Source organism: Hypanus sabinus, unplaced genomic scaffold, assembly GCF_030144855.1.
Source record: "Hypanus sabinus isolate sHypSab1 unplaced genomic scaffold, sHypSab1.hap1 scaffold_1077, whole genome shotgun sequence".
Lineage (NCBI taxonomy): Eukaryota > Metazoa > Chordata > Chondrichthyes > Myliobatiformes > Dasyatidae > Hypanus > Hypanus sabinus.
Genome location: NW_026779133.1, coordinates 1 through 72089, shown reverse-complemented (window position 1 = coordinate 72089; position 72089 = coordinate 1). Strand labels below are relative to the sequence as shown.

The following is a 72089-nucleotide window of genomic DNA, read 5'->3' as shown; positions in this document are numbered from 1 at the left end:
TATTACGTTAAAGTCTGAGTCATTGGTGAGACTTAATTTGGAGTTGTGTGTGCAGTTCTGGTCACCCAGCTACAGGCAAGCTGTCAATAAGGTTGAAAGAGTACAGGGAACATTTACAAGGATATCGCTGGTCTGGCTGATCTAAGTTAAAAGTAAAGATTGAATAACTTCGGACTGTACTCTCTAGAATGTAGAGGTTTCAGAGGAGATTTGATAGAGGTGTGATAGATTTGACCCTGGGAGTGTGTGATGGGACGGTGTGGAGGGAGATTCACTCTGTGTCTGACCCCGGGAGTGTGGGATGGGACAGAGTGAAGGGGGATTCACTCTGTGTCTGACCCCGGGAGTGTGGGATGGGACAGAGTGGAGGGGGATTCACTCTGTGTCTGACCCCGGGAGTGTGAGATGGGACAGAGTGGAGGGAGATTCACTCTGGGTCTGACCCCGGGAGTGTGTGATAGGCGGTGTGGGCGTACCAGGTCGGTGTGTCTGACCCCCGATGTAAGTGATGTGATGGTGTGCAGGGTGCTTCTCTCTGGGGTGGATGTATCACGCATAATTCTTCCTCTTTTGAATTTGTTTCGAGACGCTTTAAAACCGAGTTAGAATAATAGTGCTTCGCCTCACTGTCTGCTCTGGAAAATAGGACGAATGAACAGTGAATCTCTGTCCACATCGTCCATTGCATCCACCGGTATTCAGACACAGAGTAGGAATTCTTTTACACCGGCCCTTCACACAATCCGGGTGCCAGTTGTAAAGTGGAGATGCCACCGAACCGTCCGATCAGACAGACTCCACACACAAAATGCTGGTGGAACAAAGCAGGCCAGGCAGCTTCTATAGGGAGACGCACTGTCAACATTTCGGGCGAGACCCTTCGTGACGACTAACTGAAAAGAAAGATACTAAGAAACGAGAAGAGTGCTTCTCCCTACAGATGCTGCCTGGCTTGCTGTTACCCACCAGCATCTGCAGATTTCTACGTGTTTGATCATACAGACTCACCAGGTTAGAGACAGATTGAAGTCCCCCTGAACTGTGCCATCACATAATCCTGTTGCCAGACAGACAGAAATATTCCCAACACAATCTCCGTAGACACATTCTCGGGATCAGACACAGAGACAACAACCCAAAACACAGCCACAGGACATACAAAATACGTTTGACACTTACATACTCTTACATACTACTATAGTCAAATGCTTTGCTAAAGTCCATGTGCACCCCATCCACTGTCCTAACCTCATCAATTTCTTTTGTAACCTGTTCAAAACACTCAATCAGTCTCGTGAGGCACGATCTTCCCTTCACAAAGCCGCGTTGACTATCCGTGAGTAGACTGTACTTCTCCATATCTTCGGAGATCCTATCCATAACAATAGTTTCAAGCAGTTTGCCTGCCACTGACGTAAGACTCACCGGTCTATGGTTCCCAGGTTTCTTCCTATTACCTTTTTTATACAGGGGAAGTACATTTGACATTCTGCTGTCCTCCGGCACATCCCCTGCAGCCAGAGAGGATTCAAAGATCATGGCTAATGCTCCTGTGATCTGCTCTCTCAATTCCCACAATAACCTGGGGTGCATCAGATCCGGCCTCTGGGATTTAACAATCTTAATGTTTTTAAGAAGATCCAGAACTTCTTCTTCTCTAATCTCTACATTGTCCAGCACACAGGCCGGCTCTACGTCCTGATCACGATCTTTTTCACTTGTCTTATCCAGCGATAAGACACAGAGTGAAACTCCCTCCACAGTGTCCCATCACACTCTCACGGGGTCGGGCACAGTTTGAATCTCTCTACACACCATCCATCACACACTCCCGGGGTCAGACACAGAGTGAATCTTCCTCCACACCTTCTCATCACACACTCCTGGGTTCAGACACAGAGTGAATCTCCCTACACACCTTCCCATCCCACACTCCCGGGTCAGAAACTGAGTAAATCTCTCTCCACAGCGTACCATCACACACATCCGGGGTTAGACACAGAGTGAATACCCCTCCCCACCGTCCCGTCACACAATCCTGGGGTCAGACACAGAGTGAATCTTACTCCACACCGTCCCATCACACCCTCTCGGATACGGACACCGAGTGAATCTCCTTCCACACCGTCCCTTCACACACTCCCTGAGTCAGACACAGAGGAATCTCCCTCCACACTCTCCCATCACAGACGCCCGGGGTCAGACACAGAGTGAATCTCCCTCCACACTCTCCCATCACAGACCCCCGGGGTCAGACACAGAGTGAATCTCCTTCCACACCGTCCCTTCACACACTCCCGCGGTCAGACACAGTGTGAACCTCCCTCCACAACGCTCCATCACACAGTCCCGGGGTCTGACCCAGAATGAATCTCCCTCCACAGCATCCCATCACACATTCCTGGGGTCAGACACAAAGTGTATCTCCTTCCATACGGTCTCATTACACACTCCAGTGGCCAGACACAGAGTGAATCTGCTGCCTCAAAGTCAAATAGAAAAAAACGGATTCAGAAACAGAGCTAATCCCCCTCTTGACACTCCCTCTCTCCTCTCACCAATCAGCTGCAGTTCAGCGTTCCTGTAGTCTGCAGCAGTGTGTCTGTCTCAGTGACAATAAGTGTGTGTGAGACCAGAGGTAGAACTAAGGAGTGAGGCGGAGCAGGGGGAGGCTGTGGAGGGGTGGTGAGTTTGCAGTCGCTGTGCGGTAGTGTTCTGAAGCCAAACGACCTGCCTGTACACACAGAGAGGTGGAGAAGCTCAGAACTGAGAGATCGATATCCGGTTTAAGTTAGGAGAAATAACACAAGCGGTGTGGAGCGACGTTGACCATGTGCTAACCCCTGGTGTGCGTGATTGGACGGTGTGAAGGGAGATTCACTTTGTGTCTGACCACGGGAGTGTGTTTTGGGACGGTGTGGAAGGAGATTCACTCTGTGTCTGACCCCCGGAGTGTGTGATCGGACGGTGTAGACGGAGATTCACTCTGTGTCTGACCCCAGGATTGTGTGATTGGACGTTATGGAGGGAGATTCACTTTGTGTCTGACTCCGGGAGTGTGTGATGGGACGGTGTGGAGGAAGATTCACTCTGTGTCTGACCCCGGGAGTGTGTGATCGGACGGTGTGGAGGGAGATTCACTCTGTGTCTGACCCCGGGAGTGTGTGATGGGACGGTGTGGAGGGAGATTCACTCTGTGTCTGTCCCCGGGAGTGTGTGATGGGACGGTGTGGAGGGAGATTCACTCTCTGTCTGATCCCAGGAGTGTGTGATGGGACGGTGTGGAGGGAGATTCTCTCTTTGTCTGACCCCGGGAGTCTGTGATGGGACGGTGTGGACGGAGCTTTTCTTTGTGTCTGACTCCCGATATATTTGATCGGATGGAGTGTAGGGAATTTCACTCTGTAGTGGATATATCACGCATTCCTCATCCTGTTTTGAATTTATTCCATGACTATTTGAAACAGAGTTGGAACAACGTTGCTCAGCCCCATCTTTGCTCTGGAAAATAGAAGCAATGAACATTGAATCTCTCCCTACACAGACCATTATATACGCCGGTAGTCAGGCACACAAATGGAGATCCTTTCACACCGGCCCATAACACATTCCCGGCGTCAGTTGTAAAGTGAAGATCCCTCCGAACCGCCCGATCACACAGACTCGCCGGGTGAGAGACAGAGTGAAGCTCCATCTTTATTCTCCATGCTGCCTGGGTCCGAGACATCTCAGATCCTTTGCAGTTTATTCTCGAGAGGGAGGGCAAGAATCCAGATGTTGTGGTACATGTAGGGACCAACGACGTGCGTAGGATGAGTGAAAGGGTCCTGCGTAGTCAGTTCAGGGAGTTATTTGCGAAGCTGAAGAGCAGGACCTCCGGGGTAACAATCTGAGTATTACTACCTGTGCAACGTGCGAGTGAGGCAAGGAGCTGAAAGATTATACAGACTAACACGTGGCTGAGAGAATGGTGCAGGTGGGAGGGCTTCACGTTTTTAGATAATTGGGCTTTGTTCCAAGGAAGGTGGGATCTGTTCCGACGGGACGGTTCACACAGGAACTGGAACGGTGCTAACGTTCTTGCAGGGAAGTTTGATAGTGTTTTTTTTTGGGTGGGAGGGGGGTTAATCTAATGCGGGGATCCAGAATGTGATAACGAGATGAAGAATAAAGGACAGGGCGGGACTACACGGTTCCGGAATATTAAGTGTGTAGTAGAGAAAGGTGAGGCGGAACAAGTGATAAGGAGGACACATGTACAGACTGATGGTCTGACGGAACATGGAGTTAAATGTGCAGAAAGAATAAGTAAATTTAGGAAGGACAACAATATTCTAGGGGGCGTATAGCCCGATGGGAGTTCGGGGAGCTGTGTTAAGCACAATAGGCAGCGATTTTAACAGTGCGAGGAGAAATGGGCTACAAAATCTATATCTGAATGTACGAAGTGTCAGAAATAAGGCGGATGAGCTTGAAGGTCAGGTGCGAATGGGTAAATATGATGTTGTTGGGATAATGGAGAAATGGCTGCAGGGAGATCAGACCTGGGAAATGAATGTGCAAGGATATATGTGCTATCGTAGGGACAGAAATGTGGGCAGAGGGTGTGGGGTGGCCCTGTTGATGAGGAATGAGATTCAGTCCTTTGCAAGGGGGGACATATGGTCAGGAGAAGTAGAGCGTGTGGATAGAACTGAGGAACAGTAAGGGCAAAAGTATCCAAATGGGTGTTGTCTACAGGCCACCGGACAGTAGCATGGATATTGGGTGCAAGCTGAATAGGGAGTTAACATTGACATGTGACAAAGGTAATGTCGCAGTAGTTTTGGGGGATTTCAACATGCAGGTGAACTGGGAGAATCAGGTTGGTGCTGGACCACAGGATAGGGAGTTTGCTGATTGCCTAAGGGATGCATTCTTGGAACAGCTTGTACGAGAGCCGGCCAGGGACAAGACTATTCTGGATTTAGTGTTATGTGATGAACAGGATTTGATAAGTGATCTTGCAGTAAAGGAGCCATCAGGAGGTAGTGATCATAATATGATAAGCTTTTACCTGCAATTTGAGAATGACAAGGGCAGATCGGAGGTGTCAGTGTTGTAGTTGAACAGGGGAAACTATGGAGCCATGAGGGAGGAGCTGGCCAAAGTTGACTGGACGGATAGCCTAGCAGAAAAGACAAAGGAACAGCAATGACAGGTATTCTTGGGAATAATGCTCAAGGTGCAAAATCAGTTCATCCCCCAGAGAAGGAAGGATTCAAAGGGGGGAAAGGGGCCTCAGTGGTTGACAAAGGAAGTCAGAGACTGCATAGCATTATAAAAAAAGGAAATATGACAGAGTTAAGGTGAGTGGGAGGGCAGATGATTTGGAAATTTTTAAGGAACAGCAGAACTTAACTAAAAAGACAATACGGGGAGAAAAAATGAGGTACGAACGCAAGATAGCCCGGAATATAAAGGAAGATAGCAAAAGCTTTGTTAGGTATGTGAAGAGAAAGAAAATAGTTAAGAACAATGTTGGGCCCTTGAAGAATGTATTCGGTGAAATTGTTATGGGAAACAGAGAAATGGCAGAATAATTTAATGAGTACTTTAGATCTGTTTTCACTAAGGAATACACAAGAAATCTCCCTTATATATGGATGGGCCAAGGACATAGGGTAACAGAGGAAATGAAACAGATTGACATTTCTGAAGGAAACGGTGATAAGACGACTGATGGGACAGAAGGCTGACAAATCCCCAGGTCCAGATGGTCTGCACCCTAGGGTACTAAAGGAGGTGGCTCTGGACATTGCGGATGCATTGTTAATCATTTTCCAATGTTCCATAGATTCAGGATCAGTTCCTGAGGATTGTAGAATGGCTAATGTTATCCCTCTTTTTAAGAAAGGAGGGAGGGGGAAAACAGAGAACTATCGACCTGTCAGCCTGACATCGGTGGTGGGAAACATGCTCGAGTCCATTATTAAGGATGAAATAGTGGCATATTTACCAAGGGTAAATCCTGCTTGACTAATCTGTTGGAGATTTTCGAGGATGTAACCAGGAAGATAGACGGGGGAGATCCAGTAGATGTAGTGTACCTCGATTTCAGAAGGCATTTGTTAAGGTCCCACATAGAAGATTGGTGGGTAAAATCAAACCTCAGGGCATCGCGGGGAAGGCATTGAGATGGATAGAAAACTGGTTGACAAATAGAAAGCAAAGGGTAGCGGTGAATGGGTGTTTCTCGGAATGGCAGCTGGTGACTAGTGGGGTGCCACAGGGCTCGGTATTGGGAACACAGCTGTTTAGCATTTACGTTAACGATTTGGATGAAGGCATAGAAAATAACATCAGCAAATTTGCTGATGATACTAAGCTGGGTGGCAGTGTGACATTTGATGAGGATGTTTGGAGAATTCAGTGTGACTTGGATAGGCTGGGTGAGTGGGCAGATACTTGGCAGATAGCGTTTAATGTGAATAAGTGAGAGGTTATCCACTTTGGGAGTAAGAACAGGAAGGTAGATTATTATCTGAACTGTTTAGAGTTGGGTAAGGGAGCAATACAAAGAGATCTCGGAGTCCTTGTTCATCAGTCACTCAAGGTGAATGAGCAAGTGCAGCAGGCAGTGAAGTAGGCTAATAGATTGTTGGCCTTTATTACAAAGGGAATTGAGTGCAAGAGCAAGGAAATACTCTTGCATTTGTACAGAGCCCTGGTGAGACCAAACCTGGAGTATTGTGTACAGTTTTGTTCTCCAGGGTTAAGGAAGGACATCCTGGCTGTAGAGGAAGTGCAGCGTAGATTCACGAGGTTAATTCCTGGGATGTCTGGACTGTCTTACGCAGAGAGGTTAGAGAGAATGGGCTTGTACACGCTGGAATTAAGGAGATTGAGAGGGGATCTGATTGAAACATATAAGATTGTTAAGGGATTGGACAAGATAGAGGCAGGAAATATGTTCCAGATGCTGGGTGAGTCCAGTACCAGAGGACATGGTTTGAGAATAAGGAGTAGGTCATTTAGGACAGAGTTAAGGAAAAACTTCTTCTCCCAGACTGTTGTGGGTGTCTGGAATGCACTGCCTCGGAAGGTCGTGGAGGCCAATTCTCTGGATGCTTTCAAGGAGCTGGATGGGTATCTTATGGATAGGGGAATCAAGAAATATGGGGACAAGGCAGGAACCGTGTATTGATAGGAATTGATCAGCCATGATCTCAAAATGGCGGTGTAGTTTCGATGGGCCGAATGGTCTATTTCTGCACCTATTATCTATTGTCTGTTGTCTAAAATCTTTACATAAGAAAGTTAATACACATTTTAAGGATTTGGTCTAATTTTTATATGGAGGGAACAGAAGGGATTATCCTCATTATTCTGCTAACCATTCTGTATGTAGAAGAATAGACAATTCCATAACATTTGGAAAAGACAAAGACAAAATAAACACCTGTGGATTTGGGACCATAGATGTAAGTGACCATGCACCTCTATATTTATCTTTTGAGTATGACCTACAACTAAAGAATACTATTTGTAAACTAAATTCAGCTCTACTGAATGATCTCTATTTTAAGGAACAAATTAAAAAATAAATTGGTCTTTTCTTAGAATTCAGTGATAATGGATAGGTTTAAACTCCCATTCTATGGGATTCTCTGAAGGCTCTTTTAAGAGGGAAAATTATAGCGATATTTTCATATAAGAAGAAAAAAAGGATTAAACTATTAGAGAAATTGCAAAGTGTGCTGAAGGAGCAAGAAAAAAAACACAACGTGAATTTGGCACAGGATACATTAGAGGAAATTGAAAAAAAATATATATTAATAGTTTGGCTACGCAAGAAATCAAGAAAAGAATAATGTTCCTGAACCAGTGACGTTATGAAAATGGATCTAATTCTATGAAAGTACTAGCGGGGAAACATAATAAAAGGATATTAGAAAATACAAACCATAGTATTAGGGATTTATGAACAAAATTGATTAAAAACAATCGAAGTGAAATTCAAGAAGCTTTTGAACTGCTTTACGAAACTCTATAAGTTCCAAGGGGAAGGAAAACACAAATTGACACCTTTCTGGCTTCTCTGGAGTTAACCACTTTAAGCGAAGAACAAAATAGAACAATAACTGATGAAATAACTGAAGTTGAATTAAAAGTTGCAATTAGTAGGCTTAAATTAACCAAGTCACCAGGATCAAATGGGTATCCGGCAGAGTGGTACAAAATATTTGAAAATGAGTTATTTCCCGCTTTACTCCCCACACTAAACTGGGCTCTAAAAAGGCCCAGATGCCACCCATTTGGAAGGAAGCGATAATCTCAGCTGTACCGGAAGGATAAAATGGAATGCGGGTCATTTACATTAATATCTGTTCTTAATGGAGATCATAGATTATTTATCTGCATCATGACCAAACGATTAGAAGTCTTTCTACCCATACTGATACATGACGATCAGACAGGTTTTTTCAACAGCGCTAGACACCAGACAATATACGAAGGACATTTCACATTATGGATCATACACAAAAAAACATTGAAATCGAATCAATAGTGATAATCGTGGACGCTGAAAACGCATTTGGATCGCTTAATTGGAATTTTCTTTAGGGAGTTTTGTATAGATTTGGTTTCAATGACACAATTATTAAAACTATCCAGGCACTATATGACAACCCTACTGCGAGGATTAAATCAATCGATATTTATCAAATAGTCTTACCATAGAAAGGGCTACAAGGCAGGGTGGAGCATGGTCACCGCAAAGCTTCACATTATATCTCGAACCATTAGCTCAATACATCAGACAAAATGAAGATATCAGGGGAATTACTATCAGAGGAAAAGAGTAGAAATTGGCTTGTTACGTGGATGACATCTTGATCTATCTCGGGCACCCAACATACTCTTTATTTAAATTGATGGAATACTTTGAACAATGTGGTCAATTACCCGGATGCAAGATCAACATAGATTAAAAAAAACAATTACATTCGTAAAATATAGCACAGCAGGAGAAATTGAAATTAAATATCCAAACAGAGTCGTTCGAATATTTGGCATCATTATGCCAAAAGTTTTGGCAAAATTATCCGAATGCAATTATCAGTCTATATATATAAATATAAATTAAGGAAGATATAACAAGATGGAAGCGATTTAGATTTTTAGTCTCAGTTCAAGGATTGAATCTTTTAAAGTTAATATACTGCCCAGACAAGTATATCTCTTTCAGATCCTATCAATAGAGATTAATCAAAATCAATTAAATGAATGGAACAAAATGTTGTCAAGCTATATTTTGCAAGGTAGAACGACTAAAGTTCGTCTCAAAAAGGTATAGAGTTCGTAGTGAAAGTGGGGGATGGGGCCAACATTCTCGAAGAGATAATTATTTTGCAACATTATTATGTTGTCGAAACCCATCATATTACTCTAAATGGAAAGAACATTGAGGAGGGGATACTTCTATTCCCATACAGGCAATGTTGGCTGATAACAACAAAAGCGGAGGGAGCTTCACTGCGTTTCTGACCCCGGGAGTGTGCGTTGGGACGCTGTGGAGAGAGCATCATTCTGAGTCTGACCACGGCAGTGTATAATGGGACGTGGTGCTGTGAGCTCCACTCTGTATCTGAAACCAGGACTGCATGATTTATCCCTAAAAGGGATAGAGAGGGGGTGAAAGGGGAGGAGGGGTGGCATTACCAGTCAGGGATACTATTACAGCTGCAGATAGTGTGGATAATGTAGCAGGATCTTCTTTTGAGACAGTTTGGAACATGAAGGAAGCGTTTACTCTGCAGGGAGTATTCTATAGGCCTGGAAGCGGCAGAGATACCGAGGAACAGATTTTGAGGCAGATTTTGGAAAGGTGCAAAAATAACAGGGTTATTATCATGGGGGACTTTATCTTCCCTAATATTATTTGGCACTTGATTAGTTTCGAAGGTTTAGATGGGGCAGAGTCTGTTAAATGCGTCCAGGATGGATTCCTGTCACAGCATGTTAACAGGCCAACTAGGATGAATGCCGTACTAGATCTTGTATTAGGTAACGAACCGGGTCAGGTCACAGATCTGTCAGTGGGTGAGCATCTGGGGGACAGTGATCACCGATCCATGGCCTTTCGCATTATCATGGAAAAGGATAGAATCAGAGAGGACAGGAATGTATTTTAATTGGGCAAGTGCAAATTATGAGGCCACAAGGCTGGAATGCGGATACGAATGGGGATGATGGTTTCGCAAGGAAATGTACTATGGGCATGTGGTCGATATTTAAGGATCTTTTGCAGGAAGTTAGGGATACATTTGTCCCGGTGAGGAAAATAACGAATGGTAGGATAAAGGAACAATGGGTGACAGGTGAAGTGGAAAATCGAGCCAGGTGGAAGAAGGCAGCATACATGAGGTTTAGGAAACAAGGATCAGATGGGTCTGTTGAGGAATATAAGGTAGCAAGAAAGGAGATAAAGAAGGGGCTGAGAAGGCCTTGGCGAGTGGGGTATAGGAAAACATAAAGGCGTTCTTCAATTATGTGAAGAACAAAAGGATGACAGGAGTAAAGGTACGACCGATAATAGATAAAAGCGGGAAGATGTGCCTGGAGGCCGAGAAGCTGAGAGAAGTCCTCAATGAATACTCCTCTTCGGAATTCCCTAATGAGAGGGAAATTGATGACGGTGAGGACAATCTGAGTGAGTTTGATGTTCTGGAGCATGTTGATATTAAGTGAGAAGAGCTGTTGGAGTTTTTAAAATAAATTAGGACAGATAAGTCCCCGGGGCCTGACAGCATATTCTACAGGCAGCTCCACGAGGCGAGGGAAGAGATTTTTGAGCCTCTCGCTAGGATTTCTATGTCCTTGTTGTCCACAGTAATGGTACCGGGCGATTGGAGGGAGGCGAATGTTGTCCCGTTCTTCAATAAGGGTGGTAGGGATAGTCCGGGTAATTATAAACCAGTGAGCCTTACGTCTGAGGTGAGAAAGCTGTTGGAAAAGATTCTTAGAGAAAGGATCTATGGGCATTTAGAGAATCATGGTCTGATCAGGGACGGTCAACGTGGCTTTGTGAAGGGCAGATCGTGCCTACCAAGCCCGATAGAGTTCTTTGAGGAGATGACCAGGCATATAGATGAAGGTAGTGCAGTGGATGTGATTAGAATGGATTTTAGTAAGGCTTTTGACAAGGTTCCAGATGGTAGGCTTATTCAGAAAGTCAGAAGGCACAGGATCCAGGGAAGTTTGACCAGGTGGATTTAGAATTGGCTTGCATGTAGAAGGCAGAGGGTTGGGGTGGTGGGAGTCCTTTCAGATTGGAGTGTTCTGACTAGTAGTGTCCCACAAGGATCTGTTCTCGGACCTCTACTTTTTGTGATTCTTATTAACGACCTGGATGTGGGGGTAGAAGGGTGGGTTGTTAAGTTTGCAGACAACACAAAGGTTGATGGTGTTGTATATAGTGTAGAGGATTGTCGCAGACCGAAGAGAGTCACTGATGCAGAAGTTGGCTGAGATCTGGCAGATGGAGTTCAAACCGGAGAAGCGTGAGGTGGTACACTTTTGGAAGGTCAAACTCCAAAGTAATTGGGAGGGTACTTGGTAGTGTGGAGGAGAAGAGGGATCTGGGGGTACATGCTCGCAGATCCCTGAAAGTTGACTCTCAGGTTGATAGGGTAGTTAAGAAAGCTTATGGGGTGTTAGCTTTCATAAGTCGAGGGATAGAGTTTAAGGGACACGATGTAATGATGTAGCTCTATAAAACTCTGGTTAAACCACACTTGGAGCATTGTAAAAACACAAAATGCTGGCAGAACTTCGGAGGCCAGACAACATCTATGGGAGGAAGTAGTAACGACGTTTCGGGCTGAAACCATGATGAAGGGTTGCGGTCCGAAACATCGTCACTACCTCCTCCAATAGATGCTGTCTGGCCTGTTGAGTTCTGTCAGCATTTTTGTGTTTTTATTTATTTCAAGCATCTGCAGATTCACTCGTGTTGCCTTTGGAGTACTGTGTCCAATTCTGGTCGCCTCACTATAGGAATGATGTGGAAGCATTGGAAAGGGTACAAAGGGGATGTACCAGGATGCTTCCAGGTTTAGAGAGAAGGCATTATGATTAGAGATTAAGGGAGCTAGGGCTTTACTCTTTGGAGAAAAGGAGGATGAGAGGAGACATGATGGAAGTGTACCAGGTATGAAGAGGAATAGACAGAGTGGATAGCCAGCGCCTCTTCCCCCGGGCACCACTGCTCAGTACAAGAGGATATATCTTTAAGGTAACGGGAGGGAAGTTCAAGGGCGATATTAGAGGGATGTTTTTCACTCAGAGAGTGCTTGGTGCGGGGAATGCACTGCCTGAGTCAGTGGTGGCGGCAGACACACTAGTTAAGTGTAAATACTGCTAGACGCGTATATGGATGGATTTAAGGTGGGTGGTTATATGTGATACAGGGTTTGAGGGGAAGCACAACATTATTGGCCGAAGGGAATATAATGTGCTGAACTATTCTATGTTCTATGTTCTATTTTGGGACTCTCTGTCTCACCCCGGGAGACGGTGGTGTGAGCTGATCCTGAGATTGTGTAATCGGAAAGTGCGGAGGGAACTTCCCTATGTTTAATCCCGGGAGTCTGTGTTGGGAGAGTGTGGACGCAAAACCATTCTCTGTCCATACCCGGGAGGGTGTGATGGAACAGCGTGCAGGTAGCTTCTCACTGTGTGTGATCCCGGGAGTGTGTGATCGGACGATGTGGAGAAAGATTCACTCTGTGCCTCACAACGGAAGAGTGTGATGGGACGGTGCGGAGGGAGATTCACTCTGTGTCTGACCTCGAGAGTGGGTGATGGGACAGTGAGGAGGGAGATTCACTCTGTGCTTGACCCTTGGAGTGTGTGATGGGACGGTATGGAGGGAGATTCACTCTGTGTCTGACCCCGGGTGTGTGTGATGGGACGGCGGGGAGGGAGATTCTCTCATGTCTGACCCCGGGAGTGTGTGAGAGGACGGGGTGAAGGGAGATTCAGGGTTCGTCTGAACCCGGGAGTGTGTGACGGGACGGTGTGGAGGGAGATTCACACTGTGCCTGTCCCCAGGCGTTTGTATGTGCTGGGACTGTGTTTTGGGATCTACACTATGTGTTTGTTCCCCGGAATGTGCTTTATGAAGGTGTGTTGGAAACTTCTCTGTATGTCTGACAACAGAATTATTTGATGGGACGGTTCAGAGCGAGCTTCACTCTGTCTAACCCGGCGAAGTTTATGGTCGGACGGTTCGGAGAGAACTTCAATTACAAAGGACAATGAGGTATTTGTGAAAGTCTGGTGTGAAAGGATTCCCATTCTGTGTCTGGTTTCCGACGGATGTAATGGAAGGTGCAGAGAGAGATTCACTCTTCCTCGGTCACATTTCCGTAGCAGGCTATGTGCCGAAGCGATGTGCGATGAGTTTTTTTAACTATGATTGGAAGCGTCTTGAAAGACGCATGTGTCAGATGCACAGAAAAGATATACAGAGTGAGACTCCCTCCATACAGTCCATCACACACTCCCGGGGTCAGACACAGAGAGAATCTCCCTCCACCCCGTCCAATCAGACATTCTCGGGGTCAGACACAGAGTGAGACTCCCTCCATACCGTCCCATCAGACCCTCCCGGGCTCAGACACAGAGCGGATCTCCTTCCACACCGTCCCATCACACACTCCCCGGGTCAGACACAGAGTGAGTCTCCCTCCATACCGTCCCATCAGACCCTCCCGGGCTCAGACACAAAGCGGATCTCCTTCCACACCGTCCCATCACACACTCCCGGGGTCAGACAGAGAGAATCTCCCTCCACACCGTCCAATCAAACATTCCCGGGGTCAGACAGAGTGAGTCTCTCTCCACACCTTCCAATCACACACTCCCGGGGTCAGACACAGTGTGAATCTCCCTCCACACCGTCCCATCACACACTCCCAGGGTCAGGCACAGAGTGAATCTCCCTCCACCCCGTCCGTTCAGCGTCCCATCGCTCAACTACCCGCTTAGCTACTATCCTACCGCCCCATTTCCTTTAATATGCCCCATTACTTACTGTGAAGGATCTAACTAATCACTACTGTCCAGTGGGCCGCGGCTTTCCCTGGAAAACGACAGACGGCCCGGTCACACTTCAGTCCGGTAACGTTCACTGTGAGCGGGTGATAGTGGGAAGAGGGAAAGTGGGGTAGAGAGGGAAGGGAGACAAAATGTGAAGGCTTAGTGAGGAGGGTAGTGAGATAGAAAGGCAGAGTAGAGAGTGGAAGTTGAGGAAAAAAGAGAGATCTGGAGAGAGAAGCGAAATCGAATCGGGTAGAGGCATTCATGGGAGCGAAATAGGAGGATAGTGAGGAGAGAGTGACGGACGCAGAGAGAGAAAGGGATAGACAGAAGTGATGGAGAGTTTCTGTGAGAACTGATGAAGTTCCGTCTGCTGGGCTGGCGTCACTGCTATTTTTATTTTCGCGGCCTGTATGCCGGCCCAGTCAGTGTAGCCGCACGCTTTCAATACTTCTCTGAAATGCTGACAACCCCCAGCTTATGTTCCAATGTTTGAAGAGAGTCAAACCTCAGACACCGTGCTGGTTTCCTGTAAACTTCGATGTCTAAATGTCAGGTTTATTTTTCTACACTGTCTAAAAATGGCAATCTATTGTTCAGACGTCCTCTCGGAGGGAGGGGGCTCGCTTACTTCGGAGGGAGTTACGGGTTGACCCGGTGCCGTGGTTTCCAGAGCACAGAGGGTCTGAAGCCCCGGCGATAAGCTGAGCAATGGGAGTAATGACGCTCAAACCAGGAAGCAGCTGGAGGTTGGGGTTGGGGTGGGGAATTCGTTGTAAACCTCTCAGACAACAAAGGCACTGAATGTCTGACAATATATCCGTCCGTCTTTGCCTACCTGCTCACTCGTCATCCCTTACCCTTCCCCCTCTTCCATTCCTTTCTCACTCCTTTCTTCCCTTCCTGTGTACCTCCAAATTCCATATTCCTTCAACCTCAATCACCCCTTCACTGTATCCCTCTCTTCCTTAGCCCCTCCCTGACCGTCTCTCTCTCTCTCTCTCTCTCACTCTCTCTCTCTCTCTCTCTCTCTCTCTCTCTCTCTCTCTGTCTCTCTCCTGCTTTCCCCAGTCAGCTCGCCCTCACTTTTCTTACTCTCTCCCCTAATTTCTCCACAGGAACACCACCTATCCCTTCCTACTTCCCCACTTTCTCACCCCAGTATTCCACGCCTCACTTTGCCAAGCCCTATCCTTCTCCTCACTCCAGCCTGCATGTGATTCTCCACGCTCTCACTACTTTCCCTCCAGCCAATCTCATCGGTACAGACCAAAGCCTCTTACACCCTCAATCACCCTCTTCCCCAGTACTTCCCCCCCCCCACCCCGCTGTCGGTCCCTCCCTGTATCAGCTGCTCATCTGGCGAATTTTTGTCTCGCTGAGCACAGAGAAGCAGAGGATCCTCGACAGGATGGACTTACACAGTGAGACTTACATGAAAATACAGCGCGTAAAACTGGACTCACGGTATAAATCGAGAAGTGAGAGGGGCAGTGAGGGAGGGAGGAGGCATCAATCTCTTTCTGACCCCGTAATGTCTGATGTGACGGTGTGGAGGGAGATTTACACTGTGTCTCACCTCGGGAGAGTATGATGGAACGGTGAGTAGGGAGATTCACTCAGTGTCTGACCCCGGGGGTGTGTGACGGGACGGTGTGGAGGGAGATTCACTCAGAGTCTGACCCAGATAGAGTGTGATGGGAGATTTACGCTGCTTCTGGCACCGTGAGTCTGTGATGGGACGGGGTGGAGGGAGATTCACTCTGTGTCTGTCCCCAGGGGTTTGTTTGTGCTGGGAATGTGTTTTGGGATCTACAGTATGTGTTTGTTCTCCGGAATGTGCTTTAGGAAGGTGTGTTGGGAACATCTCTGTATGTCTGACAACAGGATTATTTGATGGGACGATGCAGAGCCAGCTTCTTTGGGATCTTCTATTCCAAAGGACAGGGGCGTATTTGTGAAAGGCTGGTGTGAAAGTATTCGAACTCTGTGTCTGACTTCCTACGGATGTAACGGAGAGAGAGTCACTCTTCCTTGGTCCCATTTCCGGAGCAGCCTATGTGCCGAAACGGTGCGCGATGTGTTTTCTAACTATGATTGGAAGCGTCTTGAAAGACGCATGTGTCAGATACACAGAAAATATGTACAGAGTGAACTCCCTCCATACCGTCCCATCACAAACAATCCTGGGGTCAGACACAGAGTGAATCTCCCTCCACAACGTCCAATCACACACTCCCTGGGTCAGACACAAAGTGAATGTCTCTCCACTCCATCCAATCACACACTCCCGTGGTCAGACACAGAGTGCATCTCCCTCCACACATTTCATCACCGTCCCATCGCTCAACTACCCCCTAAGCTACTATCCTACCTCCCCATTTCCTTTAATATACCCCTTTACTTACTGTGCAGGATGTATCTAATCACCACTGTCCAGTGGGCGGCGGCTTTCCCTGGAAAACGACAGACGGCCCGGTCACACTTCAGTCCGGTAACGTTCACTGTGAGCGGGTGATAGTGGGAAGAGGGAATGTAGGGTAGAGAGGGAAGGGAGACAATCTGAGAAGGCTTAGTGAGGAGGGCAGCGAGACAGAAAGGCAGATTAGAGACTGGAAATGGCGGAAAAATTAGTGAGCTGGAGAGAGAAGCGATATTGAATCCGGTAGAGGCATTCATGGGAGCGAAATAGGAGGAGAGTGAGGAGAGAGTGACGGACGCAGAGAGAGAAAGGGATAGACAGAAGTGATGGACTGTTTCTGTGAGAACTGCTGAAGTTCCGTCTGCTGGGCTGGCGTCACTGCTATTTTTATTTTTGCTGTCTGTATGCCGGCCCGGTCAGTGTAGCCGCACGCTTTCAATACTTCTCTGAAATGCTGACAACCCCCAACTTATGTTCCAATGGGTGAAGAGATTCAAACCTCAGGGAACGTGCTGGTTTCCTGTAAACTTCAGTATCTAAATGTCAGGTTTCTTTTTTCTGCTCTGTCTAGAAATGTCAATCTATTGTTCAGACGTCCCCTCGGAGGGAGGGGGCTCGCGTACATCGGTGGGTGTTTCGGGTTGTCCCGTTGCCGTGGTTTCCAGAGCACAGAGGATCTGAAGCCCCGGCGATAAGCAGAGCAATAGGAGTACTGACGCTCAAACCAGGAATCAGCTGGAGGTTGGGTTGGGTACTCGTTGTAAACCTCTCAGACAATAAAGTCTCTGAATGTCTGACAACATATCCGTCCGTCTTTGCCTACTTGTTCACTCGTCATCCCTCACCCTTCCCCCTTCCATTCCTTTGTCTCTCCTTTCTTCTCTTCCTATGTTCCTCCAAATTCCATCTTCCTTCAACCTCAATCGCCCCTTCCCTGCATCCCTCTCTTCCTTAGCCCCTCCCTTACCGTCTCTCTCTGTCTCTCTGTCTCTCTCCTGCTTTCCCCAGTCAGCTCGCCCTGCCTTTTCTCACTCTCTCCCCTAATTTCTCTACAGGAACACCCCCTATCTCTCCCTACTTCCCCCCTTTCTCACCCCAGTATTCCAGTCTCACTTTGCCAAGCCGTATCCTTCCCCTCACTCCAGCCTGCATGTGATTCTCCACGCTCTCACTACTTTCCCTCCAGCCAATCTCATCGGTCCAGACCAAAGCCTCTTACACCCTCAATCTCCCTCTTCCCCAGTACTTCCTCCCCCTGCTCTCGGTCCCTCCCTTCATCAGCTGCTAATCTGGTGAGATTTTGCCTCGCTGAGCTCAGAGAAGCAGAGGATCCTCGACAGGATGGACGACAGCGAGACTTACATGAAAATGCAGATCGTAAAACCGGACTCACACCGTCTCCATCGGGAAGTGAGTGAGGAAGATAAGGAGGGAATGAGTTCAATCTCTTTCTGACACCTGGAGTGTGAGATGGGATGGTCTGGAGGGAGCTGCACTCCGTGTCGGACCCTGAGTGTCTGTGATGAGACGGTGTGGAGCGAGCTTCACTCTGTGTCTGACCTGGGGATTGTGTTATGGGGCAGTGTGGAATGCGCTGCGCTCTGTGTCGGATATTAGATATCCTATTAGGAAATGAATGAGGCCAGGTGACGGAAGTATGTGTTGGGAACTCATTGGTTCCAGTGATCGTAATGTCATTAGTTCAACATGATCATGGATAAAGAAAAATCTGGTCCTCGGGTTGAAGTAATAAACTAAAAGGGCCAAATTTGAAGAAATGAGAAAGGATCTAAAAAGCGTAGATTGGGACAGGTTGTTCTCTCGCAAGGGTGTGATTGGTAAGTGGGAGGACTTCAAAGGAGACATTTTGAGAGTGCAGAGTTTGTATGTTCCCGTAAGGGTTAAAGGCAAAATGAATAAGAATAAGGTACCTTGGTTCTCGAGGGTTGTTGGAACTCTGATAAAGAAGAAGAGAGCGGTGTATAACATGTATAGGCAACAAGGGGGAAAAAAGGTGCTTGAGGGGTAGAAAAAGAGTAAGAAAATACTTAAGAAAGAAGTCAGGAAGGCTAAAAGAGGACATGAGGTTGCTTTGGCAGTCAGGGTGCAGAATAATCCTAAGAGTTTCCAGGTATCTTTAGGCAAAAGGATAGGAAGGGATAAAAGTGTTCCTCTTGAAGATCAGAGTGGTCGGCTATGTAAGGAACCAAAATAAATGGGAGACGTATTAATTATTTATTTATTTTTAACATCTGTATTTTCTAAAGAAACTGGATTGGACTCTATGGAAACAAGACAAACAAGTAGGGAGATCATGGAACTTATACAGATTAAATGGGACGAGGTATTTGCTGATTTGCGGCAAATCAGAGACGGTAAATCTCCAGGATCTGACAGACTATTCCCTTGGACCTGGAAGGAGACTAATATTGAAATTGCAGGGGCCCAAACAGAAATATTTAAAATGAAGATATTCACAGTTCAGGTGCCAGAGGATTGGAGGATAGCTCATGTTGTTCCGTTGTTTAAAAAAAAAAAGTTCAAAATGTAAACCGGGAAATTATAGGCCAGTAATCCTGACATCGGTAGTAGGTAGATTATTGGAAGGAATTCTAAGCCACAGGATCTACAAGTATTTGGATAGACAGGGACTTATTAGAAAAAGTCAGCATGGCTTTGTGCGTGGGAGGTCATGTTTAAACAATCTATTAGAGTTTTTCGAAGAAGTGACCAGGAAAGTGGATGAAGGGAAGGAAGTGGATGTTGTACACATGGACCTCAGTAAGGCCTTTGACAAGGTCCCGCATGGGAGGTTATTCAGGAAAATTAAGTCGCAAGGCATAAATGGAAATGTACTAAGCTGGATTAGACATTGGCTCAATGGAAGAAGCCAGAGAGTGGTAGTGGAGGATTGCTACTTTGAGTGGAGTCCTGTGACCAGTGGTGTGCCACAGGTATCAGTGTTGGGTCTATTGTTATTTGTCATCTATATCAATGATCTGGATGATAATGTGGCAACTTGCATCAGCAAAGATTGGAGGTGTAATGGACAGTGAAGAATGTTTTCAAAGCTTGCAGAGGGATTTGGACCAGTTGCAGGGATGGGCTGAAGAATGGCTGATGGAATTTAACACGGTCAAGTGTGAGGTATTGCACTTCAGAAGGTCAAATCATGGTTAGATCATACAAGGTAAATGGTAGGACACTGGGGAGTGCAATAGAACAGAGGTATCTGGGAGTACAGATACATAATTTGGTAAAAGTGGCGTCACAGGTGGCTAGGGTCGTAAAGAGAGTTTTTGGTACATTGGCCTTGATAAATCAAAGTACTGAGTATAAGAATTGGAATGTAATGGTCAGGTAGTATAAGACATTAGTGAGACCGAATTGGACTACTGTGTGCAGTTTTGGTCACCTAATTACTGGAAGATTATTAATAAGTTCGAACGAGTGCAGAGAAACATTACAAGGATATTGCTGGGACTTGAGAACCTGAGTTACAGAGAAAGGTCGGATAGGTTAGGACTTTATTCCCTGGAGCATAGGAGAATGAGATGTGATTTGATAGAGGTGTATAAAATTATGATGGATATAGGTATAGTGAATGCAAGCTGTTTTTTTTTTCCCCCTGAGGCTAGGGAGAAAAAAAAATCAGAGGTCATGGGTTAAGGATGAATGATGAAAAGCTTAAAAGGAACATTATTGTGGCGGGGGACTTCTTCGCGCACGGAGTGATGCGAGTGTGGAATGAGCTGCCAGATGAAGTGTTGAATGCGGTCTCATTTGACATTTAAAAAAAAAACCTGGACAGGTATATGGATGAGAGTAATTTCGTGCGATATGGCCCAGGTGCAGGACTGTGGGACTAGGCGAAATAAATGTCTCTGCACAGCCAAGAAGGACCAAAAGTCCTGTTTCTGTGCTGTATTGTTCTATTGTTCTATGGACCCAGGGTGTAGGTAATGGGACGTTGTGGAGAAAGTGTCACTCTGTGTCTGACCACGGAAGTGTGATACGGGACAGTACGGAGGGAAAACCATACTCTTTCTGATCCCGGAATTGGTTAATGGTACGGTGTGGAGGAAGCATCACTCTATGTCCGACCACGAGAGTATATGATGGGTCGGTGGGTGACTGAGCGCACACTATGACTCACTCCGGGAGTGGATAGTGGGACAGGTGCTTCACTTATGTCTAACCCCGGGAATGTTGGTTGGGACGGTGCCGAAGCGTTCTCTCTCTCTCTCTCTCTCACTCTCTCTCTCTCTCTCTCTCTCTCTCTCTCTCTCTCTCTCTCTCTCTCTCTCTCTCTCTCTCTCTCTCTCTCTCTCTCTCTCTCTCTCTCTCTCTCTCTCTCACAGACACACACACACGCACATAAATTTCAAGCCGTTTAGAGGCTTTCACGGCAGAGAGATCGGGAGATCTTGGTAGGACTCATCAAAATACGAATTACATGGTAAATGTTAAGGCATTGAGGAATGCAGTAGAACAGAGTGTTCTAGGAATAATGGTGCATAGTTGCCTGAAAGTGGAACCTCATGTGTATAGGGTGGTGAAGAAAGCTTTTGTTATACTGGCCTTTATAAATCAGAGCAAGCAGTATATGAGTTGGGATTTAATGCCAAAATTGTACAAGTCATTGGTAAGGCCAAATTTGGAGTTTTGTGTACAGTTCTGTCACCGAATTATATGAAACATGACACCAAAATAGATGGAGTGCAGAGGAGATATACTATAATGTTACCTGTGTTTCAGCACCTAAGTTACAGAGAAAGGCTGAACAAGTTAAGTCTTTATTCTTTGGACCGTAGAAGGGTGAGAGGGGAATTGATAGAGGTATTTAAAATTATGAAGGGAATAGGTAGAGTTGACGTAGATAGGCATTTTCCATTGAGAGTAACGGAGATTCGAACAAGAGGACATGAGTTGAGAGTTAACAAGCAAAAGTTTAAGGGCAACACTTCTTTACTCAGAGAGTGGTAGCTGTGTGGAACGAGCTTCCAGTAGAAGTGGTAGAGGCAAGTTTGATTCTGGCATTTAAAAAAATATAGATTTTGGCCAGGAGTTGAATGGAGGGTTCTGAGCCGAGTGCAGGTAGGTGGAACTAATTGAGACTAAGCTTTCGGCACGGACTAGCACGGCCGCGATGGCCTGTTTCCGTGCTGTATTTATTGTATGGTTATATTAGTTTTACTGCACACTCTCTACCAACAGTCCTTGTCGATCGCGAAACAAATCCAATTGCCCATTCTCTCACCGCAGAACTTTCTCTCTCTCCAAAATGCCCCGATTACGCAATCTCTCACGACAGCCCTTTCAGTCCTCCAATTCATACCAATGCCCATTCCCTTTAGAAATTCGTGTGTGACCACAAACTAATCCCACTGCAGACAACGTTCCCGCAGCCTGTGCCGGTCCCCAAAATCAATCCACTGCCCACTCTCTTCTCGCAGCCTGTATCAATCCGACGGCCCACTTTCTTCTCAGAAACTTGCAAGATCCCAAATCTCACACGTCTTTGCATTTTCCAATCCAGTATGAACTGTCTTGGGCTCGGACAGCTTTGACAACAAAATTCTGTGAAATTAAATTGCTATCATTAACGATTGAATTCGAACAAAATTTAAAGAGCATCCCTTTCTGTCTGACCCCTGGTGTGTTTGAAGAGATGGTATTAATTCTGTGTCTCACCACAGGAGAATGAGACGGCACGGGGTGGATGGAGCCTCACTCTTTGTCTGAACCCGGGAGTGTGTGATGAGACCGTATGGAGGGAACTCTGTGTACGAGCACGGGAATATGTGATCTGACAGTGTGGAGGGAGCTTCCCTCTGTGTTTGACCCCGGAAATGTGTGACGGGACGGTGTAAGGAAATTCACTCCGTTTATGACACCGGGAGTGTGTCCTGGGACTAGAAGGAGGGAGCTACACTTTGTGTCTGCCCACGGAAGTGTGAGATTAAACGGTGTGCAGGGAGATTCACTTTGTGTCTGACCCCGTAAATGTGTGACGGGCCGGTGTGAAGGAAAAACTCTCCGCTTATGACACCGGGAGTGTGTCCTGGGACTAGAAGGAGGGAGCTTCACTTTGTGTCTGACCACGGTAGTGTGAGATCAAACGGTGCGGAGGGAGCTTCACTCTGGTGTGGATATATCTTCCGTCGATCGGACACATACCTCTTCATCTGCTGAATTTATTTCAAGAAGTTTAGAATCAGCGTCCGAACAATACTGCCTCGCTTTATCGTAGGGAAATTTAAAGGCGGATAGAAAATAACAGCCGCCTTCATTTCCGATCCAGTACTGGGAACAATTTTGCACTGGAAAATAGGAAGAAAGAACATTGAATCTCCTTGCGTACCGTCCATTGCATCCACTGTGAGTCAAACATAGAAAGAGGATCCCTACTCACCGTCCCATCTCACAGTCCTTGCGTCGGTCACAGTAGAAACAGAGTGAACCTTCCTGCCCACCGTCCAATCACACACTCCCGGGGTCAGACACAGAGTGAAACTCCCTCCACACCGTCCCATCACACACTCCCGGGGTCAGACACAGAGTGAATCTCCCTCCACACCGTCCCATCACACACACCGGGGGTCAGACACAGAGTGAAACTCCTCCACACCGTCCCATCACACACACCGGGGGTCAGACACAGAGTGAATCTCCCTCCACACCGTCCCATCACACACTCCCGGGGTCAGATATAAGTGATGATCGCTCAATAGCATTCCATCACACGCACACTTTGTCATTCAGAAAGTGGAGTTCCTTCCACATCATCCTGTCACAGTCGACAGAGATCAGACGCAGAGTGACACTCCCTCCATACAGTCCCATCACACTCCCAGGGGTTTCACCCAGTGTGAGCTCCGTATTGCACTGTCCCATCAGACACTTCCGGTAAAAGACAGAGTGGAGTTCCCTCATCACTCTCCCAGTGCTCATTCCTGGGGTTAGACACAAAGTGATGCTCCCTGCATAGCATCCCATCGTAAACACACAGTGTCAGACACAGAGTAAAGGTCACTCCACACTGTCCCATCACACACTGCCGGGGTCAGACACAGGGTGAGACTCCCTCGAAACTGCCCCATTATACGTTCCCGGGGTCAAATACTAACTAACCTCACACCCTTCTATCTCACGTTTCCGTCGTCAGAATCAAACTGAAACTCGTTCACACCGTCCTATCACACTCAACTGCTGTCAGACTCAAATTGAAACTCCCACCACGGCCCATTCGAGGGACCCCTGACCTGGTGTAGCCCGCTCAATTCCGCCTCATCACAAAATTCAGGTGTCAGTTAAAAGCTTCTCTCCACCATATTATCACAGAGATCCTGAGGGACAGACAGAAATAGAATTTCACTTCCTGCTGTACCGTCACACACTCCCGGGGTGAGGCAAATGAATTACCTCCCTCCGAAATCTCCAATCACGCAACCCGTTGCCAGACACTGAGGGACTCTCCTTTAGCACTGTCCCGTCACGGAATCCAGGAGTAAACATAAATCGGAACTCCCTTATACTATTACATAATACCCACCCGGGGTCAGACACAGAGTGACGCTCTCTTTTGCTACGGCCCCATCACACACTCATGGATTCAGACTGCACGCTACTTACTGTAAAATCACACGCTCCTACGGATAGACAAAGTGTGAATCTCCCTCCATACCGTCCTATCACAGACTCCCGGTGTCAGGCACAGAGTGAATTTCACTACACACCGTCCCATCACACTCACACGAGATCAGATTCAGAGTGAATCTCCCTCCGCACCATCCCATCACACTCTCCGGGGGTCAGATACAAAGTGAATCTCCCCCCACACAATCCCATCACACACACCCTAGGTCAGAATCGCAATGAAACTACTTCGGCACAGTCCCATCACAGCCTCCCGTGTCAGTTATAGAGTGAAGGTCCCTGCAGACCATTCAATCACACACATTCCTGACTGGGCAGACAGAAATTTGTGTTCCATCCACAACGTCACGTCACACACTCTCAGGGGCAGATGAAGAATGAAGCTATTGTCTGACGATCCCATTATACTCTCCCAGTGTCAAACACAGAGTGATTCTCCTACCACACTGTCCCATCACACAAGACCGGGGTCAGTCTCAGACTGAAGCTTTCTCTCCAGCACACTATCACAGACTCATTGGGTCAAATATGGAGTGAAACTCACTGCATGCTCTCCCATCATGAAGTCCTGCGGACAAACACAGAGTGAGCATCCCCAACACTACCCCAACACACTCCCCGTGGTCAGATAGGAAATGGAACACTTGTCTGCACAATCCCGCCGCATACACCCGTGGTCAGACACAGTTTGATACTCCTTCTACCAGGTGACATCAAATAACACAGGGGTCAGAGAGCGGACGATGCTCATCACCCCCCCCCCACCCCGTCCAAACACACACTGCGTGTGTCAGACACAGAGGGAAGCTGCCTCCACACCGTCCCATCACACATTCTCGACCCTATCACTGTGTAAATCTCCCTCCTTACATCACACTCATCCTGGCGAGACACAGAATGAAGATCTCTCTCAACCGTCCCATCATGCTCATCTGTGCTCACACACAAAGCGAGGTTCCGCCCCCGCTCTCGCATGGCACACTGACGGATTCAGACTCGCTCCACAACATCCAATCACACAATCCGGTGTCACGTAGAATGAACGGCCCTCTACACAGTCTCGGAGTCAGACACAGACCCTGTCTCTCCACGATCCCATCACACACTCACGGAGTCAGACACAGAGAGAAGCTCCTTCCACACTGTCTCATCACACACACCCAGATTAAGTCGCAGAGTGATGTTGGCTCTGTTCCGTCCCATTCCTCACTCTGGGAATCAGACACAGACGGAAACTGTCTCTCCACGATCCCATCACACACTCCCGGATTCAGACACATAGCGAAGCCCCCGCTGCACCGTCCCGTCGAACACTCGCGGATTCAGAGTGAAACGCTCTCTGCACGGTGCCAAAATACACTTCAGGGGACAGACATCCTCCACGCAGCCCCATAACACACTCACCGGGTCAAACACAGAGTGACTCTTCCTCTCTCCATGCCTGTCCTGTGATGAGGAGCGGTTGAAAGAGGGGGGTGATGCCTCACCTCTTCTGCTGGTCAACAATTCACAGATTTGAGCCTTGGTTTCGTTGACAGATCTGTACTTCGTTTGCATCTCAGTGAACTGGTGACGGAGTTCAGCTTGGCAGATTCGGTGGAAGTTTTCCTTGGAATGACGAATCAGTGACACTGAGAGAGATGGCGAAGGATGTTTAGCATTTACAGTGAGTCAGCGGCGCGCTACCGAACGGGTCACAGAGAGTGTTGTGTCAGTGTCACGGGGAAGGGTGTCAGAGTGATGGATGTGCTGGTGGCACGGTGAGAGGCGTCGGCGCCACCTAGACACAGACAGGCAGACATATTGACCCCGAGGGAAATTGGGTAATCGCGAGGGAACAGAGGCGTGTCTGTGTCACACTAAGGGTTATATCAATGTCCCGAAGAGGATTTAGTTCATGTTACAATGGAGGTCTGAATAAGTATCCTGTCAGTCAATCCGAGTTGCTGTGAGGAACGTTTCGGTGTCACTGTGACAGGTGTTTAGGTGCCCTGGCCCGAGTTGTGCCGGGTCACAATGAAGTGTTTCTCGATGTCATGGCGTGAGAAATCTCAGAGTGAGGAGCTTAGAGATGTCACGGTGGGTGGAGTATCTGTGTCATGGTGTGTGGTGTGCTGGTTTCAAACAGAGGGGTGTGTTTGTGTCACGCTGAGAGGCATGTCATGGCGACAGTGGGTGTGACAGTGTCAAGCTGAGGGCTGTTTGACGGGTCTCTCAGGAAAGGCTTATCCAGAGGATTATGATACAAGGGATCCATGGGGATTTGGCCGTCAGGATTCAGAGTTTATTATTATTATTCACGGTGAGGTGGGAGTCCCTGGGTGTTTGACCGGGTCCCTCAGGAGAGGCTTATCCAGAGGATTATGATACAGGGGATCCAGGGGAATTGGCCGTCAGGATTCAGAGTTTATTATTATTCGGCGTCACGATGAAGTGGGAGTCGGTGTCACGCTGTGGACGTAACGGTGTCATGGTGGGAATTGTGCCCCTGGCATGGTGAGGGAACTGTCAGTTTCACGGTGAGGGGCGTGACAGTGTCACGGTGAGGTACGTGTCGGTGTCACGGTACTGTACGTTTCAGTGACATGCTGAGGGTCAGTTGTGACACGTTGAGTGGCGAGTCCGTGTCACTTTGAGGTTTTAGCTCACGTTTCATTCCACTCTGTTAGTTTACGGTCTGACTCCAGCCGGAGTCCGTTCGACTCACCATAGATCGACAGCCCGACCACGGCCAACAAGAGGATGGACGTAACTAGGCAGAGTAGGCAGATCTTACGGTCCGGTCTATTTCTGATGTCTCATTCGGCTGCTGTTTATGCGGACCTGTGGAGAGACGATTCAGATAAACAGAAGGAGAAGATGGTGAGAGTGAGGGGGGGGGCGATGGGGGTAAAATGTGAGCGAATGGGGGAAGAAAAACGAGAAGAGAACGGAGACAGGGAATGGCTGCAGGAGAAGAGGAAGCGATGTTATGAGTGAAGGTTGAGTGGGATTTGTGAGAGTGACAGTGAAAGAGTGGGGGAGTGAGGGGAGGAAAAAAGGGAGAGAGAGGGGGAAAGAGAAATAGAGCGAGAAAGGAGGGGGTTAAAAAGAGTGGATTGGGAGATTATTGGGGATTTATTATTCTTCCTAGCTGTATTATTGTTTGCCCGCTTTGTTCATTTTCCACACGAGATAAATGAAGGACTTGTGGGGATGAACATGTTGTGGGGATTTTCGTGGACTCCACTGCGTTTCGTTGATTTGTGGCTGCTGACAAGGAGAAGGGCAGCACGGGCCCGTGATGGTTAGCGCTGCGCTTTACAGTACCAGCGACCTGGGTTCAATTCCCGCCGCTGCCTGTAAGGAGTTTCCAATTTCTCCCCACGAGCGAGTAGATTTCCACCGGGCGCTCTGGATTCCTCCAACAGTCCAAAGACATACCGTTGTAGTGTTTAATTGTTTATTGTAAATTGGACACGGAATAATTCGGAGAATTGTTGAGCAGCGAGGCCTGAATGGCGGAAGTTCCTGTTCCGAAATGTTTTTTCAGTAAAAATTAAGACCAAATATATTTTGAGAAAAAAGAAAAAAGGTGGTGTGAAATAGTCTACATATGCAACCGGATCATGCTGCGTTTGTGATGAGTATGACTGTCCTGGATGAAAATAGAGATGGATGGTTGTAAACTCTCTGATGACACAAAGACTAACTAACCTTCCATGTGTAAACCTGCCAAGGACATACTGAATTTCAAATAGACAACATTCACTGCTTTACCTTCATCAACTTTCCAAGCAACCTCTTGAAAAAATTCCATAAGATTGGGCAAATCCTTATTTTGACCTCCACGCATAAACTCGTGTTGATTCTTGCTAAATAGGCCCTGTCTATCCGGATAATTAGATGTAATCCAGATATGCATAGAGACATTGCAGTGCAGGAAGACGATAAGATTCAAGAGCAACGGAGAGGAAGATCTGATGTCAAGCGCACTTCTTATCGTATTAGAGATCCGTTCAATAGTCTGATTACTGTGGTGTAGAAACAGTCCTTGAGTATCCTGATACATGCTTTCGCATTTTCCCTCCGATGGGAGGGTGGAGAAGATAGAATGTCCGGGGACCTTTGATGACTCTGGATGCTTTACCGGAGCAGCAGTACGTGTAGTGAGAGTTCATGGCGGGGAGGATGGTATTGGAGCTGGGCTTAGCTCTTTCCACAACGCACTCTAGTTTATTGCGGTCATGGGCAGAGCAGTGTTTATATCTTTAGTAATGAACCAGCTCGTTTAATGAGAGCATGGTGGTAGACATGGTGAGCAGGGAAGAAAATAAAACATTTTATTTTTTCACTTGTTAGACTACTCTCTGTAAAGTTGTGTGCCCTAGGGGAATTTGACTGACCAATATGTCCAGATTGATAGCAATAATGGACGCTATTCAAGCCCCGTATTCAAGATCACAGATGGTAGATCACCCTGGAAGACGGGAGAGAGGAACGTTGGGGGAGATTATAGAACGCAGGGACCCACGGCTAGAGGTACACTGTTCCCTGAAAGTGAAATCACAGGTAGACAGGGACCCTGGGGAGAGTTGCTGAGCAGAGGGACCCAGGGGTACAGGGACACGGTTCTCTGAAAGTGGAATCACAGGTAGACAGGGACCCTGGGGAGTGTTGCAGAGCAGAGGGACCCAGGGGTACAGGGACACGGTTCTCTGAAAGTGGAATCACAGGTAGACAGGGACCCTGGGGAGTGTTGCAGAGCAGAGGGACCCAGGGGTACAGGGACACGGTTCTCTGAAAGTGGAATCACAGGTAGACAGGGACCCTGGGGAGTGTTGTAGAACAGAGGGACCCAGGGGTACAGGGACACGGTTCTCTGAAAGTGGAGTCACAGGTAGACAGAGACCCTGGGGAGGGTTGCAGAGCAGAGGGACCCAGGGGATCAGGGACACGGTTTTCTGGAAGTGCTGTCACAGGTAGACAGGACGGTGAAGTTAGCACCTTCATCCGCCTTTCGGTCGCGCCGCCCTTCATCCGACAGGGCAATGAGTCCAGGAGTAGGGTGGTCATGTTGGAATTGTACAAGACGTCAGTGAAGCCACACTTTGAGTAGAGTGTTCCCATGACGTCGTCTTCCTCTAGAAAAGATGCCACTGAGCTAGAGAGTGTGCAGAGGAGATGCACGGGGATAGTTCAGGGACTGAGATATGGAAATATGTCAGGCAGTTTTGGACTTTATGCTTCGGAGCTCAGAGGTGTCTGATGAAGAAGAAGAGAGAGATATACAATATGTATAGGCAAGAGGGTGGAAATAAGAACCTCGAGGAGTATAAAAAGAATAAGAAAAATCTTAAGAAAGAAATCAGGAGGGCTAAAATAATAAAAGGGGTTACTTTGGCAGTCAGGGTGAAGATAATCCTAAGAGCTTCTGCAGATATGTTGAGCAAAGGGATAGTAAGGGATAATATTGGTCCTCTCAAAGATTCAAGTGGTCAGCCATTTATGGAACCAAAAGAAATGGGAGAGATATTAAAGGATTTTTTTTCACCTGTATTTACTAAGGAAACTAGTATGGAGTCTATGGAATCAAGGCAAACAGGTAGGAAGGCCATGGTACTTATACAGATGAAAGAGGATGAGGTGTTTGCTGTATTGAGGCAAATCTGAGTAACTAAATCCCCAGGACCTGACAGGGAATTCCCTCGGACTTTGAAGGGAACTAGTTTTGAAATTGCAGGGGCTAGAGCAGAAATATTTAAATTATCGATATCCACGGGTCAGGTGCCGGAGGATTGTTCCATTGTTTAAAAAAGGCTCAAAAAGTAAGCAGCGGAATCATAGGCCGGTAGGTTTGGCAAATTGAATCAACAGATCTGCTGATTATACAAAGATTGGAGGTATACTGAACAGTGAGGAAGGTTTTCAAAGCGTGCAGGGGGATTTAGACCAGTAGGAGGAATGGGCTGAATAATGGCAGAAGGAGTTTAATACAGACCAGTCTGAGGCATTGCACTTCGGAAGCTCAAATCAAGGTGGAAGATGCAAGGTAAATGGTAGGGCACTGTGGAGTGCAGTAGAACAGAGGGATCTGGGAGTACAGGTACAGAATTCCCTAAAAGTGGCTTCACAAGTCGATAGGGCTGTAAAGAAAGCTTTTAGTACATTGACCTTTATAAATAAAAGTATGAATATTAGAACTGGAATGTAATGGTGAGATTGTATAAGACATCGGTTAGACCGAATTTGAAGTATTGTTTGCAGTATTGGTCACCTAATTACAGGACGTATATTAAAAAGGTCGAAAAAGTGCTGAGAAGGTTTACAAGGATTTTGCCGGACTTGAGAAACTGAGTTACACAGAAAGGTTGAATAGGTTAGGACTTTATTCCCTGGAGCGTAGGAAAATGAGGGGTGATTTGATAGAGGTGTATAAAATGATGGTGGGTATAGGTAGAGTGAATGTAAGCTAGACTTTTTTTGACTGAGGCCAGTGGAGAGAAAAAAAAAAACAGAGGTCTTGGTTTAAGGGTGAAGGGGGAAAAGTTTAAAGGGAACATTGGTGGAGAGGGCTTCTTCACGCTGAGAGTGGTGGGCGTGTGGAATGAGGGGCCAGAGGAAGTGGTCGAAGCAGATTCATTAGAACTAGAATGCTTGTGCGTAAAACACGTCACCACTTCAAAGTGATGTCATTATTGTGAGCTCTGACCTGCCAGTGCAGCCACTGACATTTCGGCAGGTCCCGAAGCAATAGAAATATCTTCATACCCTTCCAAGTGATGTTCGTCTTTCGGAAGTTCCAGCATTTTGTAGGTGGATTTCAGACCGTATGAGAGAGAATGAGAGAGAGAGAGACAAGTAAAAGGAGGAGAGACCGGTACAGGAAGTACATTGCCCATAGGCGGCGGTAGCAGAGCTTTACGAATTGCGATTTCACGTAGGTGTGCGGCGGTTATTAACAAAGGGAGTTCTGAGAGCGCTAGTCCATTATACATGGTCTGTCAGTGGCTATATCCGGAGCACTAGTCCTGGGTTGGACAGCAGGGAAGGTTCAGGCATAAAACGGAGACACTGCCTGGTGGAGCTTTCATCAAAGGAGCGGTTGTCAAAGGAATGATCTGAGACAGAGCGGTGGGGCTTTGCTTCATTCGAGCTTGGGCGATAACGGGTCATAAAATCATCGAACATTACAGAACAGAAACGGGCCTTTTGGCCCTTTCTTGCTGTGCAGAACCATTTTTCTGCCTAGATTCGGAACAAGAAGGTAGCGGGAGAGCACCAAATGATTTCCAGCTGGATGACATTTTGAGATCTCGGGAGAAAAGTAAGGCCGGACTGCGCAGGCGAGTGACTTCCGCCAGTTGAGGGAGAACAGTTTCAAAAGAAGGCAGCCATATCCAGCTGGCAGCGTTTGGGGCGGCCAGCGGAGTGAGAGGCAGTAGAGTGAAGGGCTTGGGCTCGACGGGCGCCGGCGGTAACGGGACGAGGTGATGCAGTTGTTGATTGCAAAAGGACGTAGGAAGTGGTGAGGTCAGTTTACTGTGGTCAGTGTCAAATGTGGGAGGTCCTGGAGTCTTCCGGCGTCCCGGCCGGCCACATCTGCTCTCGGTGCATCGAAATGCAACTCCTAAGGGTCACGAGAGTGAGGACGTGATAGAGAGCAGTTACACACAGGTGGTAAGTCCGGGACCATGGGGTTCCGAGAAATGGGTCACAGTCAGAAAAGGGATGTGGAAGAGTCAGGTACTACAGAGTACACCTGTGGCTGTACCCCTTGACAATAAGTATTCCTGTTTGAGTACTGTTGGGGGTACAGCCTACCTGGGGGAAGTGACAGTGGCCTTTCCTCTGGCACAGAGTCTGGCCCTGTGTCTCAGAAGAAGGCAGTACTGATATGGGACTCCATAGTCAGGGGATCTGACAGGCGATTCTGTGAACACAGGAAAGAAACACGGATGGTAGTTTGCCTCCCAGATGCCAGGGTCCGGGATGTTTCTGATCGCGTCCAACATATCCTGCGGTGGGAGGGGAAACAGCCAGAGATCGTGGTACATGTTGGCAGCAATGACAGACGTAGGAAAAGGGAAGAGGTCCTGAAAGAAGACTGCAGGGAGATGGAAGGAAGTTAAAATGCAGGACCTCAAAGGTAGTAAACTCGGGATTACTGCCTGTGCCACACGACAGTGAGAATAGGAATAGAATGAGGTTTAGAATGAATTTAGACTAGAATCATTCAATGAGTGTCCACGGACTCAGACTGGGTGGAAGTCAGAAATAGGAAGGGATCAATCACTCTGCTGGGAGTAGTCTATATGCCCCCAAATAGATCACGGGACTCCGATGAGCAGATAAATAGGCAGATTTTGGATTGGAACGGGAAATACGGGGTAGCTGTTATGGGTGATTTCAACCTCCCTCATATTGACTGGCACCTCCTGGGTGCAAGGGGGATAGATGGGGCTGAATTGGTCAGATGTGTTCAGGAGGATTCCTGACACAGTACGTGGATCGGTCGACGAGAGGAGAGGCTATACTGGATCTAGTTCTGGGTAATGAACCTGGTCAGATGACAGACCTCTTGGTGGAGGAGCATTTTGGTGAGACTGACCACAGCTCCTTTAGCTTCAGCATAGCTATGGAGAGGGATAAAATCAGACGAAATGGTAAAGTCTTAACTGGGGATTGGCTAACGTTAAAGGGATGAGGCAGGAACTAGCGAGAGTAAATTGGAACCAGATGTTCAAAGGGGAAAGCACAGAAGTAATGTGGGAGATGTTTAGGGACCAGTTGAGCTGAGATCAGGATAGGTTGGTCCCACTGAGGCGTGGAAAAAAATGGTAGGAAAAGTGTACCGTGGCTGACGAAACATGCGAGGCAACTCGTCATGAGGAAAAAGGAAGCATATGTTAGATATAAGAGCAGGAAATAGGGGAGGCTTGTGGGAAATATAGGGTCGCCGGGAAGGAGCTAAAGAAAGGGCTTAGGACAGCTCGATGGGGGCATGAGAAGGCATGTAGGATTAAGTAGGACCCCAAGACGTTCTATGCGTACGTGAAGATTAGGAGGATGACGAGAACGAAGGTGGGACCGCTAAAGGATAAAGAGGGCAACATGAGCCTGAAGGCGTAGGAGGTTGGCGAGGTACTAAATAAATACTTTGCTTCAGTATTCACAAGTGAAAAGGAACTTGATCAGGATGAGGTCGAAGAAGAGCGACCCTGTGTGCTGGACAATGTGGAGATTAGGGAAGAAGAAGCGCTGGATCTTCTAAAAACATTAAGATTGATAAATCCCCAGGGCCGGATAAGATACACCCCAGGTTGTTGTGGGAATTGAGAGAAGAGATCGCAGGAGCATTAGCCATGATCTTTCATTCCTCTTTGGCTGAACGGCAAGTGCCGGAGGACTGGAGAATGACAAATGTAGTTCCCTTGTTTAAAAAAGTTAATAGGGAGAAACCTGGGAACTATAGACCTGTGAGTCTTACGTCAGTGGTATGCAAACTACTGGAAAGGATTCACTAGGAGAGGATCTACGAGCATTTGGAGATGTGCAGTCTACTCACGGATAGTCAGCATACCTTTGTGAAGGGAAGGTCGTGACTCACGAGCCTGATTGAGTTTTTTGAAGAGGTAACAAAAGAAAGTGATGAGGGTAGGGCAGTGGATGTGGTCTACATGGACTTTAGCAAAGCATTTGTCAAGATCCCACATGAGAGGCTCAATCAGAAAGACATGAGGCATGGGGAAAGTCGAACCTTGGCTATACGGATAAAAAAAAGCCGAGGGCAGTTGTGGAAGGAAGGAATACTGTCTGGAGTTCGGTGATTAGTGGAGTGCCGCAGCGGTCTGTCCTAGGACCTCTGCAATTTGTAATTTTTATAAATGACCTGGATATAGAGGTGGAAGGATGGGTGAATAAGCTTGCGGATGACAGGAAGATTGGAGGGATTGTGGATGGAGCTATAGGTGGTTGAAGGTTACAAGAGGATATAGACAGGCTGCAGAGCTGTGCAGAAAAAATGGCAGATGGAGTTCAAAGTGTGACGTGATGCATTTTGGAAGGACAAACCAGAAGACTGAGTATAGGATTAATGGTCAGTTACTTAAGAGTGTGTATGAACAAAGGGACCTTGGGGTTCAAATATATAAATTCCTCAAGGTCGCTGCACAGGTTGTTAGGGTAGTTAAGAAGGTTCATGTGGTGCTAGGCTTCATTAACACTGGGATTGAGTTCAAGAGTAGAGAGGTCAAGTTGCAACTTTACAAATCTCTGGTGAGACTGCACTTAGTGTATAGTGTTCAATTCTGGTCACCTCATTACAGGAAGGATGTGGAAGCTATGGAGAGGGTGCAGAGGAGATTTATCAGGATGTTGCCTGGATTGGAGAAAAGGTAATATGAAGCAGGGTTAGCAGAGTTGGGACTTTTCTTTTTGAAGCGTAGAAGAATGAGAGGGGACTTGATAGAGGTCTACAAGATTATGAGAGGCATAGATAGGGTAGGCAGGTAGTAGCTGTTTCCCAGGGCACCAATTGCACACACAGCGGGGCATATGTACAAAATTAAGGGAGGGATTGGGGGAGACATCAGGGGTAAGTTTTTTTTACACAAAACTTTGTGAGTGGCTCGAAAGACTAGCCAGGGATGCTGGTGGAGGCTAAAAAGGGGTATTTAGGGTATTTAAGGACACGGAGAGGCACATGGATGACAGAAAAATGGAGGGTTAATTTGTAGTGTAGGTTTAGTACATTTTTTTCAGGATTGTATGGGTCAATGCAACATAAAGGGCTCAATGGCCTGTACTGTGCTGTAATGTTCTATGGTTCTATAGTCCTACTGACCTGCACGTGGGCCATATCCCTCTAAACCCCTCTCATCGATATGCCAGTCCAGGTGTTCCTAAAATGTCAGCAGTTAGCCCACATTCACCGCTTCATCTGGTAGCTCATTCCACACTCCAACCACTCTCTGCGCGAAGAAGTTTCCCCCACCCCCATGTTGCCTTTAAACTTTTCCCCCTTCACCCTTAACCCATAACCTTTTTTTTTCTCCCCTACTCTCAGTGGAAAAATCCTGCTTGCATTGACTCTATCTATACCCATCATAATTTTATACACCTCTATCAAATCACGCCTCATTCTCCTATTCTCCAGGGAATAAAGTTCTAACCAACTCAATCTCTCTCTGTAACTCAGTTTCCCAAGTCCAGACAACAACTTTGTAAACCTTCCCTGCACACTTTCAACATTATTAATATCCTTCCTGTAATTACGTGACCAAAACTGCACATAATAATCCAAATTCGGTCTCACCATGTCTTATACAACCTCACCATTACTTTCCAACTCTAATACTGAGTGCTTGGATTTATGAAGTCCTATGTACCAAAAGCTCTCTTTACGACCCTATCTTCCTGTAACGCCACTTGTAGGGAATTATGTATCTGTACTCACAGATCCCTCTGTTCTACTGCACTTCTCAGTGCTATACCATTTACTATGTTCCACCTTGATTTGACCTTCCGAAGTGCAATACCTCACACTTGTCCGCATTAAACTCCTTCTGCTATTATTCAGCCCATTCCTGCTACTGGTCCAAATCCCTCTGCAAGCTTTGGAAACATTCGTCAATATCCACTATACCTACAATCTGTGTATCATTAGTAGATTTGCTGATTCAATTTGCCATATTATCATCCAGATCATTGATATAGATGACAGATAACAATGGAATCACCACCGATCCCTGTGGCACACCACTTTTCACAGGCCTCCACTCAGATTAGCAATCCTCCACTACCACTCCCTATCTTCTTCAATTGAGCCAATGTCTAATCCAATTTACTACCGCACAATGTATACCTAGCGACCGAAACTTCAAAACTAACCTCCCATGCGGAACCACATGGGGCACAGACAAGGTGAATACACAGACTCATTTTTTTTCTGGGCTAGGAGAATTGAGGACCAAAGCCTGAGTGATCAGGTGATTGTAGAAGGTGGTGACACGAGTGATTTTTTTTTCTGGGCTAGGAGAATTGAGGACCAAAGCCTGAGTGATCAGGTGATTGTAGAAGGTGGTGACACAAGTGATTTTTTTTTTCTGGGCTAGGAGAATTGAGGACCAAAGCCTGAGGGATCACGTGATTGCAGAAGGTAGTGACACGAGTGATTTTTTTTTTCTAATTGAGATGGTGGGCCATCTATGGAATGAGCTGCCAGAGAAAGTGGTCGATGCAGATGCGTTAGAAGTTGAACTTCTGTGCGTATAGCACGTGACCCCTTCATTTTGACGCTCATACTGTGAACCCACGCCTGCTTGAGCAATCGCTGATAGTTTGATTGGTCCAGACGCGATTGAAGGATCTTCATCCTCATCGATCAGAACTTCGTCTTTCCTAGACTTTAGCACTGAGTTGGTGGACGTTAGACCGTCTGGGAGAGAAGGAGTGAATATAAGAGAGGGTGAGAAATAGAAGGTGGGGAAGCCTGTAGAGAATCGTGGGAGTGAGAACAGAGAGACAGAGCAGAGTAAGGGAAAGAGAGAGCGGGACAGAGACGGAGTTGACACTGAGATAAATAGCTGAGAGGGAGGTATAGAAGGTAAGGGACGGGGAAGTGACGGGGAAAGACTGGGATTCCAAGTAGGAGGGAGACGGTAGAAGGGATCGATGGGGTGGGGGGGATGGAGAGTGGTGCAATGGGCTGAAAGGTAGAATAGAATGGGGAAACAGAACAAGGAGAGAATGGGAGAGAGTTGTGGAGGGAAAAGGGAGCGAGGTTATGAGCGGAAGGGAATGACAAGTGTGAGAGCGATAGCACAGTTGAGGGAGAGAGAGGATAGAGTGAGTGGAGGAAAAGGTGGAAGAGGGAAAGAGAGGGACAGATGCAGTGAGTGAGGGTTGTTTTATTATTTTTCATAGTTGTTTTATTGTTTGCAAGCTTACTACAATGTTCACACTTTGGATATACGGCAGTATTGTGGGTATTAATGTGCTAATAAGCATTGAATATATGGCGTTGTGGGGAATTTCGCGCTCAATTGTGTTTCTTTGTGTTGTGGCTGTTTGCAAGAGGAAGAGCGGTACGGTAACGTAGCGGTTTACAGTACAACAGACCCGGGTTCAGCCCCGCCGCTGACTGCAAGGAGCTGGTCCGTTCTACCCGAGACCGAGTGGGTTTCGTCACGGTGCACAGGTTTCCTCCCACAGTCCGCAGACATAAGGGCTTGTCGGTGAAATGTGATTGTAGGTTGTATAGTCATTAGGCCAGGATTAAATCGGGGAATTAGTGGGCAGCGCCGCCGGTAGGGCCAGATTGGCCATTCCCGTGATGTTTTCCAATACAATCAAATCAAAATAAACTTTTTAAACGAGGAGACTCAAGGCTGTTTATGATTTACATATACAACCAGGCTTTCGAGTCTTTGTAATGTGCCTGACTGATCTCGTCGAAAATGGAAATAAGTGATTTCACAAATCGCAGAGGACACACAGATTGGTGGTGTTGTGGAAAGTGTAGAACATGGCTGATGGATTCAGTGGAATGTGGACCGGTTGTAGATGGGTGGAGAAATGACACACGGGATTTACTCCGGGTAAGAGTGTGGCTCTGATCTCTGGCATGTCAAATCCGGAGGGACAGGTGAAAGTTAAATGCACGACCCTTCCCTATCGACCACATTAATGGGGTTGTCATGTACGCCACCCTATAGTCACCAAGAATTAGAGGAGCAAATCTGCAGACAACTGCAGGAAACAGAAAGTTGTGATAGTAGGGGATTTTAAGACACAGGGTGAAACTCTTTCCACACAATCGCATTACAGATTCACTCTGTGAGACCCAAAAGAAATCTACCTGCACACCGACGCATCACAAACTCCGTGTTCAGAGGCGATTTCCCTCCGCTCCGGCGCATCACACACTCCCACGACCAGACACAGAGTGCTGCTCCCTCACCATCGTCTCATCACTTATCCAGGGCTCAAACACATAGTGAATACCATCCACGCCGTCCCATCACCTTCTCACGTAGGCAGACATAGGGTGAAGCTCCCTCCACGACATTTCATTTCAGAATCTTGTAGTCAGTCCTAGAATGAATTTCCCTCCTCACTGACCAATCTCACAGTCCTGGATCAGGGTGAAGCTCCCTCCGCACTATCCCATCGCACACTCCCGGGCTCAGACACAAAGTGTATTCTGTCCACGGCGACCCATCACATACTTCCGGGTTCAGACTCAAGTGAAGCCCTGTCCACACCGTCCCATCATTCACTCCCGGGGGTCAGACGCAGAGTTGGTGTCCATCCGCACCATCCCATCATTCACTCCCGGGGTCAGACGCAGAGTTAGTGTCCATCCGGACCGTCACATCACACACTCCCGAGGTCAGACGCAGGGTCAAGAAGTCACTACTCTAATTCACCGCAAACTGCAGTAGTCAGACAAGAGTCAATATCCCTCCACACAGTCCCGTCACAAATACCCGGTGTCAGAGGCAATCTCCCTTCTCTCCGTCCAATCACACACATCAGGGTTTGGAGGACTGGAGTATCTCTCATGATGTTCCGTTGTTTAAAAAATGTTTAGCAGTCATCCGGTAAACGTGCCGTCGGTAGCAGGTAAATTATTGGAAAGAGTACTAAGAGATAGGATCTTCGTATTTGAATCGACAGGGACTTATCAGGGACAGTCAATATGACGTGCGTGATAGGTCATGTTTAACAAATCTATTGGAGTTTTTCGAGGAGGTTACTTACCAGGAAAGTCGCTGAACGGAAGGCAATGGATGTTGTCTGCAGGGATTTCAGTGAGTCCTCTGACAAGATCCTGCATGGGAAATCAGTTAGGAAGATTCAGTCGCGAGGTATAAATGGTGAGGTTGTATAGAAGGCAGAGAGTGACAGTGGAGGATTGCTACCCTGAGTGCAGGCCTGTGCCACAGTGATCAGTGCTGGGTCCATTGTTATTCATTATCTATGTCAATGGTCTGGATGATAATATGACAGATTGGAACAGCAGATTTGGTGCATTGGCCATTATAAATCAAAGTATTGAGTAGAAGAGTTGGAATTTTATAGTGAGGTCGTATAAGGTATTTTTGAGGCCGAATTTGAAGTATTATGTGCAGAGTTGTTCACCAAATTACAGGAAGGATATTAGTAGTCTTGAATGAGTGCAGAGAATGTTTACAATGACATACAGACACAGAGTGAATCTCCCTCCACACCGTCCCATCACACACTCCCGGATTCAGACACAGAATGAATCTCCCTCTCCACAGTCCGATCACTCACTCCTGGGCTCAGAGTGAATCTCCCTCCCAACTGTCCCATCACACACTCCCTGGGTCAGACACAGACTTAATCTCCGTTCCTTCGTCTCTCTGCCCCACTCACCTCGAGAAGGAGTCTGTGAGGCCGTTTTTCGTGAATTTCACGTTCACGTAAATCTCGCTGTCGTCCATCCTGCCGAGGATTCTTTGCGTCCCTGAACTCAGAAAGTTTAAATTACAGTTGACAAAGGAAGCCCGTGTTCATAGGGGAATTTGACCGACAGCAACAAACACCAGATCCTGCCGATAATGAGAGAGGCCGAGAGCAGAGGAAGGAAGTGCGGGGGAGGAGAGAGAGAGTAAAGGTGTGACAGCGATTGTCTCAACAGATGAGAGTGGTGGGGGCAGGAGCAGTGAGAGTGGCGTGACAGTGGGGGAAGGAGAATGAGGGAACTTTAGGGGAGGTCGGAGAGAGAGGTGGGTGAAGGGGACAGAGGGGGATGGGAGTGAATGGATGGGGCTATAGGGGAAAGTGAATTTGTAGGGAATGTCGAAAGAGCGAGGTAATTTGTGAAACTGGTGAGAGGGAGCAGGTAGAAGGCAAGCTGACGGGGGAAGAAAGGGAGGGAGGTAGAGAGAGTGAAAAGGACAGGTAGGGGGCGAATCGCATGAAAGGGAAGAGAAAGAGCTGCAGAGAGGGAGGAGGGATGCAGTGAAGGGACGATTGACAGAGATGTGGACGATGGAGTGTGATAAGAAGAGAAGAGGGGAGAAAAGAGTTGAAGTGGATTAGTGAAGGATGACAGGAGTGAAGAAGGAGTGAACCACAGCTAGATATGTGACACTCATGCAGAGCCTCTAAAGTCCTCTCCACCCCCATCCGCGGTTGGTTCCTGGTTTGATGTTCTGAACCTCCCACTGCTCTGCTAATTACCGGGGATACAGACCCTCTGTGCGGGGGAAACCAGGAGCACAGGGACAAACAACCAACACCCACAGAAGTAATCGAGCCCCCTCTCTCCGAGTGAAATTAACAACTCATCACAGTCTCTCTCCCTCTCTTGCTTCTCTCTCAAATCTACACCAAATTTACACCTGAAGAAGTCGAAAACAGGAACTTGTATTTTTAGGCAGTGCAGTACTTATCAAAGCAAACGGAATTTGTTCCGTTGAAGATTACAGGAAACCAACGCACACTGATCGGTATCTGAGGACTCTCGTCACCCATGGCAACATGAGCTGGGGTTGTCAGCTTTTCCGATAGGCCTTTAATACCTGCGGCTACACTGAGCAGGGACTTTGTCAAGACAACAAAGCAATAGTAGGAACATCAGCCCAAAAGACGGAGTTCAGGATCTCTCACAAACATCCTGCACCACCCTGTGAATACCCCTTTGTCCTCTGTGCAACCTTAATGTTCTCTCTATTTGTCCACCGTTGATGCCTCTATACCGCTCGAATTTCACTCTTCCAGCTCCCTTCCTCTCTTTATCCTTGCGGGTTACAACAACCTCGTCTGCTAGCCCAGCAGACACCCTCAAGGTAGCGGCATACTTTTCATCTAGGACAGCCCTTACATCATTATCGGGAACACATTCAAATTTTTCTACTGCAAAATGATCTGCAAAGCCAGACAGATCATCCGTGTCCAATCCGGGACCTTCTAACTGCCATATCTGTTTCTCATCTTTACTCTGTGCCTGCATAATTCCCTCCTAACTAAGAGTAGATCTACCTCCTCTCCTTTACTCTCTTTCACCTCACTATCCTCCGTTTTACCACCCTCTAACCCCTGTTGGTACAGGGTCGGTAAAAACGTCTACGCCAAATCAACACTGGCCTCATTTAAACTGGCTCCTTCCTTCACAGACACTTCCCTTTCGAGATAAACTTCTCACGCCACTCTTGTTCTCTATCTATCTTTGCCTTCCTCATCGATCTGTTGACCAACTCAATGCAACCTGTAGGCATTGCCGTTTTCCCTTTTCCTCTCTCCTTCTAGGAACCTTCCTGCCAGCCTGTTTTTACTTTTTCCACTAGTTCCTGGCTTATTCTCTGACTTAGCCGGTGGACTTTCTCTACCGTCCCTACTGCCTCTCTGGTAGCTGTTGTTTGAGGAAAACTTTGACCTGTTGGTTAAGGGCAGTCTTGGCAGTCGCAGGCAGAATCTCTGTCTCCATCTCATCCAAGTACGTCTTCATACTCTCAGGGATACAACTTTTGAACTGCTCTGTCAGTATTAACTGTAACAGGTTATCATAATCTTCATCAACCCCTTTTGAAGCGCACCAACGCTCACAATATACTTGCATCTCACGGGCAAACTCTAAATACGTGTGGTTCCACGACTTTCTCAAGTTCCGGAACTTCTGCCGGTATCCCTCTGGCGCCAACTCGTAACTCCTCAGTACAGCCCTTTTCACTTCCTCATAATTCCTAGACTCCTCCATGGACAATGCCGAATACGCTTGCTGAGCCTTCCCCCTAAGTACGCTCTGTACCTGAACAGTCCATTTTCTCTCAGGCCAGTTCTGATTCACAGCCACTTTCTCAAAATGGAGGAAGAACCTACCGACGCCCATCTCCTCGAATGGAGGTACCAACTGGATCTCCCGTCTAATCTTGAACCCCTCATTTGTGTCACCCGCTCGGTCTCTTCCCTGCTGTACTTTTAACCTCTCTATTTCCAAAGCCTGCTGCCTCTCTTTCTCCCTTTGCCTTTCAGCTTCATCTTTCCTCCTTTCAGCTTTCCTTTCTTCCTCCTCTGCTTCCACCTGCCTCATCTGAAGTTCATGCTGCTTCTTCTCCCTTTCCTCAGCCAACTTTAAATTTTCAATCTCTAACTCAGCTGGTTTCCTCTCAGGGAACAGGTCCAATACATCTGGTGTCAACACACCATTGGATACATAATGCTTAACTATTTCTCTCTGTATATCCACCTTTCGCATCGACGATTTCACCTCTGGGAGATCTAATGGTTTCGCAACAATCACCAATTCAGCCTTCCTGGCAACTCTAATGCCCCAGAGTCGGGTCCTTTAAAAACTGTCAATGTCCATCTCTGCTGGTTTCCCGTCTGGATAATCTCACAACCAGCTCAGATAATGGACTTTTTATCCCGAATTCACTGGACCCCTAATTTGGTACTCAAATCTCGAGACGAGGCCTCAATTTGTTACGTATCTCGTAACTGGTTGTCCAAACAGCAGAGAAAGGAGAATCCGTTGCAGTCTGGTGGTACCGAACTAAAGGTGTTCATTATTAAAAGCAAAAACCATATCAATAATGCAAATATACATATAAAACAATTTAGCAGTATTAACCCTAAAAGTGTAGGAATAATAAGCAATAATAAACAAGCTCTATGGATGTCTAGGGGTAAATAAATTGTCATAGAAAAGCATAAAGTTCAGTTCAGTTCATGTGTGCTGCTGTAGTTATGATTGCTGTATTGCAATTATTGGAGAGAGAGAGAGAGAGAGAGAGAGAGAGAGAGAGAGAGAGAGAGAGAGAGAGAGAGAGAGAGAGAGAGAGAGAGAGAGAGAGAGAGAGAGAGAGAGAGAGAGAGAGAGAGAGATGTAACATGTAACAGGGGTAGAAAGAGAGAGGGTTATAGAGAGCGAGTGGTGCCAGAGCAGGAGAATGGGGAGAGAGTGAGATAGAGTATGCTTTTAGACAGAGAGTGCATGGGGGTGGAGAGAGTATGTGAAATAGAGGGAGTTGAGCAAAAGATTGAGAGAGTTGGTGTGGATTGTGAGATTGCACTTGGGGGGTTGTCAGAGCGTGTGTGTGGGTGTACAGTGGGTGGGAGGGAGAGATACAGGAAGAGAGAGAACGACAATCTCTGGACCTTCCAAACAAACACAACCGGGGTCAAAAAGAGTGTGTAGCTCCCTCCAGACCATCCCATCACACACTCCCGGGGTCAGACACAGAGTGAAGACCCCTCCACACCGTCCTATCACACACTCCCGAGGTCAGACACAGAGTGAATCTCCCTCCACACCGTCCAATCACACACTCCCGGGGTCAGACACAGAGTGAATCTCCCTCCAGACGGTAACATCAAACACTCCCGGGTTCAGACACAGTGTGAGTCTCCCTCCACACCGTCCCATCACACACTCCCGGGTTCAGACACAGACTGAATCTCCCCCCACACCGTCCCATCACACACTCCCGGGTTCAGACACAGAGTGAAGACCCCTCCACACCGTCCTATCACACACTCCCCGAGTCAGTCACAGAGTGAATCTCCCTCCAAACCATCCCATCACACACGCCCGTGGTCAGACAGAGAGACTTTCGCTCTCTATCTGTCTGTCTGTATCGCTCTCTCTTTCTGACACTCCTTCTCTCTTTCTCTTCTCTCTCTCGCTCTCTGCTTCGTCTTGAAGATTAGGAGCGGAGATGGGGTATTTTACCTCACCTTTCCTGCTGTACAGCAGGCTGCAGAATGTACATTCGGGGATAGAGAGGATTATAGTGAGGGTATAAGCATTCTCGAGACAGGTGGACTGGCAGTGACCAGAAGGAAATTCACGGTTATCCTGGATTGAACGTTCGAATGCAGCTCATGGACATTTAGACGATATTGACACCGTTTGCTGTTCATCTCCCGATATTGTTCCCGAGAGTCTTCTAGTCCCGATCGGGAAAGACTCGGAAAGTGACGAGTCTCTGTCAAGAAAAAAAGAATAGCTTAAGAAATATTCAGTGGGCTAGGTGATGCTAGGGATCTACAAGATTTTAATGCTAATAGGCATGAGTTTCAGAAGGAAATTAGTAGAGCCAGAATGGGCGTTGTCGAAGAGCATTCTTTCGCCACAAAGCATTCAACACTGAATAAGAGAGGAGCAAGAGGATGAGACGTGTAAGAATTGGACCCATCAAGTGTGACAGTGAGAATGTGTGTCTGGAACCAGAGAAAATAGCAAAGGTACTTAATGAAAACTTTGCTTCAGCAATAGCTATGGAAAAGTATCTTGGTTATAGTAGTGATGACTTGCGGCAGACTGAAAAGCTTAAACATGTAGATACTAAGAAAGAGGTTCTAAACCTTTGACATTGCTGAGCCTCTGGCGATCATCTTTGAATCATCAGTGGGGATGATTGAGTTTCTGGAGGATTGGAGGGCAGGGGATGCTGTTCCTTTATTCAAGAAAGGGAGTATATTTATCCCAGGAAATTATAGACCAGTGAGTCCTACACCACAGGTTGGTAAGTTGATGGAGTAGATCCTGGCAGGCAGTATTTATGAACATTTTCAGAGGTATGCTATGATTAGGAACAGTCAGAATGGCTTTGACAAAAGCAAGTTTTGCTGCATGATTGAATTTTTTGAGGATGTGACAACACGTTGACAAATGAAGAACAGTAGATGTAGTGTATATGGATTTCAACAAGGCATTTGATAATTTACTCCAACTACCACCACACACACACACACACACACACACACACACACACACACAATCTGAAGTGTGCGGTTGTGCATGTTTGTAGGGAGAGTGTGTGTGGGAAGCAACTCAGGTAAGTGGTTCATTTTGGTAGGTCAAATATAATGACAGAATAGAATAATATTTGTAAGACACTTGACAGTGTGGAGGATCAGAGGGATCTTGGGACACGAGTCCATAGGACGCTGAAAGCAGCTCCGCAGGTTCACTCCGGGGTTAAGAGGGCAGACGGTGTATTTGCCTTCATCAAATATGGAAATGAATTTAGGAGTCGAGAGATAATGATAGAGCTACATAGGACACTGCTCAGACCCCACTTGGAGTACTGTACACAGTTCTGGTCGCCTCACAACAGGAAGGATGTGGGGGCCATAGACAGGGTACAGAGGGGATTCACCAGGAAATTGCGATTGCGGAGCATGCCTTAAGAAAGGAGTCTGAGTGAACTCGGCCTTCTCTCCTTGGAGCGACGGAGGATGAGAGTTGACCTGATAGCGGTGTATTAGATGATAAGAGGCTTCGATCGTGTGGATAGTCAGAGGCTTTTACCCAGGGCTGAAATGGCTGACACAAGGGAACACGGGTTTCAGTTGTTGTGGAGTAGGTATATAGGAGATGTCAGGGATAGGTGTTTTACGCAGAGATTGGTGAGGACGTGGAATGGGATGCCGGCAAAAGTGGTAGAGGAGGATATATTAACATCTTTAAAGAGATTTCGCAAAGATGCATGGAGCTTGGAGCTTTGACTAAGCCTAGTAATTTCTAAGGCAGGGAAATGTACAACACAACTTTGTGGGACGAAAGGCCTGTATTGTTTTGCAAGTTTTCTATGTTTCTAGATTTCCACCCGTAAAGCTTCACTTTGACAAGTTGCCTTTTCTGTTCTGACTGTGTTTTGTGGTGACATTTGCTCATCACTGGAATGTCGTCCCTCCTCCTTTAATTCTTCCTTTTTCTCACGTCTAATATAGGGAAACCCGAAATATAGTGCTGTCCTGCTTGCTCCTCCTACACCTAATTCTCAATAATGGCTGTAAAATCATATTCACTGTGTTGATTCGTATCCTGAGCTTAAATGCGCAGCTTAGAAGCTTCTGCATTGCAACACACTGAGCTCAGGGCACCATTCGCTTGATGCACAACTTTTTGACTCCTGACATTTTTTCGGAGGTCTTAGCAATATCTGTCTCCATATCGACTCCGCTATTTTCTCTCGATCTCTGAATCCCATCCCCCCGCATTCGAGTTCAACTACTCTCACAAAATCTCTCATGCACAGTCCTAACAAACCTTCCCGCTAGGATATCAGCTCCACTCCAATTTATGTGTGAACCGTCTTCCATCTGTTCTGTTGACATCCCACGTTCCTTGGAATAAACACAATTAATTCTGAAGCCCTCCCATCTGCACTGTAGCTTGAGCCACGTGCTAAACTCTATGCTCTTCCTGTGTCTGGGCACACTGGGATGGGTGGTGGTCCTGTCCTTTAATTTAATAGGTAAATCCCTGACCTCACTATGCAGAACTACCTCCCCATACATATCGATTTCATTGGAACATACATGGACCAGGGAGTCGAGCTGCTCACTCACACACTTAAGAATCATAGAATCGTTTTGCAATTGCTGTTGAGCCTCTTTCTATTGCACTTAAATTAACTATATTATTTCAAGTTGTAAGGGTAGCGGTCATAAAAAACTCCCATTGAAATCATCTCAATTCACATCTAACACTGTCGTGCGCTCCACCCACCCTCAAAAGTTTTACATCAATTTCGCTGCCACGATGCGTTCACATCAGTTCAGCTTTAGGTCCTGTTCATAGAAACCATCTATTTCTTCCCTCCATACTCGATTTAGTTTTTTGACAATGGGGTTTGAACGGTCTTCTGCGCATGAATGAATTGTGCACTGATAATATATTTAATAGTTTTGATAACCTGTGCAGTAAATATGGCCTTCCGTATAATCATTTTTTTCAATACTTGCAGATTCTACACTTTGTCAAGGAAAAACTTCCCTCTTTTCCTGATCTACCACCTGCTATGCTGTGGTACAAACTCACTCTTAGCTTTAATAATAAACAACTGATCTCTCTACTATACACTCAGCTGATGTCTTTGTGAGTCCTAGATCTAAACAAAACTACAATTAGTTGGGAGGATGACCCTGGTGTGGATCTGGCTGAGGAATATTGAGCAGAAGCACTGAATAGGGTTCATTCCTCGTCATCATGTGCTAGACTCGGAATCATACAATTTTAAGTTTTACACAGTACATTTAAGTAAAGCCAGGCGTGCTGACATATATCCTGGGACAGACGCTGGCTGTGACAGGTGTTCCTTCTCTCCAGCTGTTTTAGTGAAAGCATTTTGGACTTGCCCCGGAATGATGGCTATTGGGCACTGGTTTTTAAAATTTTCTGTGAGGTTTTGGGGGTGACACTCAGACCTTGCCCGCTTATAAATGTATTTCGTGTGGCAGATGATGTTTTGGGTTTAAATGCAAAGCAGTCGGATATCATTTCACTTACATCGCTTTTGGCCCGGAGGAGAATCTTGCTGGTCTGGAAATCTGCCACTCCCCCATGTACTGCTGCTTGGTTAGAGGGCGTTTTTTCTCCTGAAATTAGAAAATATTAAATTCACTCCGAGTGAGTCTGTGAAGAAGTTCTATTTGAAATGGAGAACTATCTTGTCATATTTTTGGAGTCTTAAGGAATTACCTAATAGTTGAGGGCATTTGATTGTACTTGGGATATTGCTTCCGTTTTCACACGCATATGGTTTACCTCACATGGTGGTTGATGAATTGTAATATGAGTATATTCTGGATCATCTGAGATGTTGTAGATGTGTGTGGGACTTCGTCTTGAAGTAGTGTAGGGTATAGCTGTGAAATGTCCGTACTATATTTGTGAAGCGTTGTAAAGTAAATACATTTGCTGCCATTGTATGTTCGGGGAGGGCGGGTGAGGGGAGGTTTGTTTAGGGGTAAGATACAATAGCAAAATGGAGGAAAATATAATTCATTATGTATTCTTTATTGTCCCGTTACTTCAGTAAAATATATTATATATTGTGCTGTGAAAAGAGGAAGGAAGGGGCGGAGAGTGGGGCCACAGAAAGGGTGTTCAGTTTGCAGCCGTTGAAGCAGAACGTGTGAGGCGCCATTTTCCGGCTCCCTGTCTTTATTTGGAGTATGTTTAAACGCCAAAATCCACTGAACCATGGCCAGGAATCACAGACAGAGCGAGAATCCCTCCATACAATCCCATCACACATTCCTGGAAACATACACTGAGTAACGCTCGCTCCGCAAAGATCAATCACACACCCCCGGGATCATACACAGAGTGCAACTCCCTCCATATTGTTTCAACCCACACTCCGGGGTGACACACAGAGTGAAGCTCCATCCTCACCGTCCAAGCATGGAATTCCTGGGTCTGATAAACAGCGAAGCTCCATAAATATTGTCCCATCACACTTCTGGGGTTGGACATGTGAAGTACCTCCCGCACCATCGCAGCACACCTTACCGGAGTCAGCAAAAGTACGAAACCCTCTCCCTCCTCCCGTCTCCCCACTCACCAATACCCAGCCTTTCGGCTTTCCAGTAGTCTTGAACTGTGTGTGTCTCTCGGAGATGGTGTGTGTGTGTGTGTGAGCGGACTGTGTGCTGCCGTTAGAGGAAGGAAGGGGAGGAGAGAGGAGGCCAGTGAAAGGGTGGTGAGAATGCAAACACTGAAGCAAGTGGTGTGGAACACGTGACAGGCATGCGCATGCAGAGTTGTGGAGAGATTCAGATCCTGGTTATCGACATCCATGGTACGGGGTGAGGTGAAACACCAGCCATCATCTCCCCCTCATACTCCCACAATGGCCTGTGTGACAGAGTGGGCGGACAGTGGGGAGGCGACGTAGATGGGGAGCATTTAGCGGGTGGAGTGTATCAGGGAAGGGGCGGGGCGTATGATGGAGACGGTGAAGTGTGCAGGAGAGGGTGTGGGTCACGGATACGGGTTTGCTTGTAGGCGAGGGATGCGTGACGGAGACGGCAGTGGTGTACTGCAGTCTGTGTGACGGTGACTGGGAATAGTGTAGGAGTAGGTTAACGGGTGGGGGAGTGGTTTTGGAGAGGGAGGGTGTTATACATACGGGGAGGACTGTTTTCGGGTTACAGTGCAGGGCCTGACTCTGTGTTGGTATCGTTGAGTGTTGAGATCCCGCTGTGGTGCAGAGCCTGTCAGTGTGTCAGGGTCACGATGAGAGACGTGTTCATGTTTAGATGTGGGTTGTGGCAGTGACACCGAAACACTTTCAGTCTTCCATTGAAGAACGTTTCCGTGTCACAGTGAGGGTTGTGTGCCTCGTTCATAGCTTACGCAAACGGTACTGTCCCGTCTGCAATCAAGTCTCACTAATATCTACCGTGTTAGGCATAGAGGCGTTGACCCCTGCCCTTTAAACAATACTTCATGCATTGAAACGTACTCAGCTCAGAATAGGAGTCTCAGCTGGCTCAACCTTTTGCTTCTTGACTGTTGCTGAGACTTCTGTAAACAAACACTCAGCTATCTGTAATGGCGTTCTTGTTTACATGTCCCTGCAACTCTAGTTTATACCACCACTCTCCCTCCTAATGGCAAAACTTACCGCTGGGAAATTAGTTCGATTCCAGTTCAGGTGCAAACTGAGAAAATTGTTCATAAGAGAGGAAATGAAGGAGCTGAGCAAGGTGAGGGCGGTGTGGCGCGGCCTCCAGGCAGGCGTCTGTGCTGCCCCCTAGTGTTCGCTCGGCAGAATACAATCTGTTTTGTGAACAAATGCAGTATGCAGTGACATTAAACATACCGAGTGTGTCTCAAGCTGCATAGATGTGTGTGTGTGTGTGGGGGGGGGGTGCGCGCGCGCGCGTGTGTGTGTGTGTGTGTGTGTGTGTGTGTGTGTGTGTGTGTGTGTGTGTGTGTTTCTAAATTTCTAATTTTGGACACACCTGCACATACATAAGTTTGGAGAACAGAGTTCCTTTTCCTCCAATACGCTGGTGACGGTAACGACCGACTACCGTCGAGGAATCTCGTACTCGTCCACAGTACCGCTTTTCCGTTTCCCTAAAAAAGAGAACCCAATCTATAGAGCTCGCCATATTTCACCCGCTCCACTGCAGAGCCACAGAACCATAGCCAGTGCCGGAGAGCTGACCGGTGAGACTTTCCCCTGCTTGGTCATTTGCACCTCTCTCCTCCCATCCAGATATATCCAAGGGGGTTATCTGTTATCGAGCGGGCTGGCCAAAAGGGCTCCCTGCACTGCTTCTGGCTGTTTAAACGCTTTCACCTGATTTTCTGTCACCCAGTTTCCTGTATCCTACACCCTGGGTGAAATTACCTCTCTATATGTCCTCCTTATCACCCCCTCAGCTTCCCGAATGATTCCCGAGTTCATCCATTTCCAGTTCCAACTCTGTTACGCAGATCGTCACGGCGAGATGCGTGTGTGTGTCACGGTTTGGAGTCGCTTAGCGTCCGCTCGGGGCTGTGTCCATGTCATGGTGAGGGGTGTGTCGGTGTCACAGTGACAACTGTGTGTCTCGCTCACTACTGATGCTGTTTGTAAAGTTCTAGTACTCCTTTTTAAAGTATCTATCGTCAAAGTCGGTGATATAACCAACCCCATTGTCTCCCCACTCGATGAGTTGAAATCTGTCTTTTGCCCCTCTTGCAGAGCAGTGAACGAAAATCACCTGACAGATCAGACCCTTCGGCCCACAATGCTCTGATATACCACTTTGAATACTTCCTGCTTCATTATCACTAATACACCCGATACCGGGAATGTTGAGCGGACGCTCCTGCCAGCCCTGAAACGCCGTCTCACTAATGTCTACACTATCATAATTCCAGCCATTGACCCCTGCCCTGAGCTCATTGGTCTTTCGTACAATACCCCCCGCATTGAAACGGAGGCAGCCCAGAACATGACTAACTGCAGGCTCAACCTTTGCCTCCTCACTTTGTCTGTGGTCTTAACACAATCTGCCTCAACAAACACTCCGCTATTTGTTTTGGCATTCTATTTTTCATCCCCCTGCATCTCTGATTCAATCCCTACCCCTCCTCCTCTTTAATGACAGAACCTCCCGCTGGAACATGTGTTCCTGTCCCGTCCAGGTGGAAACGGAGAGATTTGCTCGGTGGCGGAGAAAATGAAGGGGCTGCGCCACGTGGCAGCGCTGTGGCGCAGCCTCCGGGCTGGTGTATGTGCCGCCCTCTAGTGTTCGCTCGGCAGAAGACAAACTTTGTTGGTGTCGAATCCAGATTTCGGTCGCATTCAGTGGACCCCGGGCCTCAAGTTGCGTTGTGGCCTATTTTAAGCCTCATATATTATAGGTGATTCTGCACCTTGGTCCTGGAGTAACGCTGTTTCGTCTGGCTGCATTTATGCCTATTCATGTAAGATTGAATGAAAATTCAACGAGGATTATATTGAATCAGGCCTCTTACACTGGTCACACTTTCCTTAGAAGAGAACCCAATGTTCCAACTATCAGAAGCCCTCATTCATACCTCGACACTTTAGCCCCGTGTTAGTAGGTGTTGCCTTCCTATTTCTGGCCACATCAGCACGTACCGAACTTCGCTGGCTCACCCTCCCACTTAATATTGCTGAGGTCCCGCTCAGAGTGGTAGTGTCCCCGACACCTCGTGAAGCAAAATACCATCCAGTAATCCCTCTATCACACACAGAATGTCTTTTCTCATTACCTAACAAATGATCCCCTCTCATCACACCTCTCCTCATCTTGCCCTCCCCCTTTCCTTCTGAACCACAGAGCCAAAACCAGTCATTGACCAGACCTGAGATACTTCCCTCTAATTGGTCATTTGACCCCTCCCCCCATCCAAAAGTATACAAGTTGGTAGACCCGTTATTGAGGGGGTTTGCCTCAGGGGGAACTCTAACCCCTTTCATCATCCTGACTGTCACCCAGTTTCATGAGATCTGTACATTATGTCTAACTTCCTCCCAACATGTCCACCCTATCACCCCTCAGTTTCCCGAATGATCCCGAATTCATCCAGCTCCAGTTCCATCCCCTTAACGCCGATTCTGAGAAGCTGCATCAGGATGAACTTCTCACAGGTGAAGTCGTCAGAGACACTGAGGACTGTCCCACGTCCTGCAATAGGAGCATTCAACTCTTCTGCCAGGCATGGCCTACTGCTCTAATTGAAGGAAACAATAAATAAACTGAAAACAAATACATCAACAGTGGCTCCTGTCTCATATGTTTTAGTCTTTGCTAATGAATCCGCTTCCCTGATTGGTTGTGGTTCAGCGAAACGCGAGGCGCTGTCACAACGACTCCGTTAGTCAGACTCAGAGCGAAACAGCCACTTGAAACCCTCTTCCCGTGTGTTTGTCAATGCATCTGATGTGAGAGCTAAAGCCGCCCATCTCCCTTGAATTCTTTCCTCCTCAACCAAAATCCGGAATGTTGTGCCTACTGTCTTGCCTGCCCTGCAACCACCTTCCACTAATGACTGCAATATCATAATTCCAGTCGCTGGCCCCTACCCTGATCTCATCTGCCTTTCGTACAGTACTTCCTGCATTGAAATGTACGCAGGCTCGAATATGAGTCCCAGCAGGCTCAACATTTTTCTTCCTGACTTTGTCAGAGGAATTACAAACATCTGCCCCAACAACCACTCCACTAACTGTTATGCCAGTCTGGTTTGCAATCCCCTGCAACTGTAGTTTAATTCGCACCGTTCCCCTTTTTTAATTCAAACCCCCCACTGAGGTGTTATGTCCACTGCAGTTCAGGTGTAAACCGAGAAGTTACTCGCTGGGAGAGAAAATGAGGTGGCTGTGCAACGTGGGGCGGTGTGGCGCCCCCTAGTGTTCGCCGAGTGCGAGAAACTCCAACTGGATGCACTTCTCACAGGTGACGTCGTCGGTGTGTCTGGGTGTCTCTCTCCCGTCCCATGCTCTAAAAATGAAAACATTCAACCCTCTTGCCAGACATCCCTACAGCTCCAACTGTGCAATTGTAAAGAAGCAAATATAGATTAACTGAAAAAAAAACAATCAATGTCATAATTTCTTGCACTTGCTTAATGAATCGGCTTCATCGCTTGCTCGCTGTTCAAACAAACAAACAAACAAATAAACAAATAAATAAATAAATAAATTGACCTCGTGGCACTGCTTTCTAATTGTTTCTCATTGAAACCAGTCCTGATGCCGGAATTTTATGAGTAGATGACTCCGACAGTCATACACTGAGCAACGCTCCATCCCCAACATCACATCACACAGTCCCGGGGTCAGACACGGAGTGCAGCTTTCTCCACACTGTCCCATCGCCCTGATTAAACCTCCTCCAACAGTGTCCCGTCACTCTCTCCCTGTTACAGGCATAGAGTGAAACGTCTTCTTCCTCGTCCCATCACACACTCGCGATTTAGATATTATGTATAGCTTCCCTCTGCCCAGTCATTTTGAGAGATCTAGAATGTAAAACCAGTGCTAAACCGTAAGAGTTCCGTCTCCAGTACGACTGCTGGAGATGTCGTCTTTGGTTTGGGTTAGTGCCGGCTTGTTCATTTCGAGTCTGAGTCTGAATTAATTCCAGACCTGACTCTGCATTTGGGTTCAACAAAATCCAGAGCTGTCTCGGTTCGGAAGGGATCACAGCTTTAGGAGTTTGAGGGGATGTACTCTCTCAGTGAAGATGAGGAAAATTCTATGGATGTTCGGTGGGGAACTTTCTGACCAGCCGCATCGCCGCCGGGTGTGGATGCTGCAACACACAGAATAGTAACGGGCTACAGAGGGTTCCAGCCTCAGCCGCCACTCTGACGGTCATACCCCTGCATCGAGGGCATTGTCAAGAGGCGATGCCTCGAGAAGACGGCATCCATCACTGACTACTCTCCCCACTCGGGAGAAGCTCTCTGCTCGTTACCATCATCAGGGAGTAGTCGCAGGAGCCTGAACACCCACACACAACGATTCAGGAACATCTTCTCACCCTGCACCATCACATCTTTGAACGCACAAGCGCACACTCGACATTTTTTGCGGTGTTTATTAATGTTTGTAATTTACATTAACTCTACATATTTTTGCCGTACTGATGAAGCTAAAGAACAAATTGCATGTCGAATACATTTCAGGTCAAAAATCAAATAGCGATTCTGGTGAAAAATATCCGATGGGACAGGACACTGGGCACGCTGGCCTTCACCGGTCAGGACACTGAACACAGGAGTCGGGAGATCACGCTGCAGAGGGACAAAGCGTCCGTGAGGCTTTATGCTTCAGGAAAATGCCACTGAACTGGACAAAAAGTATTTGGAGTTCTAGGGGGATATTGCAGGAAATTGAGGGTTATGGAGAGAGGGAGTAAATTTTGGACTTTATTACCTGGATTAATTTTGTAACCTTATAGATGTCCATAAACCCAAGAGAGACACAGACAGAGGAAATAGGCACAAACGTTCACCCAGGGTTGGGTTATCGATCACCAGACCGCACAGTATTGACGTGAGAGTGAGTGGAAAGGAGAAAGTGGACATTATGAACACTGAGAGTACAGTGAGACGGAGAGGGAAGGCAGAGAGAGGGGTAGAAAGAGGATAGAGAGGGAGCAAAGACTGGAAAAGAGTTTGCATAGGGAGAGGACAAAGAGCCGGCGGAGAAACGGCGAGGCGGTAGGGGGTGGAGAAGAACGGCACGGGCTGGAAAATGCCACAAATCCGGAGATCAATGGGGACAGAGGTTTGTCGGTGTGTCGTGGGGAGAATGGGGATGCGAGCACTGATGGAGAATGGGATAGGAGGAGGGGGCAGAAAGGGTGAGGGGGGAGTTCGAGAGGATGGAACAGTGATAGTTGACGGAGAGAGAATGTGGAAATAAAGGGGAGGAAGTACGAGTTGATAATCAGGTAGGTTGAGGGAGCATAAAGAGCGGAAGGCGGGAATGGAAGGAAGGAAGTGGGTGGACGGGGAGAGAGGTGAAAGAGGGGGGCAGAGGGAGCAGAAAAAGCGGAACGGGGGTATGGAAGGAAGGAAGGGGATGGACGGGGAGAGAGGTGAAAGAGGTGGATAGAGGGAGCAGAAAGAGCGGTACGGGGGAATGGAGGGAAAGAATGGGATGGACGGGGAGAGTGGTGAACGTTGATGGTAGAGAGAGTATAAAGAGCGGGACGGGGGAATGGAGATTAAGAAGGGGATGGACGGGGAGAGAGGTGAAAGAGGTGGATAGAGGGAGCAGAAAGAGCGGTACGGGGGAATGGAGGGAAAGAATGGGATGGACGGGGAGAGTGGTGAAAGAGTGGGATCAAGGGAGCAGAAAAACGCGGGCGGATGAAGTACGAAGGAAATAATGATAGGTAGAGGGAGCAGAAAGAGCGGGACGTGGGAATGGAGATTAAGAAGGGGATGGACGGGGAGAGAGGTGAAAGAGTGGGATCAAGGGAGCAGAAAAAAGCGGGCGGATGAAGTACGAAGGAAATAATGATAGGTAGAGGGAGCAGAAAGAGCGGGACGGGGGAATGTAGGGAAATAAGGGGATGGACGGTGAGAGTGGTGAAAGAGTGTGATCAAGGGAGCAGAAAGAGCGGGACGGAGGAATGGAGGGAAAGAAGGGGATGGACGGGGAGAGAGGTGAAAGAGGGGTTAGAGGGAGCAGAAAGAGCGGAACGGGAGAGTGGAGGGAAAGAAGGGGATAGACAGCAAGAGAGGCTTGTCGGTGTCTGGTGGAGACAATATGATTGTGATAAGAGGAGGAATTGTTGTAGCAGGGAAGGGCTGAAGGGTGGGAAGGGAATCTTGAAGGATCGGGGACTGCGAGTGAGGGGGAGACTGGGGATAGTTATTTGATTCACGTCGCCTCCAATGGTTGTTGACAGAGACCCTGGATCATTTCAGGAATATGCGGGAACAAATGTGTCGACTTCTCGCAGATGAAACTCTGATCAGTATCGCAAGGGTAAGTCCTTCTGTCTGAAGTCAGATCACACTGACTGCAAGGGGGCGTTCCAGAGGACCTCTTGTACAGGAGACCGGAGCTCACATTCCTTTTCAAGAGGGAAAACAATTTCAGAGACAAAACAGCTCCAGCAGAGAACTCGAGCCGAGACCGTTCCCAAGCTAATCCCATGATTTAGCTCTCTCCTCACAGACTGTGTCAGTCCGCAAACTCCTCCCACGCAACCGCTGTCCCCCACGGTCCGGTGCCGGTACCCAGACAGTTATCACGGTCCCAATGTCTACCCACAATCCTGTGTCAGTCCCCAACTAAGGCAATGACCCAATGTCTCCCCACAGCCCCGTATCCCCCAAACTAATCCCACCGAACGGCATCCTCAACACAGTCCTCTGTCAGTCCCCATACGAATCGAACATGCCCACCCTGTCCCCTCTGATCTGTTTCAGTCCGCGAACAACCCCCACTCTTCCACAGTCTAATCCATCTTGCCCAGCTCTGTTCCCTCAGATCTATGTCATTTAGCAAACGAATCACACTGTTTCTCCCTCTCCTCACAGCCCAGCGACTACCTCCGAACTAATCACGTTAACGCATTGTGTACCCATCGCCCTGGACTGGTCTCTAAACTAAACCAGTTGTCCTACTCTCGCCCGTCAAATCTATGTCATTCACCGAACTAATCCGGCTGTTACTCCCTCGCCACACTGCCCGGCGACTATCTCCTAAATGATCCCACTGAACAGCGCTCTCCCACTGACATGGGTCATACCAAATTAATCTCTGTGTACTGAGCTCTCCCCGCTGCCCCATGCCAGTTTCCGAAATAATCCCACTGCCCTGTCCTTCCCCGGCAGACACGTGTCGGCTCCAAAATGTTCCCACTGCATCACCCTACACTCTGCACGTGTACAGTCTATAGACAAATCCCAATGCCCCTCCCTTTTCCCACAAAACTACTTCAGTCCGTAAACGAATCCCATATAATCCCATCAGCACTATCTGAATACTCAACTCTCACCCCACACATCAGTCCAAATCTTACCCGTCTTCGCATTTTCCAATCCAGTACTCAAGGTTTTTGCACACAAGGTTGAGGAATACAAAGCTCTGTGAAATTAAATTTATTTGATTAATGCCAAGAATCGAAATCGATGTACGGAACTTCTCTCAGATGACAACCAAAGGAATCTGTGATGCGACGGAGTGAAGGGAGCATCACTCTGTGTCTGTCCCCAGGATTGTGTGATGGGACGGTGTGGTGGGAGATTCACTCTGTGTCTGACCCCAGGAGTGTGTGATGGGACAGTGTGGAGGGAGATTCAATCTGTGTCTGACCCCGGGATGTGTGATGGGACGGTGCGGAGGGAGATTCAATCAGTGTCTGACCCCGGGACTGTGTGATGGGACGGTGTGGAAGGAGATTACTCTGTGTCTGACCCCGGGAGAATGTGATGGGACGCTGTGATGGGAGCTTCACTCTGTTTCTGACCACGGGAGTGTGTGATGGGACGGTGTGAAGGGAGATTAGACTTGTGTTTGACCTCGGTAGTGTGTGATGGGACGGTGCGGAGGGAGATTCAATCAGTGTCTGGCCCCGGGAGTGTGTGACGTCACGGCATGGAGGGAGAACCGCTCTGTGTCTGAACCCGGGAGTGTGTGAAGGGTTGATGTGGAGGGAGATTCACCCTGTGTCAGACCCCGGGAGTGTGTGAAGGGTTGATGTGGAGGGAGATTGACTCTGTGTCAAACCACGCGTGTGTCTGCTTGGAGTGTATGTTGTGTGTTCAATCTGTGCCTGAATCCGCGAGTGTGTGATGATTCCTGTGATATTTTGGGATCTTCCCGTGCTGTGACACATAACGCTTCATCCCTTGAATTGATTTCCAGCAGCCTTGAATCACGGCTTGAACATTCTTGTATCGCTCCGGAGAAATTTGTTTGAAACGTGGAGACGTAATAACACCGGTCATTATTCCTGATCCAATTCTCGGAACAGTTTTGCACTGGAAATCACGAACAAGGAACAGTGAGACACAGAGTGAATCTCCCTGCACACTTTCCCATCACACACACCCGGGGTGACTCACGAAGTGAATTTCACGCCATGCGGTCCCACTACGTTCACCTGAGGTCAGTCACAAAGGGAATGTTCCGCCCCCACATCGTCCCATCGCACATTCACAGATTAAGGCACAGTGAATTCCTCCCAAAATCATCCATCACTCACTCCAGGAGTCAAGACACAGAATGAATCCGGTACCACATCCTATCGCACACGCCCGGGGAGAGACACAGAATGAAGTTCCCTCCACAACGTCCGATCACAGATTCACAGGATCAGGCAGAGAGTGAAGTTCCCTCTACATCATCTATCACAGACTCTCCAGTCAGGCACAGATTCAGGCTTCCTCTACCCCGTCCCCGATACACTCAGGGAGTCAAGCAGAAAGTGAGGCTCGTTCCACATTATCCCATCACACACCCGGTGTGTCAGAAACAGAGCGATGCTCCCCCCACATCGTCCCAACAGTCTCTGGTTTGGACCCAGAATTAAGTTCCCTCCAAACTCACCTATCGTGCACACCCGGTATCACGCATTCGCTGAGACACGGAGTTTGGCGACTGTGACAGTGTCCAATCGCAAACACCAGGGATCAGACACAGTGTAGCTCCTTCAGCACCGTCCGATTACTGACACCCGGAGAAGGACATGGAGTGAAGCTCTTTCTCACTCTCCCATGGCACAGGCACAGGGTCAAAAACAGTGCGCACCGTCCGCACCGTCTCATCACACCCTTTCCGGATCAGACAGAGTCAATCTCCCTCCACAGCGTCCCATCACGCACTCCCAACATCAGACACTCAATGAAACTACCTCGGCACCCTCCCATCACAGGCACCCGGAGACAGTTATAGAGTGAAAGTCCCGCCAGTCTATTCAATCACACTTCCTGACGGGGCAGACAGTAATTTGGGTTCCATCCAAAATGTCCCGTCGCACACTTTCAGAGAATGACGAAGAATTAAGCTCTTGTCTCACGGTTCCATCATACTCTCCCAGCGTCAGACACAGAGTGATGTTCCATCCACACTGTCCCATCACACACGACCCTAACCCTGACCCACACTATCTCACACTGCTTGGGTGAAGCATGGTGTGAAGCTCCATGTACACTCTCCAATCACACAGTCCTGCCGACAATCACAAAGTGAACCTCCCTCCACACTAACCCAATTCCCCCGCCCGTGATCAGATAGGAAATTAAACACACTCTGCACCATCCCGGCGCACACGCCCGGGGTCAGATACAGTGTGATGATCCTTCTATCCGATGTCATCACACGATCCAAGGGTCGGAAAACGAGATCGTCTCCATCCGCACCGTCCTATCACACACCCCTGGAATCAGACACAGAGCGGAACACCACCCAGACACGCGTCACCGTTCCCGCCGCCAGGCACACACGTGACACCCCCCCCCCCCAAACGCACTCAGAACCCCTCCCCCGCCATAGCTTTCCATCACACGCACACTGTGCGAAACACAGAGTCCCATCATGCACACACGGGTTGAGACACAGTTTTAAGCTCCCTGCACACCGTCCGATAACACCCTCACACTGTCAGACGCAGCCTGAGTCTCTCTCTCCAGGGACCCATCACAACCTCCAACGGTCAGACGCGGAGTGAAGCTCCCTTCAAACTGCCTTTCATACACGCCCAGGCTTAAACGTGGAGTGAAGCTCACTGCACACTGCCTTTCATACACGCCCAGGCTTAAACGTGGAGTGAGGCTCCCTGCACACTGTCTTTCATACACCCCCGGGGTCAGACGTGGAGTGAGGCTCCCTGCACACTGTCTTTCATACACGCCCAGGCTTAAACGTGGAGTGAGGCTCCCTGCACACTGTCTTTCATACACCCCCGGGGTCAGACGTGGAGTGAGGCTCCCTGAACACTGCCTTTCATACACCCCCGGGGTCAGACGTGGAGTGAAGCTCCCTGCACACTGCCTTTCATACACCCCCGGGGTCAGACGTGGAGTGAAGCTCCCTGCACACTGCCTTTCATACACTCCCGGGGTCAGACGTGGAGTGAGGCTCCCTGCACACTGTCTTTCATACACTCCCGGGGTCAGACGTGGAGTGAAGCTCCCTGCACACTGTCTTTCATACACCCCCGGGGTCAGACGTGGAGTGAAGCTCCCTGTACACTGTCTTTCATACACCCCCGGGGTCAGACGTGGAGTGAAGCTCCCTGCACACTGTCTTTCATACACTCCCGGGGTCAGACGTGGAGTGAGGCTCCCTGCACACTGTCTTTCATACACCCCCGGGGTCAGACGTGGAGTGAGGCTCCCTGCACACTGTCTTTCATACACTCCCGGAGTCAGAAGTGGAGTGAAGTTCCCTGAACACTGCCTTTCATACACCCCCGGGGTCAGACGTGGAGTGAAGCTCCCTGCACACTGTCTTTCATACACCCCCGGGGTCAAACGTGGAGTGAGGCTTCCTGCACACTGTCTTTCATACACTCCCGGAGCCAGACGTGGAGTGAAGCTCCCTGTACACTGTCTTTCATACACCCCCGGGGTCAGACGTGGAGTGAAGCTCCCTGCACACTGTCTTTCATACACCCCCGGGGTCAGACGTGGAGTGAGACTCCCTGCACACTGTCTTTCATACACTCCCGGAGTCAGACGTGGAGTGAGGCTCCCTGCACACTGCCTTTCATACACGCCCAGGCTTCAACGTGGAGTGAAGCTCCCCTCCACATTGTCCCATCACACACATCCGGAGTAAGACACAGAGTTTGCTCCCTCTACAAAGCCTCGTCACTCACTGCCTGTGTCAGACACAGAGTGAATCTCTCTCTCCATGGCCTCATCGCACATTCCAGTGGTGAAACGTGGAGTGACGTTTCCTGCACACCGTCCAATCGGACTCTTCCGTGGTCAGATTCTGGGTATTACTCCTTCCACACCGTCTCATCACACACTCCAAGCGTCAACCACAGAGTGAAGCTCACCCCACACCGCCCCTCACACATTCCCCACGTCAGAGATCAGAATTATGATCGATCCACAAAGTCCAGTCACACAAGGCCTTGGTCAGACACAGTATGAATCTCCCTCCTTACGTCCCCTTTCGTCCATCTGCACTCTCCCATCACACAGTCCTGGAATCAATGACAGTCCCTCTCTCTCCACGATCCCTCCACACAATCCCGAATTCAGACACAGAGTAAAGCCCCCGCTGCACCGTCCCGTCACACACTCCCGGATTGAGAGTGAAGCTCTCTCTCCACGGTGGATAACGCACTTCAGGGGTCAGACATGGGGTGAATCTCTCTGTGCACTGTCCGATCACACAATCCCGCTGTCAGACACAGAGTGAAGCTGGATCCATACTGTCCCAGACATTCCCAGAGTAAGACATAGAGTGAATCACCCTCCATACCATAACCATACACTCCCGATGTCAAGCACAGAGTGACGCTTCCTCTCTCCATGCCTGCCCTGTGATGAGGAGCGGGTGAAAGAGGGGGATGATGCCTCACCTCTTCTACCGGTCAAGAATTCACAGATTTGAGCCTTGGTTTCATTGACAGATCTGTACTTCGTTTCCATCTCAGTGAACTGGTGACGGAGATCGCTCAGCATTCCTTTAAGAAGGGATAGATTACAGTTGAGGGCAGAAAGCTTGGATTGCAGGGTTGAGTTCAACTCATGGTAGTTTCGGTCGGAGGTGACCTTAGACTGAAGAATCTGCGATACTGAGAGAGATGGTGAAGGATGATTCGCGTTTGCAGTGACACGTGAATCAGCATCGCGCTACCGCAAGGGTCACAGAGAGTTTTATGTCAGTGTGACGGTGAAGGGTGTCCCAGTAAAGGAGGAGAAAATGGCGGCGCGACGCAGAGCGCGCGGCCTCTCTGGAGATGGATATCTGTTACTTGTTAAGTAGGGATCCGAGCACAATCGCGATTTGATGGAGACAGACGTGAGAGCTTGGAGGAACATCTGGAGAATCTTCTGAAATGCCCGCTTCGCTGCCGTGCGGTCCGGAAACTCCGGAGGAGAAGGCCTCCGAGACCTCGGCTTTTCTTGTGTCGGCGGCCGGGCCGAGGTCGACAGTGAATGTCGTGTGGGTGTCAGGACGAGACTTGACTGTGTTACGGTTCAGGCCGTGTTTTTATCACGGTTAGGGGTGTGTCCGTGTTATGGTGATGGGTTTTAATCGGTGTTACGGTAAGGGCCGTGTCTGTGTCGCTGTGGTGTTTTACAATAACAGTTTATTCCAGTCTCTTTATTTACGGTCTGACTCCACACGGAGCCGGTTCCACTCACCATGGATCGAGAGACCGGCCACTATCACGATGAGGGCGGACGTAACTAGGCAGAGTAGGCAGATCAGACGGTACGGTCTATTTCCGATCTTCACTTTCGACTCCTGTTCTTGCGCAGCTGTGGAGAGACCATACGACCATAAGATCACAATAAATATTTAATAACACCATAGGAGCTACTTAATGAATACTTTACTTCAATATCTTAGTGATTGTAGTGATGACTTGCAGCAGACTGAAAAGCCTGAGCATGAAGATGTTACGAAAGAGGATGTAATGGAGCTTTTGGAAAACATCAAATCGGATATGTCGCCGGTACCGGACACAATATACCCCAGGATACCGTGGGAGTCGAGGGAAGAGATTGCTGAGGCGCTGGTGATGATCTTTGCATCATTAATGGAGACGTGGGAGGTTCCGCAAGATTGGAGGCTTGTGGATGTTGCTCCTTTATTCAGGAAAGGGAGAAGAGATAGCCCAGGAAATTATACACAGTGAGTATTACCTCAGCGGTTGGTAAATTGATGAAGAAGATCCGGAGAGGCAGGATTTATGAACATTTGGAGAGGTATAATATGTTTAGGAGTTGTCAGCATGGCTTTGTAAAGGGCAGATCGTGCCTTACGAGAATGATTGCATTTTTGTGGGGATGTGAACTGACACATTGATAAGAGCAGTTGATGCGCTGTATATGGATTTCAGCAAAATATTTTATAAGGTACCCCATGCAGGGCTTACTGAGAAAGCAAGGAGGAATGGGATCCAAGGGGATATTGCTTTGTGGATACACCACTGGCTTGCCACAGAATGCAAAGTGTGATTGTAGACGGGTCATATTCTGCACGGAATTCGGTCACCAGTAGAGTGCATCAGGGATTTGTTCTGAGACCCTTATTCTTCGTGACATTTATAAATGAACTGGATGAAGACCTGGAGGGATGTGTTCGTACATTTGCTGATGACACATTGTTTGAGTTTTTGTGGATAGTTGGAGGGCTGTCAGAAGCTACAGCGGGGCGTTGATAGGATGCATTACCGGCTGAGAATTGGCAGATGGAGTTCAACCCAGTTCAGTGTGAAGTGATTCATTTTGGTAGGTCAAATACGATGGCAGAATATAGTATTAATGGTTAGTCCCTTGGCAGTGTGGAGAATCAGGGGGATCTTAGGGTCCGAGTCCACAGGACGCTCAAAGCAGCTGCGCATGTTGACTCTGTGGTTGAGAATGCGTATGGTATATTGGCCTTCATCAATCGTGGATTTTAAATTTAGGAGCCGAGAGGTAATGTTGCAGCCATATAGGACCCTGGTCAGATCCTACCTGGAGAACTGTGCACAGTTCTGGTCAACTCACTATAGGAAAGACGTGGAATCCATAGAAAGGGTGCAGAGGAGATTGACGAGGACGTTTACTGGAATTCAGAGCATGCCTTGTGAGAATAGGTTGGGTGAACTCAGACTTCTTTCCTTGGAGCGACGGAGGGTGAGAGGTGACCTGATAGAGGTGTACAAGATGATGACAGGCATTGATTGTGCGGATCGTCAGAGGCTTTTTCCCAGGACGGAAATCGCTCGCACGAGAGGACAGGATTTTAAGCTGCTTGGAAGTGGGTACAGAGGAGATGTTAGGGGTAAGTTTTTTTTTTACTCAGAGAGTGGTGAGTGCATGTAATCGGCTGCAGGTAGCGGTGTTGGAGGCGGAACCGAAAGGGTCTTTCATGGGACTCCTGGATGGCTACAGGGAGCTTCGAAAAATAGATGGCTATGGATAAATCCTAGGTAGTTCTGAGATAGGGACATGTTCGTTAACAAGGTCTCAGATGGTACACTGTTCTGGAAGATGATTGTATAGGAGTCGGGAGATCACGTTGCAGATGTACATTGACGCCACTCTTGTTCAGTGTCGGTCGCCCTGATATAGGAAAGGCCACTGTGCTGGAAGGTTGACGAGCATGTTGGACTCGGGGGACTGAGACATGGAGAGATGTCGGGCAGGTCGGGACTTTATTCCTTGGAGCGCAGGGGCGACCTTACAGAATTGTATAAAGCCACGAGGGGGGCAGGCAGGGTGAATGAGCACAGACGTTCCTCAGGTCCGCGGTATCGGGAACCATAGGGTACAGGATTGGCGAGAGATTCGATGGCGTGGAGGGTGGGAAATGAGTGAGGGAGGGGTGTTAGAGTGGGAGGTGGTAGACCGAGATGAGAGGGGATAAAGAGAACGAGAGAGGGGGAGAATAGGGGTGGAGATAGGGACGGAGGGCGATGCGTGGAGAGATGGGGAGAAAGAAGGGCATAAATGGGGAAACATTTGGAGGAGATTAGTTGAGGAGAATCGGGAACCGAGTAGAGGAGGCGACTGGGGTAGGAGAGGGGCAGAGAGAGAGGGGTGGGTAGTGTGGGAAGATGGAGGAGTGAGAGTAGAGCAGAGAGAATGAGCAGAACGCGGATGTTGCCGGATTGGAGTGAGGAACTTATGGATAGAGGTCGGGCAGGTTGTGACTTTATTCCTTGGAGGGTAAGGGTGACCACACAGAGACGTATAAAATAAAGAGCAGTGAGGGCGTACAGTTATTTTCCGTAGACTTAGAGAATCATGGACAAGAGCGCACAAGTCAAAGGAGAGATGGGAAAGGGATTTAATTCGGGCCCGTCTGACGACCTTTCATTTCCCAGATGGTGGTCAGCCTATGGGACGAGCTGAGAAAAGAACTGGCATAAGCAGGTGCTTTAGAAACTTGGACACATGGGAGCATGACACTGACCGCTACAATATTACGTCATCGCTATGAACTCTGACCTGTTTGTGCAGCGGTTGACAACTCGCCGGGTCCCGAGGAAATGGGAGGATCTTCGACCTCATCGACGCGGGGTTTCTTTTTCCGAACGTTCAGCTCTGAGTAGGTGGATTTCAGACCTTCTGGGAGACAGGCAGATTAGGAAGAGAGTGAGTGCGGTAGGGAATGGGGGAGAGTGTCGGAGAGAGACAGATGACAGAGAGAGAGGTAAGTGAAGGGAGAGGGGGTGTGAGACAACAAGAGAGAGAGAGTGCGGGAGAACAGGGAGAGAGAGAGAGAGAGAGAGAGAGAGAGAGAGAGAGAGAGGACAGAGACTTGGAGACTGAGAAGGCGAAAACGATGGACAACGAGGCGAGAGTGCGATGTGGGCATTGGGGCAGGAAAATGCGAGACAAAGAACGGGTAGAGAAAGGGGAGAGGGGACATATTGTGTTGGGAAGAGTAGAGAGATAGGCGTGAGAGTTGAATAGAGGGGAATGAGAAAGGAGAATGATGGAAGCTGGAAGTGGGAGAGGGATGGGGAGGCGAGAAGGGGGAATGATGGAGGCTGGGAGAGGGATGGGGAGGCGAGAAGAAAAGAATTTCAATGAGGGGGAACAAAGAGGGTGGGAGGGCGTCGGGGAACGGGAGAGAGGGTCGGATAGAAAGGGAAGGAATGGCGGGGAGAGGAGTTAAAATGGGCGGGGTTGACGGGCGTATAAGTGAGCAGAGAAAGAGCGACATAGTACAAAAGGGAGATCGAGAGCGGTATAGACGGTGACTGTGATAGAAGAGAGGCCGGAGAGAGACGGGGCAATGAGAGAGGGCGAAGAAAAGGGGACAGCGGGACACAATAGGGGAGGTAGAGTGAGGGAGAGACAGGCGAGGGAGGGAGAGAGGAAACGGGGTGAGAGAAGGGAAAGAGGGAAAGGAGAATGTGGTTACAAAGGGAGAGATGGGTTACGGTTTTATACCGCGCTCCTTCTCAGCGTCTCTCCCACAGTCCTCCCTCCTCACCACAACGACACGGAAATAACACATCTCCACCACCCCCGCCCCAGACCGCTTGCTCCTCATTGTCCCTTCCTCCACATGCCCCATACCATGCTATCTTCCCGACAACACTCCTTCCACACTTCGTCCCACAGCGCTATCTCTAATACGCCCCTCCCAGGGCGCAACACTCCGCACTGATAATCAAAGAGAGTTACCCGCTCTTCGCCTCTCTCACGAGTTCACTCCGTGTTATTCTGAAACAGGGGATCATTAGGGTCAACTGTACGTTTGCTCTGAGATCTCTGGACAGGATTGGTAACGTCACCGTAACAGGGACAAACTAACAACGATGAAACTGACCTCGATCTGTCCGGACCCGGGGCGCCGAGGGGGTCTTGAAATTAACTTCCGCGTACGATACAACAGGTTCAGCTGGGGACAGAAGATTGAGAGTCAGTCACAGAGTGAAGCTCCCTCCACACAGTCCCAATATACACCCCCGGGGTCAAACACAGAGTGAATCTCCCTCCACACCATCCCATCACACACTCCCGGGTTCAGACACAGAGTGAATCTCCATCCACACCCTCCCATCACACACCCTAGTGGACAGACACAAACAGCATTTCCCTCGCAACGTGTTTCTGCCCGTCTTTCCTCGGGAAGGAGTTTCAGAGTACGTTTTTGTGAACTTCTCTTTCATGTAAGTTTCGCTGTCGTCCATTCTGACGAGGATTATCTGCGTCTCTGTGCTCAGAAAGGGGAAGGAATCGTTGACAAATGAAGCCCGTGTTTACAGGGGAGTTTGACCGGCACCAACAAACACCAAATTATGTGCAGATAAAGGGATAGGCCGAGAGCAGGGGAGGAGGTACCGGCCAGGAGAAAGATTGAGGGTGTGAAGGCGGGGACTCTTGAGAGGTGAGAGCGGCGGGAGGTGGAGTTGTGAGAGTGAGGAGAAAGAGGTAGGGGGGAGAATGAGGGAAGGACGGGGGAGGTCGGAAAGAGATATATGGGTGACACTGGGCAGGGAGGGAAGACCGGAGATAAAGAGTGTGTAAGGTCAGATGCAGCAGATAATGGGTACAGAGAGCGGGTAAATAGAAAGGGAGAGGGAGAGAATAGGCGGAGTGAGGGATGGAGAATAGGGCGGTGGGAGAAGAGTGGTGAGTTGGGGTGAAAGAAAGGCATAGATGGGGAAACGTTTGCAGGAGAATAGTTGGGCAGAATGGGGAACAGATTAGAGGAGGCGACTGGGGTATGAGACGGGCAGAGAGAGTGGGGTGGTTAGTCTGGGAAGATGGGGGAGTGAATAGAGCAGAGAGAAGGAGGATGTTACCGGATTGGAATGAACAATATATAGATAGAGATCGGGCAGGTTGGGTCTTTAATTCTCGGAGTGTCGGGGTGACCATACGAAGGCATATGAAAACACGAGCGGTGAATGCGTACGGTTATTTTCCGCAGACTTGGAGAATCGAGGACCAGAGCGCACAGGTCTCAGGTGAAAGGGGAAAGAGATTTCATTGTGGACCGTGTGACAGCCTTTCATTACCCAGATGGTGGTCAGCCTATGGGACGAGCTGACAGGTGAAGTGGTCTAAGCAGATGCATTAGAATCTTGGACTCTTGGGAATATAACACGTGACCGCTCCAGATTGACGTCATCGCTGTGAACTCTGACCTGTTCTTGCAGCGGTTGACCGCCCGCCGGGACCCGAGGAAATGGGAGAGTGTTCGTCCTTATCGATGCGGGGTTTCTTTTTCCGAACGTTCAGCTCTGAGTAGGTGGTGTTCTGACCGTCTGAGAGAGAGAGCCGCACAGGCAGATTAGGAAGAGAGTGAGAGCGGTAGGGAATGGGGGAGGGAGTCGGGGAGAGAGAGACGCGAGAGCGGTGAAGTGGAGGGAGATAGGGTGAGAGAGAACGGGTAGAGAGAGAGGGGACAGGGACGTGGAGACAGAGAGGAGGCGAAAACGACGGAGAGAGAGGGGAGAGTGCGATGTGGGTATTGGGCAGGAAAATGCGATAGAAAGGACGGGGAGAGAAAAGGGAGAGGGGACAGTGTCGGGGGAGAGCGGAGAGGCGTGAGAGATGAATGGCGTAGAAAGAGAATGGAGAGGGAGGGAGGGTGGAAGTGGGAGACGGATGGGGAAGTAAGAACAAGAGAATTTCAGTGAGAGGGGTAGGCGAGAGTGGGCAGAGCGACGGGGTGCATGAGAGAGGGTGGTCAGAGAGAGAAGGCGTGGAGTGGAGATGAGTGGCAAACGTAGGGACGGAGAGGTGAGAGGAAAGGGCGGGGTTGACGGGGGTATGAGAGTGAGCTGAGAGAGAGCGATAGAGTGCGAGAGGGAGATCGAGAGTGGTATAGACGGTGACTGTGAAAGAAGAGAGACGGGAGGGAGAGGTGGCAATGAGAGAGGTGGAAGAGTTCGGGACAGCAGGAGACAGTAGGGGAAATAGTGTGAGGGAGGGACAGGCGAGGGAGGGAGATTGGAGACGGGGTGAGAGAACAGGAAAAATGGAAAAGAGAGTGGGGTTAGAAAAGGTAGAGAGGGGTTAAGGTTTTATACCGCGCTACTTCCCAGCGTCCCACCCACAGTCCTCCCTCCTAACCACATCGACACGGAACTAACTCATATTCACCACCCGTACCCCACACAGCTTGCTCCTCATTGCCCCTTCCTGCGCAGGCCCCATACCATGCCATCTTCCCACAGCACTCCCTCCACCCTCCACCCCACGGCGCTACCTCTAATCCGCCCCTCCCAGGGCGTAATACTCCGCACCGACCACCAATGAGAGCTCTTCGCATCTCCCACGCGTTCGCTCCGTGTTGTTCTCAAACACTGAATCAGTGGGGTCAACTGTACGTTTGCCCTGAGATCTCCCAACAGGATTGGAAACGTCACCCAAACAGGGACAAACTAACAAAGATGTAACTGACCTCGATCTTTCCGGACCCGAGGCGCCGAGGGGGTCTTTAACTTAACTTCCGCGTACGATACATCAGGTTCAGCTGGGTACAGAAGATTGAGAGTCAGTCACAGAGTCAAGCTCCCTCCACACAGTCCCAATACACACCCCAGTGGTCAGACACAGAGTGATCCCCCTCCACAAGGTCTCATCACACAATCCCGGGGTTAAACACAGAGTGAATCTCCCTCCACACAGTCCCAATACACACTCCCGGGGTCAGACACAGAGTGATCCCCCTCCATAAGGATTCATCACACACTCCCGGAGTCAGACACAGTGTGAAGCTCCCTCCACACCGTCCCATCACACACTCACCGGATCGGACACTGAAACAAATTCCCTTCACAACTGCCCATCACACACCACCGTTGCCAGACACAAACCGAATCTCTCTCGCAACGTATTTGTGCCCGACTTTCCCCGAGAAGGGGTCTCAAAGTCCGTTTTCGTGAACTTCACATTCATGTAAGTCTCGTTGTCGTCCGACCTGTCGAGGATTCTCTGCGTCTCTGAGCTCAGAAAGGGGAAGTAACCGTTGTCCAGGGAAGCCCGTGTTTACAGGGGAGTCTGTCCGGCACCAACAAACACCAGATGATGTGCAGATAAAGGGAGAGGCCGAGAGATGGGGAGGAGGTGCCGGCCAGGAGGCAGATTGAGGCTGTGAAGGCGGGTGTTCTCGAGATGTGAGAGCGGCCGGGGGAGGAGTTGTGAGAATGGGGAGAAAGAGGGAGAGAATGAGGGAAGGATGGGGGAGGTCAGAGAGAGGTAAATAAGTGACAGGGACAGGGAGGAAGGAGCGGAGATAAAGAGGGTTTAGGGTCAGATGTAGCAGAGAATGGGTACAGAGTGGGTGAAACGACGGGGTATATATAAATTTAATTTAGTGGTGGGAGGGACAAAGCAAAAGGCGAGCTGACGGTGGAAAGCAATGCAGAAAGAGGGACATTGAGGGGGCGTTATCTCAGAGGGAGGAGGGACTGTGCTACAGAGAGGGAAGAGGGATACAGCGGAGGGCCTATGGATGGAGATATAAATAGAAAGGGGGGATAACGGAGTGGAAGAAGGGGATTAGAGAGGGATGAAATAAGTGAGAATCGTGGAGAATCGTATCCCCTCGAACCCAACCCCCACACGCAGTTGGTTCCTGGTTTGATCGTCGGACCCTCCCACTGCTCTGCTCATCGCTTCTGTCTATCCGTCTGGCTCTCTGCAGAAGTCATTGTCTCCCTATCTCTCCCCATAAATGTAGCAATCCCGCTTCAGGTTCGCTGGAAACGAAGAGCAGATAGCGAAGATAGTGGTTGTGTGCGTGAGGATGTGCTGGTGTGTGTGTGTGTGTGTGTGTGTGTGTGTGTGTGTGTGTGTGTGTGTGTGTGTGTGTGTGTGTGTGTGTGTGTGTGTGTGTGTGTGTAAGACAGAGAGACCGTATAATGTGCTGCGTGAGGATCAAGGATGCAAGGATTGGCAGGGCAGAAATGGCCAGTGAAAGGGTGAAGGGTGTTAAGTTTGCAGAAACTGAAGCAAGTGTTGTGGAACCACACGACCGGCCTGTGCAGACGGAGCTACTGAGATGCTCAGAACCCGGAGATACACATCCAGTGGAAGTGCCAGAGGGAGAGTGTGCTGGAGCGAGTGACAAATGGAATTGGGAAGTATTGGAGGGTTATTGGCTAAGTGCGGGCCAGTGGACTAGGTGAGAGTAAGCGTTCGGCACGGATTCGAAAGGCCGAGATGGCCTGTTTTTGTGTAGCAATGGTTATATGTATATATGAGTGAGATGGGGGTAGAGACGGTATGCATGTGTGGGCGCAGAGCGAGAGAGCGAGATCGAGAGAGAGGGAGAGAGATAGAGCTATAATCCCTGGACCGTCCGAACAAACACATAAAGGGTCAGAAACAAAGTGCAGATACCGCCACACCATCCCTACACACACTCCCAGGCTCAGGCACAGAGGGAATCTCCCTCCGGAACGTCCCATCACACAGTCCCGAGGTCAGACACAGAGTGAATCTCCCTCCGGAACGTACCATCACACAGTCCCGAGGTCAGACACAGAGTGAATCTCCCTCCGGAACGTACCATCACACACTCCCGAGGTCAGACACAGAGTGAATCTCCCTGCACACCGTCCCATCACACAGTCCCGGGTTCAGACCCAGAGTGAATCTCCCTCCACTCCGTACCATCACACACTCCCGGGTTCAGACCCAGAGTGAATCTCCCTCCACTCCGTACCATCACACACTCCCGGGGTCAGACCCAGAGTGAATCTCCCTGCACACCGTCCCATCACACACTCCCGGGTTCAGACCCAGAGTGAATCTCCCTTCACACCGTCCCATCACACACACCCGGGCTCAGACTCAGAGTGAATCTCCCTCCACACCGTCCCAACACACAATCCCAGGATCAGACTCAGAGTGAATCTCCCTCCACACCGTCCCAACACACAATCCCAGGATCAGACACAGAGGGAATCTCCCTCCACTCCGTCCGATCACATAATCCCTGGGTCAGACACAGAGTGAATCCCCCTCCTTACCGTCCCATCACACACTCCCGGGGTCAGACACAGAGTGAAGCTTCCTCAAACAGTAAGTACACTGCATATGCTGTGTATGTCTTGAAGATTCCTCCAACCGTTCCACCAAATGCTCCCGAGATGAGACACAAAATGAAGCTCCCGACAGACAGACCCATCAGACAGTTCCAGGGTCAGAACACAAGAGAATCTCCCTAAATATGTGTGTGCGTGTGTGTGTGTGTGTGTGTGTGTGTGTGTGTGTGTGTGTGTGTGTGTGTGTGTGTGTGTGTGTGTGTGTGTGTGTGTGTGTGACCGGGTTCTGTGCGGTGGGAAAGGGGAGGAGAGAATAGGAGAGGGAAGGGGTCTTAAGATTGCAGATATTGAAGCAAGTGGTGTGCAACCACGTGACCGGCCTGTGCATACAGAGCTGTGGAGACACTCAGATCCTGGTGATAGGTATCCACTGGAGGGGGCGAGGTGTAATACTACACGTCATCTCTCCCTCATGCTCCCCACTAACGCCTGTGACACATAGAGTGAGGAGAATGTGGGTAGGGAGAGACGTAGCTTT

The 72089-nt window shown here is 48.4% G+C and overlaps 1 protein-coding gene across 1 annotated transcript; it reads right to left on the bottom strand.

The window, feature by feature from the left end:
- Nucleotides 1-26953: 26953 nt before the first annotated feature.
- On the bottom strand, nt 26954-69502 carry LOC132386259 (uncharacterized; the record flags this gene model as incomplete). The annotated part of the gene is made up of 10 exons (XM_059958536.1): nt 26954-26992; nt 29156-29312; nt 39554-39644; nt 61454-61558; nt 62244-62360; nt 65043-65162; nt 66376-66447; nt 67700-67819; nt 68962-69033; nt 69377-69502. Coding segments are annotated over 10 exons (1019 nt in total), but the record flags the coding sequence as incomplete, so codon positions are not given.
- Between the last annotated feature and the right edge of the window lie 2587 nt (nt 69503-72089).